Raw genomic sequence first — 60948 nt, 5'->3', positions numbered from 1 at the left:
AAGGTACGTTAAGTGTTCGACACCCAACCACTTGGAAGCGCCAGAGGAAGTCTAATAGACAGGCTCTGGCAGCGCGGACTCCTATTAGACATTCTCTGGTCATGCGCGATTTTACCCGCGCTCCAGTTTTTGCCAACATTCCCGCCCAGGTGCCGGTATCCTATGACCATTTATACAGGAGCAAGAAAGAACATTAGCTTTTTTTGTCCTTGGGGAATGAAAAGAATGACAGTCCATTCCCACTGTTGGAACAATGCATTGCTGCACATCTACGAGGCATTTTCTTTATTTCTAATTTATGCTATGATCATTGAAATGTTTTTGAGCGGGATATTGACTGGATTATTTAAGATTGTCATACCATAACCTTACCATGTATATAAACACATTGAACACAAGAATAGAAAAAAACACTCAAATTACATTTATTCCCATGTACTTTTTACAATACATTTATAACGATATGAAAATAAAATTGCCCGCAGCAAAATATAAATACAGTACACAAAAATTAACTTCGACAAAGTCCTCCTTAAGATAATGTCAGACATTCCAGAGCCCGTCTACATTAGACATTCTCTGGACATTCTCAGACGGGCTCGAGCTCTTCTGATTCTGCTTTAGCTTCAGGTGCCATCAAGCGGGGTCTGTGGTCGTAATCAGTCGCAAGTCCGTCACTGACCAATCAGCATTCATTAGCAGAATGCTAGCTTGTTCCGGCCAACAACGGCCCCACCTGTAAGAAATCGAAAGGACATAAGTACTGGTTCATTCAACTTTCGACGTATAACCTATGTTGAACTTGCAAAGCCTACAATAAAATCTGAGATTTCTCAACGGCAATCGGGTGAAAGAGACACATTTAGCCGTATAGCCCCATTGACTCCCATTCAGTCTGCACTCGCTCGCGATCACCCCCAGTGGAATTCTAATGGAACTGCAACCAAAATCAATACAATGGGGCTGAATAGGGAGTGCCAAGGCTCTCCGTAGACGGGCTCTGTTATCACTAACATCACATAAGCAGAGCAAAGTAGAGCCGGAGCAAAGTAAAATTCCGCAGCGGCTGAGAAACTAGTTCCTTTAGGATCATTGAGATGAAAGGTAAGTTTGATTTCTAACATTATTCTCTCAACGGACATTTGCATCGATAGTCTAGTGTTATAATTGATTTGCGTTTGGTGCACTGTGGAGTGGGTAAAACGGTTTTTAATGGCTGGCTAACATATACCCATTGACTCGCGCTAGCCTAGCATCGGCCAACTATCCAAATATAAGGACTGGATAATTTTTTTTTAAAAATGTCTCCACTGATGAATAACAACCAGGCTGACCTAAAAATGAGGTCCGATGTCAAAAATCCCAAACCACCCCTTTAAGTGAAAAAAGTCGCTAATCGACTGCATGATTCAATAATGACTTTATTAGAATTTCAATTATACTTTTTTTAAACCATTGCTTTAAATTGAGTTGTTGCTTATATCGGCGCGTTCGGCCGAAAAATAAGTAAATCGTAACGCAGTAAACCCCTTTTACATTCTGCATCAAAGGAGCATAGTAAATATAATGATTAGCATCTTGGTCTGCTCTAGGAGATAACATCGTCATCGAACCTGGTCTGTCTAACACCGAAAGACCTTAACGTTAGTATCAAACACTTCTTGCACTGCAACAACTCGCTAATCGAAAAACATAAGCTATATAAAATAGATCAACTTACCGTGTGCTTTTTTTCCTTGGAAAACAGCAGCTCGCTATTCTTGGTCCTCTTTGAGAAGCATCGCAACGCAATCATGAATTATTTACTAAACTGAAAGATTATGATTTGAATTTGTGAGTGACAGACAAGTAGAAGGGTGGGGGCACACTGGGGGGCCAATCAGTTTTCAGAAGGGGCCAGTGCCCCCAAGGCCCCTCCCCTGGCTACGCCACTGGCACTAGGTATAGTGTATCTATTTCGTTTAAGTTTGAATGACACCTTTTTTTTTTTTTTGATCTCTTATTTAAAACTTAAATTCGCGCCTTCTTTTATGTAGACCAAGTGTTTCTGAAGAAAATTCATTTCTGAATTAAAAGTAAATTTAATGATGATATTTTAGTTGGTCCAGAGATAGCAAAACGGGGAGAATTGACGTCTCAGAAAGGAGAGAAGTAGAGTTGTATGGTCATTTATTATTAATAATAATCAATTTATATTTCCTTTTATTTAAAAAAAATATATATTAAATATTAAAATCAGATATAAAAAAAAAAACTATTTGGGTCTTCATGGGTTAAACTGAAACATTATCAAATAACATTAAAGCTGCCAAAGACATATAAATATTTATATGTCTATGAAAGCTGCAGTCCGTAACTTTTGACGCTCTAGCGGTTAATAAACAGAACTGCTTGCGTCTTGCGGAAGAACATTGTAGACGGAGCTACTTCTCTCTGTTTATGTCTATGAAGAATCAAAAAGGTACCGGGTTACTCCGCCGCGGTACCCCCGAAGCAATCTAAAATAGTCCGAATATAAACATTTATTATAGATGTACCCTAGTGATTCAGGACAGGCTAAAAACACGGTTTGGAAAATGGATTCATGGTGTACTCGCTTATTATATACAATTTGTAAATCTTGAACACAAAAAAAGTTACGGACCGCAGCTCTGATTGGTTGTTTCTTACCGGGAGCGGATGAATTTCTGCAAATGGCAATAGGACCACTGGGAGGAGGCAGAGGAGCTTGATTTTTTCACAGGTCATCTGTCTCATATTCTACTGTCAGGACATGACAGGTTTCACAAATATATTTTTTAAAAAAGTTACCTACTTCAGCTTTAAATTACACACACACTTTATAAATATAAAGTCAAACCAAAATGTATACAGGCACCTTCAACATTTCTCTCCGTTTATTTGCTATAGTTGGTAATAAAATGGTAATAAAATATGACAAGAACTCAAAGAGTCCAAACAGATTAATCCTGATAATGTCAGATAACTTTGATAGAAAGATATGTAATGAGTTCAGTTGAACAGCTCTCAGCTGTTAAAATTAAGTACAAAATTACACATTACCAATTTAGATCGACCAATTACCAAAAAAATGCTTAATTTTGTTCAGTCTGTGGTGTAAAAAAAGTCACATCAGCAATTAAAGAAAAACAATTAAGCAAAATATTGTCTGGTCAAAGTGTCTGAATAATTTCTGTTTAATGTACTGCAACTAGCTAATTATTTAATTATTTAATTCTATTAATTGAATATCAAATGTAAAATAAATTAATAAAATTGATTCATTCATTGATTCTCCCCACTTAGTTAACTAGAGTTTGGACAGTGGTGTCTAGCAACAAATCATTTTGTCAATGTCAACTCATCTTGTTTTCTTCAGAAATGATCTGACAAATGTGCCAAATATAGACATTTATGGATGGACTGAATTAAGCTACAAAACTTACCAGGATCCTTTTCTGCTCTTCAAGAATTTATCAAACCTACGGGAAACAATTAGTTCTAAAAGAACAAAACATTTTGTGAGGATCTAAAATGGAAGCTTCACTATCAGATATCATTGAGGCCCTTTAGAATCTGATTTGGATGTTTTATATATATATAAAAAAACGCAGTTTTGACATGAGATTTATAGTTTCAGAAACAATTCAATAATAACAATTTAACATTTTCATTTACACAACGCAGGAAAAAAAAAGGTTTAACTTAAAAAAAGAAAAAAAGTGTAGTTGAAATGTCTTTTTATATATATATATAAAGATTTTTGATTTTAAATTTAAAAGATACATGGAATCAAAAAATAAATATATTTAAAATATATATTTTACAACTTTTTAACAAATTGGGAGTAAAATACAAGTTAAGCTGTTAAATGACATGAATGTCACAATTAGGAAATGTGTATATATACCCATTCTTTAGTTATTTAAATGAAAAACAAACAAAAAAATATTTATTAAATAGAAATACAATTTTAAATCTAAAATATAGGCAGAATTATAACATATTTCATTATATATATATATATATATATATATATTTATATATATATATATATATATATATATATATATACACACACACACACACACACACACACACACAAACATACATATATACACACACACACACACATATACACACACACACACACACACACTTACATTTTATGCAAAATGATAAAATATATATTTTAAAAATGTATTTTTTATGTTTGTAGTCAATAAGAATGTTAAAGAGGGGGGAAACCATTATGTGTAAACATTTATTGGTTTCAAACTGAGATAAAAACAACTTTGCACCAGCAAAACATTTTACAGCCTTTCATAGTCCACGCATCTTGCAACGAAAATAAAATAAGGGAAAAAAAAAAACGCACGAGAGAGAAAAAGGGGGAAAAGACGTGAGAGAGAGTGCAAACTTTTATTCCAGTGACTTTTAATGAGATAAGAATCCTAAAAACCTGTTGTCCATCGTCCTCAAGACAGGAAATGAGAAAGAAAGCGATAAAACCTTCCATTTGGCAGCTGCGCCGTTTTCATCGTTTTAAATTAAGTTAAAAATTCAAAAACACTCAGTCCATATACTGGAGAGCCAAAAAACCAAGACGACACTCGGCCAAAGAAAGAAAAAAAAAGGACTTGCTTATTTGGATTCGTCTACAGTATAAATTACACATTTTTGGATGTTGTTTTTCTGGCTTTGTCGTTGTTCGGCGTAAACAGTGCATCCCTGCTCAAAGGCACAGTCGAAAAGTGTTCCCTTGTGTCCCGTTTTCATGTTCATGGGTCAGTTGTAGCATGTTTGCTTGTTTATTTCCATTTAAGAAAAAAAAATGCTTTGTTTCGTATGATGTGACATTCGCGTTAAAAAAACCCAAACAACATGCTCCGGTTTCAGTTTTGCGATCCTGATCTATTCAAGATGAACAGAAAAACAAGCCAAACATATCTCATTTGAATTCGTTTTGGTTTTGTGTGTATAGAGCTAGATAACTGAAACCGTGAAAGAACAATTTAACTACAACATTAAAACTTTTTTTTAAACAAAATAGCGTGAAAACCCCATTTGAAAGAAACCCGTTTTGATCAAGCCATAGTGCTGCAAAAACAATCAAACACAACAGACAAAAAAAAATATAAGAAACAAAACCAGGAAGGTGTGACTGAAATGGCAGGAAGTGAGCCTGAGGCAATGGTGGTGATTGGTGGAGAGCGGGGAAGGGGCGTGGCCTCACTGAGAGCTGGATCTGGCGAGCGTGTGCTGTTCGTTATGTTCCTTGCTAGTTCTCAGTTTGAATTTGGAGACGGAGCAGCTGAGTTTCTGAAGCGCGTGCTGTGCCATGTATTTCGACGGGAACAAGGCCAGGATGGTGTACGTGGACGCCAGGTCATGAGGGGGCAGTTTGGGAGGGTCAGAGTTTGTAACGTCCGCTCCCTCTGATTGGCTGGGGGACGGAGGTTTGGGGAGCCACTTTATGAGAGCGCCAACTTTACTCAGTTCTGCCAGAACAGAGTCCGCTTCCACTCGACTGATGCCAGCCGGAAGATCGGTCACCTCCAAAACACGCCCGGTGTCTGGACACACAAAATCATCTTAGTGAAAAACTGATCATGCTTAACAAAAGTCACAGTGATGCATGCACTTATTTCGATTAACTATAAAAATGTTCAGTATTGTTATTTTTTTGGGTATTATTATTATTACAATTGCATATTATAAACGTACATTTTATTACCAGACATTACATTTACATTACACTCCAATTTTAATACCAGTATTGTAATAGTTTTTTTATATATATTTATATACATTTTAAACATAGAAATATATTTATTTCCATTTACATATGACAACATTTAATCTATCTCAATATTTCTGTTATTATTCATTAGTGTACACATATAGGATGAGCTCCAATAAACAAACAAATAAATACATACAATGTTTTCATATTTATATCTTATTTTTTATATCTTTATTATTAATGCCATTATTCAAAGGTAAACATGGTTTAATTCAATTTGAAATGCATAAACTTAACTCTTTCTCCGCCAGCATTGTTGAACAAAATCACCGTCAGCGATTTTGGTAATTTTCCATAAAATTTGATGGCCTACACTATATTTTGCGGCATGAATATTTGAATACGCAAATACACCCAAATAAAGATCTACTTAAAAAATATATATATAATAATAATAATAATAAAATCTGTTTTATTCTAGCTTAAAGCATTCTTTTTTATCAACACTTGACTATAGGTCAGTTTCATAAAAATGTATAATTTTGAGCAAAAAGGTGAGAAAATCTAATTTTTATAAAAAACTACCTACATCTGGATAATATTCAGTACGATTATCAAAGCATACATCCAGTAAATCGTTTCCATCAACACCTCAAAAGCTTGCACAGACATATAACACTTCCTGGATCAATATTTTACGCCATAAAATTATGCAGTTTTCATTTATATGCTGTCTATTTCTGATTATCGCATTATTTTTAATACGCTTCTGTTTACACATGAGATCGCTCGTTTTTCCGTCCTGTCCACGTATGTTTTTGTTCGGGAGGTGTTGTACTCATTCAGGGGATGTGTAATAGCGCCCCCGAGTGTGTAACAGTGAAAACATGAAAAGCCGTCTTTTTAAATGGCGAGATAACTCGTCAATGGTGGGGAAAGAGTAGATTATAATGCAAAATATAATATTAGCGTAACGGAAAACTTGTAATATTCAATTTAAAAACAGTTTTAGGAAAAAGCGTTAATAAAACAAACCCACACACAAACAGATATATACATATATAAAATTAGTTTATGGATTTACAGAAAGTGGGATTTTCCTTTATATTACTATATTAAAATATTTTTTTATTATATAAAGGCTATTTAACTATACACAGCACATACATGTTTACACGCTTAAATCAAAGATGCTCTTAAAGGAGACATATTATGCCCCTTTTTACATCATGTAATACAAGTCTCTGGTGTCCCCAGAATGTGTCTCTGAAGTTTCAGCTGTAAATACCCCACAGATCATTTATCATATCATTGTGAAAATGCTTATTTTTGAGTGGAGGCAGACACACGCTATTTTTGGGCCTGTCTCTTTAAATGCAAATGAGCTGCTGCTCCCAGCCCACCTTTCCAGAACAGAGCTGCCTCATTACAGCTCATACCTGCTAAAAAACATCTGTTTTTTGTTCTGATTATCACGTTTATCATGCTGAAATCATGTGTTTTAAACCATATTAATTTAAACTTCTGATAAATGGTTTTCTGGGTGCTCACATCTGAAGCACATGGACAGAAAGCGGCTGTTGAGCAGCATTAGAGTACTAAACTAAGTTCTCTTTCACACACAAGTTTATGTCAAAAACACATACGAGTTACAAAAACAGTCGGTTATGTCTGTGAAGGTAAACAGCTGGGAAATGAATCACATGTTCATTTTAGATCTGTGTGGCAGCAGCAATATTCAGTAAATAAATCAGTAAATCCACTTCTGTCTCGTCTCTTCTGAAGCTGGGACTCTAAACAGTGTTCAGTGCTCGTCTGTGGAGCCAAAGACAAAACCCTTAGCATGTTTTGCTCAAACTTTCACCATGCCATTAGAGCTGGTACACCATTGTCACTTGCAAAACCAAATTGAAGCACCCTGGGTATAAAACGTAAGAGATTGAGGGTTGGTAATATTATAATGAAATCCTTTTGCCACGTCACTAGAGCAGCGCAATCAGACGCGCTCGTTTTCTCAGACGCTTGCAGAAAAAGGCTTACCAAAACAAAGTTACTGGGTTAATCTTTTAGCCTTTTCCTGGGTTGGTAGATGCACCGGGGACCTGAATATAGCACTTAAAACCTGGAAAAGTCAGATTTTCGTGATATGTCACCTTTAAAACATCTTTCCTAACACTCTCCTTCTAAACTTTAAATCACAAGGCAAAAATCCCACAACATTTTTGGGGATATGTTTTAAATATTCAATACCACACACCCAGTGTGTTTATGTTCCTGATAAAAATCATTTTAGGAATGTCCTCAAAGTGAAAACACTTTAGACTAGTTAATATTTTTTAATGAGTTGTAAACTTGGTCTTTTAGGCATCAAGGAGTCTGTATTTATCTAACTGTATGTTCATAGTTCAGATTTTCATACCCATTTCTCCTGTACTCATGTCAGTAGACAGTGATTTCTTTGCGGGTCTTCGACTGCGCATGCCGTGCCGGACAGCCACAGGACCCTGAGACACGACAACAGAGCTGAACGTAAGCCAATGTGCATGAAGAACGAGAAAGCCCCGTGTTTAACGTGACAATGGAGATGAAGATGATGCTAGATGTGCATGAATGTCGTTAGATCACCTGATCGTGAGTGTGAAAACAGTGTGTGTGTGTGTGTGTGTGTGTTCAACCTGGTGGTGATGAAGATGATGATGATGGTGGTGGTTGACCACATGAGAGCCGTGCATTAGTGGGGGTCTGATGGGGGGGTTATACTGAAGGGGCTGCCCAATCAGAGGAGGATACCTGCCATCACCTGTGGACACATCAACACCAGTGTTATCTAAACTATACCAGAAATATACAACATATACCAAAATGTGTATATAAAACAATATAGATACAGCAGAAACATACCAAAAGATACCAAAATATATACCAAAAATATATATTAAAAAACATATCAAATATAGAAATAAATATAAAACCAGGATATACAATTTTTTTCTTAACAAAATACAAAAATATACTGGAAATGACCCAAATAAACTAAATATATACACATTTTTATACAAAAACATACCAAATATATCCCAAAAACCTACAAGTTGTACCAAAATTATACCAAATGTATTTAGAAAAGATAAACAAAATATTAAAGGTACCTTAAATATACAAGCCGTAAAAAATTACAACAAAAATACAAAAAAAAATAAAAATAATTTAGATGCACTCTGATTGACCCACCTTGGCCTGGAGCGTATGGGCGGGACAACTGAGGCATGATGGGAAAAGGGGCGTGGCCAGGACGAGGCCCCTTCATATTGGCCTGATGGGTGGAAGCTGGTGATTGAGATTGAGCCGAAGAGGGGGAGGGGCTTAGCAGCTGCTGTGGATTATTCTAGAAAGCGAGAGAGAAAGGTTACGGTTGATGGGTCATGTGAGAATGAGGTCACATGGGGCGTGACACAGGTGATTGTACCTGTGTGGTGTCCTGCGGCAGCAGGTCGCCGCTTTTGTAGTAGCGGTTGTGTTTCCAGTGCATTGGGGACGGGGCTCTTGGCTGCTGGCTGGGAGGAACACTCAACTGCATCATCATTACACCACCAGCAGGGGGCAGCGGAGGAACAGCTGAAAATCACAATGCTTACTACAGATTTCAGTAGATTCAAATAAATGTGAATTAAAATATATAGTGTATTACAAAAATATGAGATGCAAGACGCATAAAAATAACAATTACTAAATTAAGAATTGCAGTAAGATTGTGTAAAATAAAAACCTTTACAAAAAAATAAGACATGCATATGTATATAAAATTAAAAGAATATTACTTGTTATTTTAAATTATTAATTGTTATGCAGCAAAATGCATTATATCAAACAAAAAACATTTATTAACTACATTTTTAACTACATATACACAGATTTAATACTATATTTTTCATATTAAATTCCGAACTGTGATGAAATACCATAAATGTAATATGTTACTTTTATTAATGTATTATTTTTATTAATAATATTAAATAATTTGATTATAAATAGTAAGAAACAATAGATTGTAATAAAGTAAATAAAATAGAAATGGCTTTAACATTAAAAACTAAACTGTGTAATATACACATTTTATTATAATTGAAAACTAATGATTTTTAAATGAAAAATATTAATGAATAAATTTCTCTAACACTAAATGTAATCATTGGTCAAACAAACACATTCAATTGGTCTCTTATTCTTAATATTATTATATCTCAGGCACACACGGAGCGCAGTATTATTCTTATTAACCTTTAGAGTTGGGAACTGTCACTAGTGCAGAAACACATCCTCTCTAGTGTCTCTAGTAAATACAACGTTGGCTACTGAATTATTCAATAACAGACAAAAATGAGGAACTGCTACACACAATGCACACACAGACCAATTAAAGTGCTTTATTAAACAGTGTAAGGTCAAAGAGTGTGTGGGTCTCGCCTCTTCCTCATTAATAACACCCTCTTCCTCAGCAGCATAATCACCACACACGCACACACACACACACACACACACGCAGACACACGTACAGACACGTACACACACACACACACACACACGTACACACACACACACACACACACACGCAGACACACACACACACACACACACACACACACACACACACACACACACACACACACACACGCAGACACACACGCAGACACGCAGACACACACACACACACACACACACACACACGCAGACACACACGCAGACACGCAGACACACGCACACACACGTACACACACACACACGCAGACACACACACACACACACACACACACACACGCAGACACACACGCACACACACGCAGACACACGCAGACACACACGCACACACACGTACACGCAGACACATGCAGACACACGCGCACACACACGCGCGCACACGCACGCACACACATGCGCACACGCACGCACACACACGCGCATACACGCACACACACACGCGCACACACACACACACGCGCACACACACACACGCGCACACACACACACGCGCACGCACACACGCACGCACGCACACGCACACACACACACACACGCACACACACACACACGTACACACGCACACACACGCGCTGCTGAGCATTCATTAACACTGAGGTTTATTCAAATAAACACCGATTGTTCTCACTGCTTCTCAAACGTGTGATGAACTCTTCACAAACGCCGTAAGGAAACGAGCAGAAACCAGAATTGTAAACAACATTTAATTAAACGGCCAAGCAAAACATTTTGAAAATGAGAAATAAACTTTTCAAAGCTCGTTATGTGCGCTTAACTTATTAACCGAGAGATAGACTTAGTATCTAATTAAAACTAACCTGCCTTTAGTAAATGAAGCAGAGCTATATTCATTAACCTTTAGAGCGAGTTTCAGTTTACACCATTAAAACAAGTTTACATAGATAACCAAGAAATGATCAAGAAAAAAAAAAATTATAGAAAAAATTACTATTGAGTATTTAATTATTAAATTACTACTATTTTTCAATAGTTCATATTTAGTCATTCATTTAAAATGCATATCTTAATTTTCTATTGAGGGATTTTTTTAATTCTTTTTTTTATTATCATACATGCATTTTTATTATGAGTTATCATTTATTTGATTTATTAATATTAGTTATAAATGTGAGTTATATAGTGCATTTGACAGTCAAGTGTGACTTATCTGCAAAAAAATGGCAGGTAAAAAATAAAATAAAACGTGTATATACATTAAATATTACTTTAAAAAGGATAAAGGATAAATAATTGGATAATATAAAACCGCAAACAACATATATAAAATAGAACAGTAATTATTCATAATTATTTAGAATATTATCTCTCTCTCTCTTATAAAGAATAAATAAATATATATATATAAAAAATAATAATAATAATATTATATATATATATATATATATATATATATATATATATATATATATATATATATATATATAAAATGTTAACTGAAAAAATTATGGATAATCAGGCGTTGAAAAAAAATCCACTCAGGCTTATTACTTTTTGTAGTTGTTTTGTGATTGGTCACCATACCCGTGCAATGCTGGCCTGTGATTAGCTGAGAGCCACAGGGGGAGGGTGCTCGGGGAAACTGCATCTGCTCTGAACCCGGCGGAGGGAGGAAACCAACGGTCGAGCTGCGCACACACAGGAAGTTCAAATGACACACAGTACAGAGCCAATCACATTCAGCGAGGCTTTACTCTGATTGGTTGACAACTGGATGCATGCATTACCTGATGCTAGAGTGTTGCCCTGGCGGCATCATGCTGTAATACACCTGCATGCTGTTTGAGGGCGCTGTTGTCTGATTGGTCTGTCCCTGCAGCACGATCTGTTGCTGATAGGCTGCCTGAGGAATGCTCTGAGAGCCCTGCTGCACAGACACCTGACAAACACACACACGTCACATCACTGTATCACAATCACAGAAAAACCGGAAAACACCAAGAGACGCGTGAAGCGCTGCACTCTGATACCTGATACGGAGGCATTGTGGGATACTGCACCATCACGCTCTGAATCTGATTGGCCTGAGAGCCAACCAGCGATTGGTTCTGAGTCTGCTGAACTCCCATCATGCCCTGGTAGCTGGGGGGATGAGCGGGCATGACCGTCTGGAAGCCTGAAAACACATCAAGACGGCAACGTGTTGGCAGAAACAACAGCCAACGACCAACAAACAACATCTGGAAGCAAAACATTACAGACAAAGGGCAAAAACAGAGTGTTACGCAACATTAAAGCTGTAAATAATAACTAAATAACAAAAAACCGCAGTTTAATTACGAAAAGACTGAAATATGTGGAATGAGGTAAAAGATGGTGTGAATGTGAGCGGGAACAGATGGACGTTTGTGTGCTTGGAGTCTTAGACCGTTCACAGTTTGCGAGGAAATGGCAGCGCTTCAGAAGAACAACAGTGGCTGACTAAGGATTGTTGCACATCAAGCAGCGAGAAAATTAGACAAGTTTGTAACGCCTGCGATATTGCGGCCATGATAAGAATAATCTGTTATTTACATGCATTTTCTAAAAAAAATCAGTGACGCTGACTGGATGAATGTTATAATTCACGAGCCAGACTGATAAGGTTTATAATGATCGGTTTAAAAATAATAATAATATTTGTAATACTAAAAGTATAAATAATATTACTGCCATTTTTAATGCATAAATTAGTAATATTTAATAAATGTTTTTAATGACAGGCTCGAATAATAATTAATGATTGAATATTGTATTATTGTAGTACATAACATTTAATGATTTAATATTTATTAAATATTAATATTTATTAAATGTTAAATGCAATGAAAATAATTAATATAAACTGTTTAATATCCAATTCATTTATGGGTTATGGGTATACATACAAATATATTAATTGGTATTATTATTTCATCATTTCTTAGTATTATAATGCATAAGTATTTAATAATGTTTACTAAATATTAAATTTAATAAATTTAATGATTTAACGATTTTTAATGATTGAAATGATGAAATTTAATGCATTTAATGATTTAATACATATTTATGAAATACTAAATGCAATAACCATTTAATAAAATGTTTAATATGCAATCCATTTACAAATAAATTCTATATGGCAATATGGGTTTATACATAATAATCATACAAAGTATAATATATTTTCTTAGTATTTAATAATGTTTACTAAATATTACATGTAATAAATTAATACTTAATATTACACCGAATACATATATAAACAAAATGTATAATATATAATACAGTGGTTTATAATGATCGGTACAGTAATAATAATGTGTCTTATTCTATAATCTATAAAATGAATTGTATTTATAATTCTTATTTTATTTATATATTTATTTTAAATAGAATGGCATTAATTATTTACTGTTATATTATTTAAAATATTTTAAATATACTATATAGTAATAATTGCTATATATATATATATATATATATATATATATATAGTATTTAATATATATAATAATGTTAATAATAATAATAATGTTATTAAATATTACTAAATATATGTATAACTGTATTTTTTATTATTATCTATAATATTAATTATTTTGGTCACAGAAGGCTAGCAGGGATTTCGTGTGGACTGTGATCTCTACAGGGGCAGATCACTGAAACTCCACTGATCCTCCCCTCGACTTCTGCTCTCATCAGATCCAGGACAGATGAGCGGACGGCTTCTTCTCTCCAGTGTGTGTGTGTGTGTGTGTGTGTGTGTGTGTGTGTGTATGTGTGTGTGAGAGTACACAGCTATTTTTACCTGCCCTTGCAAGGCCAAAGTGAAGAGAATAAAAGCCTGTCGATTTAGACCATACAAGCACACACTCGAGTGCTAGTGTAATGGGGACTTTCAATGTCACTTTAGACCAGGTCTGATTTTTTTCCTCTTAACACACACACGCACAGCAACTCTGCAGCCTCTCTCTATTAATTTACTTACAGTTTTTAATCTGCACGAACTGAATGTATAATAAAAACTCAGCTGTCAAACTAAAAGGCTGATTTGATTTCTAAGGCACAATTCCTCATCTCCAGCAGGGAATATGAGTGAAGCAGCCCACGCAGCACTTACTGATGAGCATGGCTGCCATGCGGCTGCTAACGCACTCTGACGCTCTCGTTAGCATGTTTCTATCGTAATAAAAACTAGCTCAATCACAATCAGCTCAATTATAAGAAGGCATTTCTGGAAACATTATTAAAAAATAATGCTGTAGAATGATGCTAGAGTGTAGAAAACTTAATTATTCCTTAAACTTAATTTTTCCAACATTCAACATGTCATTCTTGTGCTACTGCATTGCTTCTTTCCATCTTACATACTGTATTTTATAATACAACCTTTGATATTAATATGACAATAAATATTGTTTTAATTACCGTTTTATCATGAATATAGCCTTTGGTGAAACAGCAATGAATATTTATTTATTGCTTGTTTGTTATGAATATAGCCATTGGTGATATGGCAATAATATTTATTTATTGTTTGTTTGTTTGTTTTTTGTTATGAATACAGCCATTGCTGATATGGCAATGGATATTTAATTATTTATTTAATTTATTGCTTGTTTGTTGTGAATATAGCCATTGCTAATAAGGCAGTAAATATTTATTTATTTATGGACTTATAGTTTTTGTTTATGAATGCAGCCATTGCTGATATGGCAATGAATATTTATTTATTGAATTTATTGTTTGTGTGTCACAAATACAGCCTTTGGTGAAATAGCAATTTCTGTTAGCTGTTGTCATGAATATTATATAATAATATTATTAATATTTATTTGTTCAGCATTTATTTATATAATTGTTAATCATGAATATAGCCTTTGGCAACGTGGCAATGAATATTTATTTTTTGTTTGCTTGTATATATTAACTGCTCGTCACAAACATAGCCTTTGGTAACAAAGGAATTAATACGTATTAGTGGTTTTTTTTGTTGTTGTTGTTTTTTTTAATTACTGTTAGTTATGGATATAGTCTTTAGTGATGTGGCCATGAATATTTATCTGTTTGTTTTGTTTGTTAATTGTTTGTTTTTCGTGAATATAGCCTTTTGGCAATGAATAATTGCTTGATTTGTTTTGTTTTGTTTTTCTTCTCTGGCTCAACCTGACTGATGTGAACTGTGCTTAATGAATACTTTCACAATGTCCAGTAATTAAAGCCTGCCAGCAGAACAGTGGAGGTCAGAGGTCAGAAGTCAGAGGTGAGAGTTGAGGAGTGAGGGCTGGGAAAAGAGACCGGTTCACTGTGAGAAAGACTACGAATCTCATACAGTGACACGGCCCCGTCTCCCAGCGCTCCAGTCACAAACCCTGCAGGAAGTGCCCACTCAGACAGAAAGTTTGCGTGTGTGTGTGTGTGTGTTTGTACCTGTGTGCTGCGGTGGCAGTGTCTGACTCTGGGGGGCGCTGTAGTGTACTGGCGTCACCGCTCTGTAGTGTTGGCTGGAGTGCGAATACTGTCCCGGAGCGCAGTAACACGCCGACACCTGCAGAGACACACACACACACACATGCGCGTATTATCCTGAACCCTCGGTCCCGTGACGCGGGTGACGTACACGTGTGTGTGTGTGTCTGTACCTGCTGCATGGGCTGCTGGATGTATCCGTGCGGCTGGAGGTGCGCTTGATTGACGGCTGGGGGATGATGGGGGTAGGTGTGGCTGCTCATGGGCTGTCCCGCCGATGGAAGCATGTAGCCGCTGGGCGGAGGGTTCTGGAGCACCAGGGATTGTGGGTAGAGGCCCGTGTGGGGGTCCGGAGCGTCACCCGAAGGCTGCCGGACGAGGTTCATCTGACTGAACTGGGCACTTAAACCATCCTGCTGCTGTTTAAACACACAAATACACAAGACAACAGATCAGGTTAGTTTAAAAGAATGAAGACAAGGATCAAGCTAACTACTAAAGATTAAAAAAAAACAAATAAATCATCATTTTGTGAAATTCTAAATAGTTTTTAACAATGAAAAAAGAAAAAAAAAGATATATATATGGTTTTACAAACGTATTATTATTATTTAAAAAAAAAATGTTATATATAAAATTGTAAAAAAAAAAGCTACAGTTTGAAAAATTATATAAAATGGAGCTTTCATTTTATAATCAATATTAATTTGTTCAAATTGTCAGAAAAATATTTTATAATTTACACTATTGTAAATGTGTTTTTAATACATTTAAAATTTGTGTATATATTTATTTTAAAATCTCTCTTGCTCTCTCTCTCACACACACACACACACACACACACACACACACACACACACACATATATATATATATCCATTTAATAAATGAAAGTTAAATAAATTCCATATATATTTATATGATTTATTCAATGTTCATTTATTCAATTATGTGAGGAAAAAAATAAAGAGTTTGAGCAAAACTATCTCAGATATGTTATTTTTTAATACTACTGTAACACTAAATATTATTTACTTTGTTCTTTTTTTTTTTTTTAAACATAAATCAAATAATTAGAAAACTAAGGTTAAAGTAGAATTGGGTCATTATTTCAATCAATCAATCTCTCTCATTTGAAGCCCAAGAGTCCATCTTCATCTGGTTATGCAACAAAAGGAGATATTTCTGAAGTGGAAGTGGATCACACGCTTTCAGAAACTAAACCAGGGCGTCACTTTGAGGACTTTAAGCAGAGATCAAAGTCACCAGGACCAGAGCCCCTGCCCGGCGCCACAAACGCCACACGTTTTATTAAAAAACTGACAACATCTGCTGCCATTCATTATTGATGTGCTCTGAATGTGTTAATGAGGGTGTTATATTTGGTAGAAACGGGTCACACAGTAAGAAATATGACAGAAGTGACCCAATTCAGTTATGAGCCCCTCCACCGGGTATAACCCAATCTCATGGGGCTCGTTTGGAAACTTTGGAGAGATGAATCAATAAAACGGACACAAATTCCGGCGACACACTGAGATCACAAACTGGATTGCAACAGAATATGGAAAATTTTTTTTTTTTTATTATTACTAAAGAGAAGAAAAAAAAGACTGGGAAAATGAGAATAGAAAAGAGGACGAAAACAAAAACTAAATACTAAAGAGGCCATATTGTACACTTTTGTAATAATATTTATTTGTATCATACTGAAACTATTAAAAACCTAAAAATATTAACAAAATATAAAGAAAATTAATAAATTTTGGATAGTGCATATATATATATATATATACACACACACAGTATATATATATATAGAGAGAGAGAATATATTTGAAAAGAACAATATCTATCCAAATTTATAAATTAAACAAATATTATAATAAAAAATGTTTTTATTCATGTTTCTTATATGTTATTATAATATTTGTGAATATTCTAAAATTATGAAAACAAAAATATAAATACATTTTAAAAGTTGTGAATATTATGGTATGTAATGTATCATATACTGAACTTTTTTTTAAAAGAACAAGTACATTCTAAAAATGAATTAATAAATGTTTAAGAATTGTGAATATAATGGAATGTATGACAATATTGGAGTTAACTGAAAAGACAAAGAACATAATATGTAACAATGAATGAAATTATAAATAAACTTACGTTATTACAATAAAATTGTTATTGAAATTATGTTAAAATTATAAGCGTGGGAAAGGTGCTAAGGGAAGTTGTGAATATTATGGTATGTATGTATCGTAGACTGAACTTCATTCAAAAGGAGAAAAATTCTCTCCATGCTTTCCGTGCCATGGCCTCTTTAATGAATCGAGGGAGAAAGAGAGAAGAGACGTTTAGAGAAGGACAGGCGTTATGATGGAGTGATAGTAAAGGAGGAGAGAAGTACCACAGTGTACTGTTGAGTGAAAGCAGGAGGCAGAAGAGGAGGACAAGAGACCGCAGCATACTGCACAGGCTGAGCAGACGACTGCAGAGGAGAGAGAAGAGACAGACACACATCAACCACTGAAGACAACTAAACACGCAGCAGGAAAACTAAACAAGACTGATGTATTACTACCACAGCGACAGATCAGATTTGTGTGTTATGACAGACAACCAATATGATGACCAACACTTTAAATGTATACAGTATAAACAGCGAAGGACAAATGAGAATAACGAATCACATTTATTCTGTGTTATTGAACTTTATAACCATAAATACTGACAGCCATCAGGTATATTGTTATAGCCAATAACCAATATGATAACTAATATTTTAAATATTACTTTGATATTCATATTGATATAGATATTCAAAGATTATTAAATTATAAAAAATAAATATGAAGTATCATAAAAGAAAAGGTGAACTAAATTGTAAATTAACGTAACAAATGTATTATTTGTAAAAAGTCGGACAAATTCAACTTAATTAAAAATAAGAAAAACTAAACTAAAAGGAACTAATTCTTTGAAAATAAAAAAACACACATATATATATATATATATATATATATATTAGAATTATTTAAATATAAAAGAAAATAAATTAAAACAATTATTTAATATAAAAATGGAAAAATAAAAAAATTAGATAAAAACATTATTACAAATAATAAGACATTCAGCTAAATTACTAACAACGAATAAACTAATATATTCAATTCAATTCAATATAAAACTGAAAAAGTAAACTAAAGACATTTAAATATACAAATATTAAAAAACATTAAATTAAAAATGTATAAATTCGACAAAAATATTAATTTTAATTATTTTATGTTTATTAATATAAATACTTGAAAACGCATTAATTCAAATCAATTTAAAATTTAATTACACTAAAAATCAAACTACATTATTTAAATGTAAACATATTAAAGAAATAAAAAGAGTGTAAGTTAAAACATCTTGTAAAAATTAATAATAAAAAAGTAAACAAAAATAAGTAAAATAAAAATAAAATAAAAAAATTCCAAAATAATAAGAAAAACGAAAATCTTTGACAAAACATTGCTATTTCCTGACCTGTGCTAGAAGGTGATTGGCTGGCTGATGTTGAGGGGGAGGAGGCAGAGGCGGAGGAGGGGGCGGTGGGGGAGGATGTAGAGTCATGGGCTGCTGGCCCCGCCCCTGTTGTGATGTCATAGTGGGGTTGTAGATCACTGGACTGCCATCGGGGTTGACAAAAGGCTGACCTATAGAAGACAAAACCAAGCAAACAGTCAAAAAACTGAATCCGCATTGACCTTGATGTCATTTGCGCAACAAGAAATTAGTACGAAAAGTTAGTTTTGCGAAAAAAATAAATAAATTGACACCATCCTTTGTGGTAAGAGTCGGTCAGATGGTACCAACCTGTCTGTGGATTGAGCAGCACGCTGCCCGGCGGGATGGCGCTGCTGTCCAGAGGAACGATGTAGAAGCTAGCGTTAGTGTTAATGTTAGTGTTAGTAGTCGCACTCTGAGACGCCGGGGCCGGTAGAGGGGCCGCAGTAAAGCCCCGACCAGGCTGGGACAGAACGGGGGCGGGGAGTGGCAGCTGAGCCGGTCGAGGGAGTGACCCGGAAGAGGAACCTACACTACTAGAAGAGTCTGAACCTGAAGAAGAGCGAAGAACGAAAGAGCTTTTACTATCATATACAAGGTAAGGAGGATGAAAGAAGAGGAGGTGATGGGGGGGGGGGAGCAAAAACTAAATGACAGGAAATGATGTCATAAGGAAGGAAAAGGAACCATGCTGATGATGGTACTTCTAGATATTCTTTTCAATGATCAGAATGAGTAAATTATTAAATAGTTTTATTAATCTGATTAAATCTTTATCACTTTATTTGTTTTTTTTTTTAAGTAATATTGATATTTTGTTTATTTATTTATTATTTATTCATTTGTATGCTATTATTCTTTATCTTATTTATTTTTATGAATTAATTTGGAATATCACTGAAAACTACTTAAAATCTTATTGATCGGACTGAAAAGCATTTAAAAAAAAAAAACAATTATATTTAAAATAATAAAATTCAAGATATACAAAATATTGATATCCCTAACCAAATAAAGTACTTTTTATTAAGAATTAAAAAAAATACAAAAATATTGTAAATAGAAATAAATTACACATGAAATTTTTTTTGTTAATAATAATAAAAAAAGGAAGAACTAAATGTTACTAATTAAAATAAAAAGTAAATAATAAAATTCACAATTTCTTATCTGATGTTTGTTTTGAAGCAACCAAAAAAAAAATATATATATCCTGATAAAATCACTGGATAATATAACATGGCAGAGTTATTAAATTACTTATTTATTAATTAGTTTTATTATTTATTAGTAATTAGTTATATTTATTACTTTACCTTTATTAAATATTTTTATTTTTATTATTTAAATCTATTGATTTCATTAATAATTAATGTTTATAAATATATAAATGTAAATAATTGTGTTTTATTTACTATGAATTAATATTTTTTTTACAAAGACTGATTAGACTGAAAGGCATTTCTTAAGAAAAATCGTATTTAAAATAATCTGATTAAAAATAAAATTAAACAATACACATTAAATAAAAAATAATAATAATACAATAGACTAATAAAAAAACCAATACATTATTTCTTATCAGTTTATATCTTGAAGCAACCCAAAAAAAAAAAAAAAAAAACAAACAAACAGATGAAACCACTGGATATCAACATAACAACATTTGCAATCATTTGGAGGGCTGTTCAAATCTAACTGGGCAGGAGAACGATCCAGCGGTTGCCGAACGGAAGAAGAGCATCATTAAATATTAAAAATGATAAATATATATTGCCGTCGACTCCTTGAGCTTCTAAATGCCAGAGTATAAATAACCAATGAAGCCAGAGAGCAGACAGCTCTGAATATCAATGTGTTCTCCTAGCTGTTCCTCGATGGACATGAAACGGGTGAAAAGAGGGCAAAGAGATGCTTCCTGCCACACACATGCACATTCTCAATGCACAGCTGCTTAAAAGCAAGAACAAGAAATGATGAAAATAATAATAAAAAAGGACTTCAAAAGAACAAAATGATGAGCATAGCAAAGCAGGACTAGGATGGTGAAAGTCAAAACACACTTGGTGGTATCTGGACACTTCAGACAAACTAGAAAAGATCTCAAAAAATGTCTTAATTACTTCTAAAGTAGCTGTATTTTTGGATTTAGGGCTCATGTTGGAAGTACCCACAAACAGTCAAAACAGTTTACATCATTGTCGAATTTGGAAGTTGGAAAATGTTTGCTCTATAAACAATGGCAGTAATTCCAACATGAACTGCAGTCTGTAAAAATTATATTAGCTTTATTCATTAAAAACCACAGACATGTAGGGATGCACAATATATCGGGTACTATAATCAGTATGGATGAATATTAAAATCTTTTATTTTAAATTCAAACCATCTGTTTAGGCTGAAAATGACTATAAATAAATATAAAGATGGCAGAATTTAAATGGACTGGACACTGAAGCTCTAGCGCGAACATTCGTTTTTAAATCAACGCAAAACTAATATTTGAGAACTATTTGATTCCGTAACGTAACATTCTAAGTGAAACAATAATCAGCAGGAAAAAAAAATTACTTTAGGGAGTTAATTTTATTCATCAAGATTTAAAACTTGATGGTGAATAGGGTTTCAATATGACAGGAAGTTGAAGGGGAGGGGCTTAAACATAAGGCCTTTATGATGTCAGCATAAATGCAAAGTTGTTTTTTATTTAAAAAAAAAAAAACAAACAAAAAAAGTACTTTAACCATTATACAATCTCAAAATGTTCAAATATTTAAATATATTTGTGTGACAGGAAGTTGAAGGTAAGGGGCTTAAACATAACGCCTTGATGATGTCAGCGGAAACGTAGGTTGTTTCAGAGGCGAAAACAATTATTACGTCACTGAAAGAGGACGAAAGAGGAATATTACATAGAAGTTTTCACCACTTAATAAAAAACTTAAGGAAATTGTGACTTTTTATCTCACAATTCTTTTTCTTCTCCAAATCTTTATACAAACTCGCAATTCTGACTTTATTTCTCAGAATTACGAGTTTACATCACACAATTCTGACATTTTATAAGACACAATTGCGAGTTAAATCAGAACTGTGAGATATAAACTCGCTGAGAACAGTTTATCCCCCTGAAAATGTATAACTTGTTGCGAGTTTATCTCACAGTTCTGAGAAAAGCAGTCAGAATTGCGAGATATAATTTCGCGTTTGCGATTAAAAAAGAATTTCACAATTTTAAGTTTATATCTTGCAATTCTGACTTAATTTCTAAGAACTATGAGTTTGTTTTTCTCAATTCTGACTTTATAATTCACGATTCTGAGAAATAAACTTCTCAAAATGGTCAGATATTAGTTGAACATTATTTCGATATGACAGAACGTTGAATGGGCGGGGCTTAAACATAGGGCCTTGATGATGTGGCAGGAACGGAAATTCGTTTCAGAGGCAGGAACAATTTTTTATTTTGACAAAAGATTTTGTAATGACTTTAAGAACGATTAAGGAAGTAAACTGGCTTCATTTTGATTTCATGTTGACGCAGAAAACAGGATCGATTTATAATCTAAAAGACATCCATCGTTGGTGCCACTCAAAATCTGTCTATTGTGCATCTCTACGGAGTCTCCAGGTGAAGGAGGGCGAGTTATTTACTGGTTTTGGACAGTTTCCCGGAGCTCTTGCTGCTGGCTGTACTGTCTCCTCGGATCAGCAGGCTGATGCCGCTGAAGCTGTTGGCTTTGGTCATGGAGGGCTTCAGGTTCCTGTGGGAGCTGTCTGAATCCGTGCTGCTCCAGGGCCGAGGGTCCGAATACTTCAGCTCGTTCTCGGAGCTGCTCTGACGACTGTTTCCAGAGTGCCCATCTCTCAATCTGAAGAAAACAAACAAAACAGAGCCACTGTTTAGTAAAAAGCACTAAACCACGGTCTCTTAAAATACTACATAATTAAGCAAATAAACAAAGCACACACAAAAAACTACCTGAATATCTGTCGTCTTTGCTGAGTGTTAATGAAAGTCACGTCCTCTTGAATTCTAGAGGAAATGTAAACATTATAATTAGATTATAAGATACATAAGACAACAGACAAACAAGAAAACAAAGAAGCTTTCACAGATAATTTGTTAGCAATGCTCTTATTTATTTTTTACCTTTTATCAAACGGGAAATGTTCTTGTCCCTGCAGATGAAAATAAACACACATTTTAAAAATTAACACCAAAAAAAAGGGAAAATACAATAATATACAAAAAAAGCTATCATCTATCTGTCTATCTATCTATCTAATAATTATTAATTGAACTTAAATTAACTATTATACATTATAAATTGTAAAACATTTTTTTCTGAAAATAAATATTAGTTAAATATATTAAATTTATTAAACCATATTAATATAAAGGTTGCTTGTAAGTAATTGTAAATAAAGACTACTTTTGTGAATAAAAATGGTACTTAACAGAACATGACATTTTCTAGCGTTATCTAAATGGAAAAAAAAATCTATTGAACAAAAATGATTAATTATGCTCAAAATAACTATTATAAATTATAAACATTTAAAAAACAAATTTGTGGTTTATACTAATAATATACTTTCTAGTTAAATTTATAAAATTTAATAATTTATTTATATATTTAACAAAAACTTTTTTTAATAAACTACTTTTGAAATATATATATATATTTTTTAGCTTTATATAAACTACATAAAAAAGGGTAACACACTAAACCATTTATTATCATGCTCTAATTAGCTACTAGTAAACATAAGCATTTATAAAACAAAGCTGTGGTTTATTCTAATAAATACATTACAGTTATATGTATTAATGTATTGTGTTATGTATTACATATATTATGTATGTATTATGTATTCACATTCACATATAATATTCACAAAAAATAGTGAATAAAATTGCTACTTTTGATACAGAAGATTATCATTTCCAGCTTTATTTAAACTATTGTGATGTAAAAAAAAGTTTACCAATTATGCTTAAATTAACTACTATAAATCATGAACATTTATAACAAAGTAATGGTTTCTTTTAAGAATGAAATTTCTACATTATAAAAAAAAAATACTTTAATTATTAGTGTTATTTATGACTTATTCTAGTAAAAACAAACACTAATAACAAATGTCATTAATAAATAAGAGGTTTATATTAAGATGTGGAGACGCACGTCTTGAGCGAAGATCCTGTCTCTGGCGCGCTGGTACTCCTCCTCTCGCTCCTCTATCGATTTACTCCTTCTGTCATCCTTAAGACGCATCCGCAGCTAAAACACACACACACACACACACACACACACACACACACACTTCATCTTCCTGGCTGCTGTATTGAGCCAATTATTACACATATTACATTTATTTGTTGGTTGTAGGATTATTTCAAGGAGAATTTATAAGTAGGACATTTTGAATGTTATCATATATTTCTCACCCTGCCGTCATCCTGGTCCAGGCTGGAGTTATCTCTCTTTAAGATGTACCGCTTTTGGAAATCATCTGTTTTATCATCTTTTATGTGTTCAGAAAACTTCTGATCTGGTCTGTAAGTGATAAAAACTGTGTTACATTCAAATCTTTTATAGTTTTGACAACCAGGGTCAGTTGAAATGCAGATGTACATTCTAGTGTTGCTGGTTTTGTTGATAATGACCGATTTCCCGGTCTGATCGACATTATGGTCCAGCCCAAAATACGCCGCCACCCTGTGAAGCAGCATCCTGTGGTATGATGTCATCGGGGGGAACTTCCTCTTCTGACTTCTGTGACAAGAATAAATAAATAAATAAATAAATAAATAGTAGAGTTACCTACATTAATATGCTCATTTTTCTCAATGGCTGAAATCTAAAACCAGTGTGTAAAGAGAACTGTAACACTGACATAAAATATTTTTTAAATCATTAAAATTACTTTCATATTTTACATAAAATTCTTATTTATTTCTGTATTTTAAATAACCAGCCTGGCTAATAGATCAAGCCAAAACTGATGTACATGAAGCAACAAAAATAAAATAAAAAGTATAAATCACATGCTAATGTGCGTTTAAGAAATGTTAATTTACCTACTGTACATAAAAACTCATGTAAAGATGATAATATAACAAATGTATTTAGAAAATACAATATTTCTAATATTAAACATATATACATTTATCTACATTAATATGTAAAGAGTGGTTTACTGATAAATACTATTGTATTATTAGATTGCTCAAAATGAATTAATATTTTACATATAATTCTCTGCATACATTCTACGAACCATATTTAATGAACATCTCAATGGACAAATATGGAAATATGTCATTTTTAATAATCAGCCTGACTGCTGATATACCAATCTAAGACTGAAAATGAAAAAAATCCAATTATGTGAAAAATAATAATGTTATAAGGAATGTTATGTTATGATGTTATATAATGTTATACACATATATATACACATATGCATACACACACATATATAGAAATGAAACAAAGGGAATAATGTAAATGTCAACTGTTCTTCATTTTTCTGGCTCGACTTACTCGATGTTACTAATGAAGTCCAGAATCTCTTGCTCGAGTTTCAGCAGCATCATTCTGTCTCTGTAAGAACAGCGTTCATTAGCATTTATCACAGCTCATCAACCAGCGCACAAGAGCCAGAATATTCAGATTTCTGCCTACAAGCCCCACTTAAACACCTGAGAACAGACACAAGACGTGTGCAAAACAGCATTCCTCTTAAACTTAAAACAAATAAAAACATCAAAATGATAAATAAACATCGTATATTATCAACATAACATTTTTAAAGTATAAAATGGTCAGGAAAAAATGCTTATGTCCCTATTTAATTTAAGGTAAGTGCACGTTTTAAAAAGGTCTGATTTTTGGAAGGAGCTTAATGAAGCGGCAGGAAGTAGCAGGGGGATTTTCACACACCGGGGGTTGTTCTTCAGCGTGTTGACCAGAAACTCGTGGAGGTTTACTCCTGTGGAGTCGGTGTAGTCCTGACTGGGATCTGAGAGAGAGATGGAGAGAGATTCATCACACACATTCTGTTGCCTCCATCTGGCCAGTGAGAAAACACCTCCTCTGCCAAAAAAACAAACACACACACACACACACCTCTTGAAAGCGTCTTCTTGGACAGTGGGTCTGTTTTCTCTGGCTTTTCTGAGATTTTCTCACTGTCCTCATTTTTGATGGACGTTTCGTCTTTTTCAAAAGACTGATTGAGCTCGATATGAATCTTTTCCTGTTGAAAAACAAATAACAGAACACATTTAGGAATAATAAAAGTGTAAAGAGTTGTATTTGATATAAATCACACATTCAGGAAACATTAAGAACACTTATTTATTTCCCTAGTCATCAAAAATGAGACTTTTTTTAAAGATTAGAAGACAAACAATGGCCCTTTTTTTTGTCATTATGAAGTGAGGAAGGTAATTTAAAGCTAATTATGATCTCTTTCCCTTAGCTGCAGCTAATCAGAGGAGTTTGATTAAAATAGTTTACGAAAAGAAGTACCAGAAGACTTTGTAATCATCTCGAGTAATAAAGACTTGCCTTTTCTCAAATAACAATCAAAAGAAGTTCATATATATATAATATGTATTATATGTAAATGTGTGTGTATATATGTATGTGTGTGTATATATGCATATATATATTATATATATATATATATATATAAATCTAAATAAAGATTTTTCATTTATACACATTAGTAATAAACCAATATATCAGACAATAACTTATTCACTTATTAAAACTAAATTAAATTAAATTCAGCCCAAAGGTCACAATAACGGGAAAAACGCTATTCCATATTCAATATAATAATAATAATAATAATAATAATAATAATAATAATAATAATAAATCATCAATTATTTGTTTCAGTCTTAATAGACTGCTATAAATCAACAGATTTTTGACAAAAAGTTACAATAAAAGGGGAAAAAAGCTAAACCCATATCAAATCAATCAATATCAATCTTTGGTCGAAATGCAAAAATGGAATTAAATGAAAAAAAAAAAAAAAAGTGATTATATATTGGCCAGCTTCTTTTTGAGAATAAACCCACTGATGGATAACCATTCATACTGTGAAGGATTTACACAAATTTATTTAGCTCATATTTCATAAATGATGCTCATCATAATCATATTGTAAAGTGTATTAAATTGGACCCCAAACAGTCAAAAACTACTTTGTACAGTGACAGTACAAGCAGAAAGTCATTATAGTAAATATATTCCATTCAGGTGCGCGACTTTCGGCTTTAGAGGGCATTTGGCCGTTTCGACAGCACATGAATTTATATTTCATGAATGGGATTTACAAACTCCCTCGAGGAGAAACACGAAGGATTGTGGAGGTTATGAGATCATTCTGCCCTTCTGTGAGCTCTGGACTCGATCCCGCCATGATCCTTCACTCTGATGCTAAAACTCGGCTTTATTTCAAACACAGAGGAGAGGAAGAGCAGCCAAATGAACAGCAGTGGCTTTAAACAGATAGTTCACCCAAAAGATATAATTCTGTCATCATTTATTCACTATGTTTAATCCCAAACCTTCTGACTGACTGACTTCTCTAAAACAGAAAAGGAGATGTTTAGATGAACGTTCAAGCTGCTCTTTTCCATACAATGGAAGTGAATGGGAACCGGGGCTGTAGAGCTCCAAAATGATGATGACTAAAGTCATCATGAAAATGATCGTATAAATTCTGAAAACAGAATATCGCACATTTACTTTGTTTATGGCTATTTAAAACACCCTTTTGATGCTGAATGTTTGGGAAAAGAGCGGCAAATCATTTAAGTCTGAAATAGTTTTAGGGCCAGATTTATTAAACGGGGCAAAATAGCGCAATAGCGTAATTTAAAAACAGCGGCGATGCACATGGAAATTTCTGCGAGTGATTTACTCACAATGTGCAAATTAAAGAAAACAGGTGCAACATTGTTTTTACATATCGACCAACGCAATAAACCAAATGCACTGCAAATTAGCGTAGAGCCGATGCTCATCAGGTGCGGCTTGTTTTTTTTGGCCGTTAAATTATAGCGCAAACACCAGTAATTTGACGAGGGCAAATGTTAGTAAATCACATTGTGTGATTAATTTGAATAATCTCCTCCCATAAATTTTGCGTCTGAAAGGGAAACTCCTACAAATGCATATTCAATAAGGTCAGGCGCAAAAATAACTGTCCATGCCTTTTTAGCGCTAATTCTTCACTGCGCATCTTTAGTAAATCCTAACTACTATTTTAACGCCAAAAGATGGTTTGTGCTGGCGCAAGCGTTTAGTAAATCTGACCGTTAGCAGTAGATGAAGATTGGTTTCATTTCAGCAAGCTTTTATTTTCGTTATAATTCGTTAGCTGCTGTTTTTTTCGGTCTCTGGCTTTCTCTCCACTCCTCTAAAGAAGAAAGACCGGCCCAAATTAGCTGTCGAGCTTCTGAATGAGGACAAAAATGTCACGCTACACGAGGGACGGCGAGAGAGAAGACGAATGGACGGATCGTGAATGAGAAGGTTGTGAAAGAGCAAAAGGGGGAAAGGTACAGAGAGATGAGAAATGTCTATGAATAGAGACCCTCTTTCCTCTGGGAGGAAGTCTCGTTCACTCGTTCAAGGACGTTCACTTGATTAAGGACGTTTATTCGTCCACAAAGACATTGAGTTCTTTTCTTCCTCACCTGCTCTCGCACTGCATGACTTCCGATTGAGAAAAGACGACGATCGTCTCTCTTTTATAACAAAACGTCTTCAAAAAGCAAGGTTCAAAGGACATCAAAACTGTCTGCTGCCTGTCTCACAAATATTATAGTCAAGTAATGGCATATTTGTTAAAAAAAAATATAATTATAATCGTTTGTTTTCTTCACAAATGCCATTTATGATCTAAAAAAATTAAAAAATTAACAACCTTTGCTTTACTTTTGAAAAACATGACAATTATGAAAATGTACAAGTATAAATAAATAAACATAATCTACAAAAAACACACACAAATATAAATCATAAATAATCAATATAAATAAAATTAATACACTTGAAAATAAACTATTAAAAACAAGGAGGACAAAAAGAAAGGTTCAAAGTTGGTGCCTGTCAAAAAAAAAAAAAATCCCAAAATGTACATATTTTCACTAATATTTTATATATATATATATATATATATATATAAATATATATATATATATATAACCCTTTTTACAAAACACCTATTTTTGCTAATCACCGTCAATAACCTCCCTACGAAAAAAAAACAATCATGACAAATAAAGTTGCAGCGTCATATAGAAAGAGCTGATGGTGCTGACCTCTGAACTCTGGGCTTCCTAATAGTAGCTCTGAGCTGCAGACTAACCGAATAAATAGAACAAAAATGGGGTTCGGATAAGAACAGGCAATTATAGCAATCCACTGCGCTCGGCAGCTGAGACAGGAAAATTGTATTTGGTATAGATGATGGATGAATGCAATCCTGCACTGGGGACACGTGTGCACACAAGCACCTTCAATAAACGCACAGCTCTATTAAACCCACTTCAAACACACCCAAGCATCTTTACAGCTAAGAGCAGTGCTGATGTTTGACAGCGTTATTATTGTGGGCTGCAAGGACAAAGGTTTGATGTTTCTGAAAGAAGCCTCTTCTGACCACCAAGGCTGAATTTATTTGATTAAAAATACAATAAAAACTGTAATATTGTGAAATATTTTTCACAATTTAAAATATTTGTTTTCTATTTGAATATATTTTAAAATGAAATGTATTCCTGTGATGCAAGCTTAATTTTCAGCATCTTTACTCCTGTTTTTAATGCCACATGATCCTCCAGAAATTATTTTAATATACTGATTTGCTGCTCAATTATTATTGGTACTAATTTTTTTTGTGTGCAAATCATACATTCATCTTTGATGAACAGAATGTTTTAACAGTATTTATTTGTAATAGAAATCTTCTGTAAAATCTGCAAGTCAGCTGTTGTTAATCAGACAAAAAGGAAGGAAATTATTTATCATGTTATTATCTTTTATTTTTTTTGTCAAAGTATAATGGTTACAAAAATGTGAATTACATTTACATATAAAAAGAATGAAAACGGAGAAGGTACAAATTACTTAGATTAAATATTTGATATCAATTATATTTGTTATTATATAGTATTATTATATATTAATCATAAACGAATAAAAAAGTATTAAAACATTAATTTGTGTAAACAGAAATGAGAAATTATAGAAATACAGATAATATAAAAAGTAGTTTTTTGGTAGTTAGAGGATCCGTAAACTCAGTTATTTATAATGGTTCTTATTACAGCTTATTTTTATTCATACATATTTTTTTTTCCTTTGATGATTAGAATAGAAAATTTGAAATAGAAATCTTTTGTAACATTATAAATGTCTTCAATGTCACTTTTGGCCACTTTAATGCATCCTTGCTAAATAAAAGTATTAATTTTATTTATTTATTGAATGGTAGTTTTCCCCCAAAATATGAGATGGCTGTTTTCATAATTGATAATAAATCAGCATATCAGAATGATTTCTGAAGGATCATGTGACACTGAAGACTGCAGAATTGATGCTGAAAATTCAGTTTTGAATCACAGAAATAAATTACATTTTACATGAGTTATTTAAAACTGTAATAATATTTAAGTTTTTACTGTATTATTTTAAATCAAATAAATTCACCTTGATCAAATCAGACAAGTGACTTCTTTCAAAAAACATGAAGAAAAATCGCAATCGCAAAAGTACTATTTTTATTTTAAACAGTTTGTGAATTAGTAAGTTACATAACCTAAAAAGTAATTAGTATGCTGGTCCATACACACACCCACACACGTTTACCTGTTCATGCGTCAGTTCTCGAAGCAGAGGCGGAGACGGCTCCTCACACACCGCCAAGCTGCGGACTAACTTTAACTTGCCGTTGGACTGGAGGAGAGTAACCATGGTTACCAAAACGTCTGGCACTCATTCGCAAAAGAATGTCCAACAACGCAACTAAAAATACACAAGCACCATTTTGCAGCGTCTCAGGAGACTTTTCAGAGCTCAGGGAGGGGTTTGCGATTAGATCGTTAATTAGAAGCGTGTTTATTAAAACGGACGCTTACGTAAAGACCTGACACCCCTGAAAGTCTGAAAATCTCAAAGTACGGACAACACAAAACAAACAACAAACAAGCAGCTTGACAGTTTTTCATATGCAAATTATTATTTTTAGAAATGATAATAAACACAAGAGACGGTTTCTCACAGGCAAACAACAACTAAAAACAACCAACAACGTACTCAACATAATAATAAAAAAAAAAAAACAGCGCGGCTGTTTAAAATGCAGTGATGAAATGCATTGAGAGCAGAGCAGAATACGCCACTGTAGGTGGGAAAATCTCTGGATGCGGCGCTTGGGTCTTACAAACCCCCAGTATCTCGGTACATGCTGCAGAAGTGCTAAATGCAGCATTCCCCCCGAACCACATTTATTATTCTTTACTGACTCGAGCAGGGGCTTATATTCCCACAAGGCACTGACGAACTCTCTCTCGCTCTCTTTTTCCTCGCAAGGCACACAGAGTGCAGGCAAACAAAACATAACCAACTGATCCAAAAAATAAAAAATCTAAGCAATTCATGCTGTGATCATACCGTACCTTGGACCGTTTATTAGTCTGTGCTGATTGGCCGAGCTGTTGGTAATCAGAAAAAAGGGAGGACAATGCACATTGTTTGTCATTATAATGTATGAAATGCTTAGAAAAAAATTGCACTGCTTTTGGATTAATTATAATAAATTAAAACATAAATTAAGTATATAACGTAAATCTACAATATTATATAAATCACATATAAATATATAATTAAATATATAGAGATACATTTATGAGTTTGATGTGAATTTATAAAAAGGTTATTTTTTGTCATTAGAGAACCATAATTCCGATCAAACTGCCATTGCAATTTAAAATCTAAAAAAAAAAGTCACGTTTCACAGTGATATAACAATACGTAATAATAAAAAGCCATATTTACCATATTTTTAATAAAGCATTTTATAACATGTAAAATGAAGGTGAACATTTTTGTGTAATGGCACAAGCGAATCTTTGAACCTTTGCATTGAAATAGGCAGAAAAAACAAGATTCACAGACATGAGCCACTGGCGAGAGATTCTGAAACAATGTTTAAACACAAACATTGAAAATAATAAATGTTTTTTTGGAGATAAACAGTCTTTAATAGTTCATTTACATATACATAATGTATGATGTAATATGTTGAATGTTCCTTTTTATATTAAATCATTTGATGTATTGCCCAGTCCTGGAAAATTGTGTCAAATCCAGAAGGTCAAAAAGTTGCGTTGCACATTATCGCAGGTAATATATATCATTAAAGGAGTATGTGAAGCATCAGTGAAGCAGCTAATTGTGCAGGAGAGGAGAGAGAAATGAACAATGAGCGAGGTATAGAGCTGAGATCAGCATGTGTTTCAATGCACCTGGCCGCTGCCCTTTCTCAATGCACCAAGAGCAGATGGTGGCAAAGTCACACATGCGCACACACACACACGCACCCTGAGGGTTTGCAGATAAACCAGCAGGATTTCAGGTGAAGATTAACTGTCCTCCCTCTCTTTCCTGGCATTAGCCAATCACACGCCAGCTTGGATCCGACTGGCTGATTCTACTCATTTCATCATCTTATCGATGTCGTTTAAGCAGACATTAGGATAATGGAAGCAACAGCATACTACCATCCCATAATAAGTCATTAGCGAGAGGTTACAATCTCATTTCCTGTTGGCTTTGGACTACATTACCCATATTGCATCACTGTTGTCACCAGGTTTACCTGAGTTTGATGGGAGGAACTTTGGTCTGTCACACACTCCTGGGTGTGTGTACCGTTGTTCTGGGGAGCGTGTTGGAGGTCGTTGAGGGACGCGAGCGGTTCGGCCATGTGCGGCGCGTCACTTTCCAGAACCTTCATAACGTCACAACTTCTGGTGTCCAGAGAAGATTCAGACATTATCCTCAGAAGCAAGACCGAAAATCTCCACCTATGAGATAAAAACGCACTGTTGATTTAGTTAACAGCTTAATTGTGTTTATTTTAACTTGTGACGTCAAAATTACTGGTTCTTCACTTACAAATTGAAGTTCAATTGTAAAAATGAAGCGGGTTGGGCAAAATTACAACAATGCCAAAGGCTTGCCTCATGAATATTAATGATGTCTGAAGATGCTTCGTAACCTTCCTGGAGTGTGCAGCCATGTAACCTAATTAATATCCATTTCCCATAGTAGTATTTGTTAATTAGCCACCTGACTAAGTGCCTAATTATTGATCTTGACCAATGAGTTAAGCCTACAGGCTACTGTCACTCTACGTAATTAAAATTAATGAGTGATTATATTCACAGGCAAATTTTGGACTCAATTTTGTAACTAAACAAAGCCTATGTCTTTGAAGATCTACGACGAGTATTATTAATCACGAGTATCAATAATGTCATGCTGACATTGAGTCATAACCATTAATCGAATGCGGATTCACAAACTTGATGTTTGTAAAAAGATAAAAAGATATATGGTCAAAATATCAGCTTATTAATTAGTCACTGATGTCATAAAAATAATTGAGAAATCATGTGCACATTATTATTAAATTATGCATTTACATAGTCTGAAACCATGTATTATGCAAGTTATGTAACGATCAAAATCTAGATACAGAAAATAGTATGCACTTGCATAGTCTGTAACTGTACATTTTTGCAAGTTACGTAACTACTGAAATGTAGATTCAAAAAAGATAATTAATGAACTTTGTCCATACCTATAAGATATGCGCGACACCTAACTATTTAAATCTATATACACAAAAGAGAACAATTAACATATTCTGTAACATTACATTACACAAGCTACATGACTACTGAAATATATATAAACGAGATATTTTACGCATCACCCCCCTCCCCCCAAAAAAACATTCATTTACGACTTATTCCATAAAAGTTATGCAAGTAACTATTAAAACAAAGATTCGCAAAAGAGAATGCATTTATGTAGTACGCAAATATAAATTACACTTGTAACTAAGTTACGCTAGTTACATAACTATTGAAAGGCAGATACGCAAAAGAGAATGCATTTATGTAGTACGTAACTATAAGTTACGCTAGTTACATAACTATTGAAAGGCAGATACTCAAGAGAATACATTTAGGTAGTACGTAACCAAGTTACACTAGTAACTATAAGTTATGCTAGTTACATAACTATTGAAATGTAGATACGCAAAAGAGAATGCATTTGTGTAGTACGGAACTATAAGTTACAATAGTAACAACTATTGAAATGTAGATACGCAAAAGAGAATGCATTTATATAGTACGTAACTATAAGTTACGCTAGTTACATGACTATTGAGAGGCAGATACGCAAAAGAGAATGCATTTATATAATACGTAAATATAAGTTACGCTAGTTACATAACTATTGAGAGGCAGATACGCAAAAGAGAATGCATTTATGTAGTACGTAACTATAAGTTACACTAGTAACTATAAGTTACACTAGTAACTATAAGTTACGCTAATTACATAATTATTGAAATGTAGATACGCAAAAGAGAATGCATTTATGTAGTACGTAACTATAAGTTACGCTAGTAACTATAAGTTACGTTACATAACTATTGAAATATAGATACGCAAAAGAGAATGCATTTATATCATCTATAACTATAAACTTGCAGAAGTTACATAACTATTGAAATATAGATACGCAAAAGAGAATGCATTTATATCATCTATACCTATAAACTTGCAGAAGTTACATAACTATTGAAAGGTAGATATGCAAATAAGAATGCATTCATGTAATCTATTACTGAAAGTTATGCTAGTTACGTAACTATTGAAATGTAGATACGCAAAAGAGAATGCATTTATGTAGTATGTAACTATAAGTTACGCTAGTTACATAGCTATTGAAAGGCAGATACGCAAAAGAGAATGCATTTATGTAGTACGTAACTATAACTTACAGAAGTTACATAACTACTGAAAGGTAGATATGCAAATAAGAATGCATTCATGTAATCTATTACTAAAAGTTATGCTAGTTACGTAACTATTGATATGTAGATGCGCAAAAGAGAATGCATTTATGTAGTACGCAACTAAGTTACGCTATTAACTATAAGTTACGCTAGTTACATAACTATTGAAATGTAGATACGCAAAAGAGAATGCATTTATATAATCTGTAACTATAACTTAAAGAAGTTACATAACTACTGAAAGGTAGATATGCAAATAAGAATGCATTCATGTAATCTATTACTGAAAGTTATGCTAGTTACGTAACTATTGAAATCTAGATAAGCAAAAGACATTTTTATGAAATTTTCAGAAGTTTTGGTCAAAAATAACTGTTACGCTAGTTACATAACTATTGAAAGGTAGATATGCAAAAGAGAATGCATTTGCACAGTCTGTAATAGAAATCTTCAGAGACAGGATTTTTTCTTTTTGACAAATGATTTGGGAACTAATAAAATTTTTATTTTGTAATGCAACCAAAAGGTATTTGTAATTATAAAATGACATAAGTACCAAAGAGACTGTGTTTACCGGCTGTGCTGTTTTCAGGACTGGGCTGGAACCTAAGGGAGTGTAGGATCCTGGGGCCTCTGGAGGCAGCGGGGTGGACTGAGAGACAGACAGGGGGCAGCAGCAGTCCCATGACCCCCGTCACCAGCGCTCGGGTCGGGTCACCACGCCACGGCTCACGCTCCGCATCACCCTCGGACACCTGTCACACACACACACAAGGACAGAGGTCAGGGGTTAAACATGGCGAGGTCAAGAGATCAGAGACGTATGGATACAGTAGCGTCTGTAAGGGAGAACTGAACTTGTTTGATGGAAAGTCTGGAAGGTCTTTCGGGAGCAGAAGCACTGCAGCGCTTTTGAAAAAGTGTCAGGGTGGTGACATGAATATGAAGAACAGACTGTGCCGCAGAGAGACAGGAACATTAAAATACACAGAGAGGAAGCCATGTTTAACGCTGAACCTTTGACACATTTCAAGCATTTCAGAGAGCTATAATTAATAAAAAGTCAATAATATCACTCCACCCTCAATTTACAAATATTTTGTTTTGATTAGAATACAATAGTAGTTGCTTTGACAGAAGTGACTCAGTTCAGTATGACAAGGTTTAGCTTATGCATATTAATAAGGTCTAGCTGATTGGTTTTAATAATTTTTTTTGCAATTATGTTTTTCCCTTATTTTAAGTTTCCACTTTTTAATTTATTTTATTATTATAAATATTATTATAAATTGTTTTTCAATTAATTTCAGTTACTTGCCAATTTTTTTTAAATTTAATTTAAGCTTTTAATGTAATATTAATTTAAATCTTTTTTCATTTCAGCTTAAAATAGATGACCAAATTATTAATCTTGCTGATTCAGTTCTGTTAAATATATTAGAAATAATGATTATTTTTCTATTTAAGTTTAATTTTATTATTTTTATTTTTGTTATTTTGTAAAAAAAATTTGAGCTTTAATTAATTTCAGTTGGCAAAATTTCTAATTATCCTTTGTTTTACACTTTAATTTTATTTTAATGCTTTCAGTAATGTTTTCAAATCTATACATAAAATCAAATTACCAATCCTACTGATTTTTTTTTTTTTTTTTTTTTTTTTAATAATGAAGATTTGAGTTTTATTTAAAAAATTAGCAATTTTATGCACCTTTGTTTTTCACATTATTTCAAATGTTCTATTTAGGTTTAATATCAATATTTAATTTCCAGTTAATTTCATTTAGTTAGCAACTTTCCTATTTTTCATTTAAGTTTTTTTCTTTTCTTTTTTCTGCTTTATTTTAACATTTTGAATAGTTTCAAGTAATGATAACAAATCAACACAGCAGCAAATTACCAATTCTAGTGATTAAATTCATTACAACTCCTTGAAAATTAATCCATATTTATAAGTTGTTTCATAACCGTCCTATCACTCTTAAGTAATGCTGTCATAACAGTAGGATTCATCCATTCAAACTTGTGTCCGAAAGAACTGGACATATGGGCCAGTCATCTCCAGGGTATCAATGACCCACCAACACCCCCGCCCCCCAACCATCCTGCCAGCGCCAATCAAGAAACCCTTGCCAAGTCAAGACCCACCCTTTATCTTGAGGTCAAACGGGCCTAACCTGACTCGGGAATCCCGCAAAGTACACCAACTGTGTCCGAATACACCATCTAATCCGAGTCCAGCTGAGATTTAAAACCACCAGAGAAGACTCATAGTGACACACACACACTGATCAAAATTCAAGGGATTAGCATCGTGCACGATGTGACAGTAACGCAGGTGGCGGCAATGACAAGAACAGGTGGGTACGACCACACGCGCGCACACAAACACACAAGCTGTCATCCAAAAAAGCCAGACGGTCCATCAGAATGATCCGAGACCGTGCCATGACTTTTCCATGAGTGTTTGCGCACAGGTCAATGACGTTATCCCACGTCACTGCAGGAAGCATGCGTCTCTCCATCTCCTTTGGGTTCAAGAGTTTTTCCAGGTCGCGGAGACAATGGGCAGCACAATTGCGCACCAAGTGACAATTATGACTTATGATAGCGCTTTTCCACCCGCAAATGGATCGAAACACCTACAGTTGGAAAGGAATTACACGAGCGCTGCTCATAAATATCCAAGCATCTCTCTTGCTGCGGGCTAATCTCGACGCTGCCATATCTTTTTCTCCGTTAATGTCGAGGTGAAGTGAAAATCAGAATCTGCATTTCAAAATACGCCCTCCACCGCAACTACCCTCCCCCCTCCTGCTCGCACAACAGTTTTTGCTCCATATTCAATAAGTTCTTCCGAGCATCACTAGAGAGAAAAGACTCCCCGTGGACCTCGACGGCTGTATATTTTCACAAACTTGACAGTACAGATGTCCAAGTTTGACGCTTGAGGATATAAAAAAAAATTAAACAAAAAAGAGAGAGAGAAAACCAACCACAGCAGAAACATAATGCTCCGGTTGCGTCTCGAAAACTACACTGCATTTTCAAGCATTTCTATTAGAATAAATGTCCAAATAACGGCCAAAAATGATGCCTTGGTGGGCAGTACGCTTGTTATGATGTCCAAAAAAAAAAAAAAACACAAAGTATGATGACTAAAAGCCAAATCTAGGTAGATAAAGATTTTCAAAAATTCTCAAAAAGGCAGCTTACTACGTATGAAGCCCCAAAAAAATCAAGATATACCTACTATAAGGTAAAATACGCAATACTGCAGACCAGATAGAGACCTTACATAATTTCTAAGCTATGATGCAGAAAAATCATGTTGTGTTAGGCTGCTCATTAGCTTGACAACGCTGTTTATAAAGACCGCTAACTAGCTTTTGGGGTCTCACAATCCGAAAAGCTATCTAGTATTTGTAAGACGCCCAAATTTGCTGTCTAGATAGGTTGCACAAAAAGTACCATCGTGTTTAGGGAGACTTTCAGCAAAGCCATCTAGGTAGGCAGCTCACTAGATTAATGTATAACACTCACTAGGTTCGATGCCAAAACATGTGTTGTACGTAGGAAGCTCATTTGGAACAATGCCCAAAAATGTTGTATAAGAAGGTAGCGCACAAAATATGCATGCATGCAATTGTTGCCTAGGCGAACAGTTAATATGATTTTACTACAAATGCAGTCTAGGTAGGCGGCTCAATAGATGTAATGGCCTAAAATGCATCTAGGGAATCAATTTGTTTCATATGAGGGACAAAACATTTTCGGAGTAAGCATATAACAAGTTTTTACATTTACACGTATGCATTTAGCAGATATGATGCCCACAACTGCTGTTTAGGCAGCTCAAAGTGTATAATGTCCTAAATGCATCTAGAAAGGCAGTTCACAAGGTATTATGCCCAAAAATGCTGTCTAGGAAGGTAATGCACTAAGTATAATGGATGATTGCTGTCTGGGAAAACAGTTAATAAGCTTGATGTCTGAAATGCAGTCTAGGTAGGCGGCTCAATAGATATAATGCATCTAAGAAACCAACTCACTAGATTTGATGGCTGTTAATCCTGTCTTGGTGGGTGTATAACATGCTTTTACATTAACATTTATGCATTAAGCAGGCGAAAATGATGTCCAAAACTGCAACTTAGACAGCACAAGCGGTATAATGCCCAGAAATGCTGTCTAGGAAGGATGCGCACTAATTACGATGCACCCAAATGCTGTCTAGGCAAACATTTAACATGCTTTTGATGACCAAAAATGCAGTCTAGATAAGCAGCTCGGTAGGTATGAGTGGAAAAATAAAAAAAAATGCTGTCTAAGTAGAAGGCTAAGTAGGTGCAATGCCCAAAAATGCTGTCAAAGTCGTTTATTGGGTTTTAAGATCCAGAAATCACTAAATCTGAGACGGACATACAGACATAACAAAAACATCTGCCCACAAACAAATATTGATTTAGTTTTATTGTTTTTCCTTCTTTTATTACATCACAAACAAACCACTAAAACATACAAAAAGATAAAAAAACAGACAATACACACAAAGTAAAAGGAAAAAAGGACAAACACAGCCACAACTTTTTGACCTATTCACAAAAATGTACACAACATTCATCATCCTGCTCCAAGCATGTTGTCCAAGCCAATAAAGCCCATCCGTAATGTCCAATTATCAATTACTAATCAAAATATTTCAGACAGCAATGAGCACTTACCCTCCTGACAAAAGAAGCGCACCACTGCGCCGGGCTCCAGGCTACACGTATTTCACTTCACCCTTGTTTTAGACTAATATGCAAATGGCCCATATTTCTGGATAAAAGCATCGCTAATGGTTTTCCCTCCTTTCCCCCCCTCCCATCTCAATCCATGTTCTCAGTGTGTGGCCGCTGTCACAGTCGAGCTATTCTTCTCCTCTCCTCTCTTCTCCTCATCAGTTCATTTACACGATTCGCCACATTAACGATATTAGCTGGGCTGCCTTCGGCTGTAATTTACACCGACACAAACACCCAGCTTTCTGCTGATAGCTGCCTCAGGCACTTTTTTAAATTATAAAATGGAGCAATTATGAGAATGTCATTACTAAGTACACGCACACACAGACTGGCATGGAGTGTAATTTGCTGACACGCAAATTTATTTGCAATGAATTTAACATTTGCATGGAATAAATTAACAGTTAAATGAAATTTGATTATTTTATCATGTACGTTTTCGCATATAATTTGTAATATATTTGTAAAGACAAATCTTAATATTATAAGTCTAAAGTGACCTTGTTTCACTGTTGTATATAAAAAAAAAATTTTTTTTTTATTTTACAAAATTTACATTTACGAATATACAACTAAAGTTTTAACTACTTTATGTATTTTTTTTTTTTTCATGTTCGATACAATTTAAACAAGCTAAAAAAACAAAAAACGTCAGCATACAAATCAACACATCCAAGACTTCACGCACACACACACACCTGCCTGGTGTTCATGATCCACTGCTCGGCTCACATCATTAGTTTCCATAGCAGCCTGAGTGCCATCAAACGGAGCGCGTTCAGTGCAGCTCTGCTCTCCTCCGTCTGAGCGCGGAGCGTTCGCATACCTGCTCAAAGCCATCGCTGCCGCAATCCTTCCTGATTTCTCCTCTCTCTCCCTCATGCACACAAACTCTCCGCCAAATCAACAGCTGGCCTTTGTGATGTCATCCCTTCCCTGGCCAATCAGAGCACCCTGAGGGCTGGGTGCAGTATGTCAGCGCTAAGCAGGGCTCCACCCTCGAGAGCCAATCAGATGGCCCCTGTGGACCGGAGAGAGAGGCAGACGGCAAAGAGACACACACACACACACACGACTAACTGTGGCGAAGTGCCACTGTGGGACAGTCTGTCAGGGTAGGAGCACGCCAGCACTGCAAAGCCACCTTATTCGGTTGCACATAAGATACCCATCGAACCCAGTGCCGCAGTCGCACACACGCCCTGCTTAAAATCCCTTTGTGCCTTAAATAAAAATCTCCAGATTTCTGTGCACATTTTCGCAAACAAAAAATGCTTTAAGTTAATTGGAGAGAGGTTAGGTAGACGCCCAGGTTTAGCGAGCAAACGTCTTTGCTGTTGCTGACCGATGGAAGCAGGTGAGGTCATCGAAAAAAGTGGGTCAAGGAAAAAGGTGGCAAACCAAACATGGGCAGGTCATACGACAGGGAGCTCACAAGGTTTGATGCTCAAAAATGCTGTCTAGATAGGGAGCTAACTATATTTCATGCCTAAAAATTGTCTTCAGATATCCGTCTAGGTTAGTTCACTATGTTTGATGCTTCAGATAGGGACCTCACTTGTTTGAATGCTCAGCAATGCTTTCCAGATATGGACTAATTAGGTAAAATGCCCAGAAACACTGTCTAGTTAAGTGTCTCAATAGGTTGAATATTCAAAAAAATCCTGTCTAGTTAGGGAGCTAAGGTTCAATGCCTAGAAATGAGGTTTGATGCTAAAAAATTGCAGTCTAGATAGAGTGATAAGTAAAATGCCCCAAAATGAAGTCTAGAAAAGGAACCAAGTAAGTAAAATGTCAAGAAACACAATGTAGGTGGCTCACTAGGTTTGATGAGGAAAAAGGCTGTCTAGATAGGGTGCCAAGTAAGTACACTGTTTATTGTTAATGTCCACATTTTTGTCTATTTAAGCAGCTTGCTAAGTACAATACCAAAAAATGCTGTCTAGATAGGGAGTAGAAGTAAAATGACAAGAACCACCATTTATGTAGATGGCTCACTAGGTTTTATGTCCAAAAATGATGTCTAGTTAAGGAGCTCAATAGGTTTGATGCTCCAAAATGCTGTCTAGATAGGGTGGTAAGTAGGTAAAATGCCAAGAAACGCTGTTCATGTAGGTGGATCATTAGATTTGATGCTCAAAAAATGCTATGCTTATTGTATAATGCCCAAATTTCAGTACTTAATCAGCTCACTATAACATAGCAAAAAAGCTATCGGGATAGGAACCTAATTAGGTCTGATGCCCAAAAAAGCTGTCCAGAAAGAGAGCTTAAGTAAAATGCCAAGAAACAACATGTAGGTGGCTCCCTAGGTTTGATGACCAGAATTGCTGTCTACATTGGCAGTCTACAAAGTATCACGTAGAAAAAAAAAAAAAGATTTGATTCCCAAAAACAGCTACCTACTGTAGGTAGTCAGCTTTCCTGTGTGATACTCCAAAATGCTGTAGGAAGCTCAATATGTTTGATTTCCAAAATGTCATCAAGGTAGGCAGGCACGATGCTCAAGACGTAGTCTAACCAGACAATTCAAAGCAAACACACTTCCAGACTAAATAAAATACCCAGACAAAACTATAAATTAACAAACAATCGTCACCTTGACATGATTGTGACTGACTGCGCCGACAACTACCGTCGTTTTCACTGTAAAGAAAAGGAAAAAAGTAGAAACTGACAGTTGCACAAAGCCAGTCAAGTAAAAGTAAGACTCCCCATTCACCAAGCGGCTCCTTTCAGTGAAAGAGGAAATCTGCAAAAATTCCAGCAAAACGGCGCATTACATGCGTCTCATTTGCATAACAAAAGACAAGAGGGGGGGAGGACTGGCACTGCTGGCTAATTGAAGCCCAAGATGCCGTTCGCCTGCGGAGGAAACGTGACAGCCGCGTTTATTCTGCTTTCCCCCGATGGTGTCTGCAAGCACGGTGGGAATAGCCTCAGGATAGGGGGCGAAATTTCCAGACGCCTTCTAATAAGCATGTTGGGGGTGGGGGGGCGGATAACATTGCGCTTCAGGACTAGCTTGACCAAGAAACGTTACCTATGCAAAACAGCAAGAATAAATGAAAAAGATATGGATTACTAAAGCAGCAGAGGCAGCAGGAGGTAGCCCAGTAGTAATCTGTATCGGATATTATCTCATTAGGGAGAAACGTCCAGCTCCACACTGATTACCGAATGAGAGAACAGGTCAATAACTCTGTAGCGCCCCAAAATACCACGGTGCCATAATTCACCACACCGGTCATTATTCTCGTTAATACACAGGGAAGAGAGAAGGTCTGCTGTCCGCCGGCTTTTCCAGCCATGTAAGAACAGAATGAGAAAATGTGTTGACATTTAAAGGTGACCGGTCACAACGGTCATTTCTCTGGTCCAGGTGACACCTCTGGGAAGCTCCAAGAACCGGACCCATACAAGAAAAATGAGCCGATGAGGGTTTTGTAGAAATCTGGATGCGACAAGCTCTCAGGGCGATAACAAATCTTGCTGTAAAAACAAAGTGGTCGTGCTCTAGATTCACAGTACTTATTGGGTGAACCGGTAACATTCAGGATGATGACAGATTTTTATCTAAAAACATAAGACTGTGACCCCAACAGTTTAACTGCATATTATTGTTCATTCCTTCACAAAATTGTCTAGCTTGTAGATTCAATCTATTTTTTTGGGGTGAACAAGGTGCAAAAGGCAAATGAGTACAATCTTAGATGACAGCATATATTTTGGCAGAAGCATTACAAGGTGATCTTGACCCCTTTATTTGGACAACAATTCAACTGTACACTCACTAACACAGATGTCCAGCTGTGAATTCTTACTTTTTGAGAAGGTGAAAAGGTAACATTTAAAATTATAACTAATATTATATAAGTTTTTATGCCCTGTTTTGGAAACCACTTCACTTTTTTGCAATTTAACACCAATTCAACTGCATATAACTATTCACTGCTCCGCATAAAAATTTGGCAGAACAAGTCAAAATACTTTTTGGGTGAACAGTGTGCACCTACACAAATTGCATGTCCAAGAACACAGTGGAATATTATGGTCTACTTTTTCAGGTTTGGCTCCAGTGCCTACTGCATTAATGCAAAAAAGACTAATAGGCCATATGCCTAAAAATAAATATTCAATAACCTTGAATATTTTCTTGAGTCCACCAAAGAGCTTTCACTTGGGTAAAAAAATGTCAGACGCTCTTCTTAAAACAACAAGCTGGTGGCGCTTGAAACGCTTTGGTGGCACAGCATTTTTTCCAGCTGATACACTTTAGTTGCTATGATTTTTAATATTCACAGCAGCAACTTATTAGCCAATTAGTATCTCATTTTAAAATGTTCTACTAAATATAAAAATGCAGTGGGCTAACGAGTAATATTGACTTATCCATTGTTGTAGGCAGATGTTGTACAAGTAGGATGGTTGGTCGCTATTTCTCCCACTAGTCCTTTGCAGCTGGGTAAATAGTGACAGTGACGAGTGCTGCATTTTACAATTATCAACTCAGCTTCAAAATAAATAAAGGAAAAATGTAACTTGTCATTATTATGGCAATGCATCAAAGTTCAGTGTCATCAGTTTGCCAAAAAGAACATTTTGCACACCATATACATGTGGTAGGGAGCATGTGTACAATTCTTTCGTATCAACTAACATTTTGAAAGTACAACTTTTTTTTACATGAATTTAAAAGCATACGTCAGAACGCCTTTACGAACAATTCATAAAAAAATTTGTTCTGCTTGTGTTTCATGAATGAGGCCCAATGTTTCTCCTCTATGCCCCACCTTTCTGAAATGCATAGTTTTTTACAAAGCTTATCGTTCTGAAAAACGAGGTGTGCTCTGATTGGCCAGCTATACAGTGCGTTTTGATTGGCCGAACATCAAGCGTGTGACAGAAATGTTACACCTCTTGTCATACTGTGATGCCGTGTCCCAGCCCGACGAGACAAAAACAATAAAACCCATTACAATGAGGCATTTGTTGCATCCAGTGGGGACATAATCACAAATTATAATGACTTAATGAATCGCGCTGCATAAACATAAAACTATGTCTTAATTTGTGATCAGAGAAACGACAAACATCAAGAACTACTCTACACTCAAAACTCATGTTCGAGTCGTCAGTGGCAAATTCTGTAAATATGAAAACATACTTACAGGCTGTTAGTCAAAACAGCTGGCATTGTAGGATCAGGAAACAATTCTCCGTTAAATGCACTGCACACATCTGAATATTTGGTTTGAACTGTTCTAGAACAGTGTTGTAAATACATTAACCACTTATTTCTAGTTGTGCCCTCTTTTGGAAGACCAAACAAAGTAATTTTGGTTTCACAACGAAACGCACAGCGGCCATTTTAACTGCTCAAGTACTGGACAGGAAAAAAGTGCTCGAGCCCCTGAGGTGGGAAATTTTTATTTTCTGGTCTGTGTATGCATGGGTCAGATGGACATCTTTGGCTGTTGCATTGTGTATCACAGTTTTTCAGAGACGCATAGCAAAGGCATCATGTTTTTAAAAAGGTATGTCAAGTAAAAAAAAAAAAAGCCTCTCAATACCTTGCATTCTGTTGCTTTTGGATTCCACAGTGACTAGTGTCCAGTAAGTGCAAATGCCTCTTAATCCTCTTAATGCCTCTTAATAATAAAGTAAAGAGGCCATATGATAAGTTCTTGTCTGAACTCTAACAATCTCTACATATTGGTAATGTAACCAATCACAAGGATCCTGCTTTATATTCATGGCACTTATTGGATGAACAAGGTGAAAAGGCAACAATAGCAAATATTTTCTCAAAAGCATGACCAGATGCCTCTGACCTAGTTTGGACACCAATTCAGCTGCATATCACAGTACTGGTTGTACTCCTTCACACAGAAGATCATGTTCTAGATTCACTGTGCGTATTGGGTGAACAGGGTACATATGGTGAACAGGTAACATTCACAATCACATGTTAAAATATATCAAACTGATTTTGATCTCCATCAGAGACCATTTCAAATGCATTTCAGTGTACTAGTTTAATTTCGTAAACAAAAATGGCAACTATTGGTTGAACAGAGCACAATCACCTACTAGGAAAAAAAGTAATTAAATAGAAGTTATCTCATGGTCTACAACGAATGCGGTGCTGTAGAAAGAAGTGATGCTCAGGTGAAAGGGGGATGGGGGCGTGCAGGTGAGAATCCTCCTGTGGTGATGCAGATGAGCTTGTACGAACAGGAGCTCGTGGATCATTCCTTACTGGAGCGCCTCTCGCGCACAAACATTAATATTCGGCGTGACAGAAACAGGCCGGCGGCACAGGAAACCAGGACGCCTAACAATACACCGCATGAGTGTTTAAAAATATATATAAATAAAATAACAACAGCTGAACAATCGCAAGGTCAAAAAGAACCCCAGTGCGAAATTATGCATCATGTCAGCATTTTACAAGAAAAATTAAGTTCACGTACCGGAAACAGGTTATAAAAAAAATATATTGTTGGGCTGCTGGAAATCTGAATAATTAAAGATATGGACTGCAAATGCCAAACATTGCAGATTATAATATCGGTGATATCACTGATATGACCTTGCGTTGGACACAAAGAGAACCAACCGTCACTGTAATTGATCTAAATCTGAATGATAAAAAGCATTTCACAACTAAACTTCATAATTTCATGCCAAAGACATAAGATGGAAAAAAGACAATGTGAACATAAGAAAGCAGCCAAAAATTACAAAACAATATTTATAATTATTCATGTAGCAAATGCTTAAGCAACCTGAAGTAAAAAAAATAAAAATAATTCTCACTTGGTTTAATGTGCAATAAATGCAGTCTAGGAAAGCAGTCCACCTTTTTTCAGGTTTGTATGACACCAAAAAAATGCTCTCTACGCAGGCAACTCATGAGATGTTAAATAAATTAGGGGTATAAATTAATTATAAAATATAATTATAATATAATATAATATTAATTATAAAGGGGTATAATTATAAATTATTATAAATTAGGGGTGTAACGGTACACGTATTTTTACTGAACGGTTTCGGTTCGGTACGCATGTGTATGTATACATTACAGTGTGGAAATAAAATGTCACGTAGCATTTCATTTACCTCAGCAAGTCAATCAGTGTCCACCACTCGTTAGTTCACTAGAGAAATTAAGTCTAGAGAGGAGCATTTTGCGAAATATTATACTATATACTCATATTTTACTAAGCCTTTTAGTCTTAATTATTTAATGTACAGTATGTTTAAATTAATCTGTAATGAATCATGCTATGACAGCCACGGTGTAACCGAATATAATTTAACAAATAGCTTAGAAATTGTATTATTTATAAGTTCATTTAAAAACTGAATTGTGTGCAATTTACATGTTTGCATACAATTATTGTATTATTATTTTTTTTTTGGTTGAGTGTTGATCATCTATTAAGTTTGGGTTAATTTCTTAGGCCTAATTGTAACCTTATAATGTAAAAGTGTTCCCTACAGTTAGATTTTTATCACTTAGAACATTGAAACTATAACTGAATGTATTTGAAGAAAGATCAACTTGTTCAGTAAACCACTTATAAAAAAAATAAAATAAAGGTTTAGTTGCCTCCTCTGCTGTACCGAAATCATTCCGAACCGTGACATTAAAATCGAGGTACACAACGATCTAGAAATTTCCAGCCAATACCGAATTCATACCATTCATTTTTATTTTTAATCTATACTGTTTAGTTTACTTTTTCAAAGAAGTGTTCAAAGATCGAAACATCAATCTTGAAATTAGAAATCATTTAAAATACCATTGCACCAGGCTATTCCTGCAATTTATAGTATGCATATTGCACATAGTATGCAAATTTGTTGTATGACTGAATACATGGATCATCTGATTAACTTGTGCAAAAAAACATGAAGTATAAAACAAAACGCATCAAACTGATACTGTATCCTACAAATCAACGTGGTTGAATTTCTCAGCATGACAAGACTGCTACAAATATACAGTATATATATATATATATATATATATATATACACAGTATAATATTTTGATTGATAAGGTTGCATGTTTATTGTTACATAACGAATGCAGTGTTTATGTATAATATTCAAGCATAAAATAAAAAAAATAATAATAATTCACAGTCGTAAATAAAAGATTATTGGAGTAGTTTTATAAAACAAAAATTAGTCTTTCTACTTCAAAATTTAAAGATTAGCTCAATGTTACTTGGAGTTTTTTTGTAACAGATTGTGAAATTTACTACAAATTTAATTGCCATGTTTGAAATCTGCCAAATAAACCTACAGAATAAGTCTAAGATCAGGGAATAAAAACAGCAATATGGTTACATATATATTGCATTTCCTAAGCAAAACTTCAAAAAGGGTGAAAGCAAAAAAGTTTATTAAGTGTCAAATGTAAACATAACACTTAATAGCGAAAACAAAAATCTTTGTTTTAAAACAAAACACTTCTTGTCTCTCCTCCTGGTGGTTTAATCACCTGCACAGGCCCTTATGAATGAAGCCTGGAGCTTCATCAGCCTACAGAGATCAAGACTAAAGATACACAAATACATCAGTGCTGCCGCTAGACGAAATAATTATAAATAAAGCACATGAAAGCATGATCATGTCTGTGATTTACACACCTGCATGTTTATTTACTCTAGTTCATGTGTCTGATCTCTCCTTGGCCCTGACATGAAAGATCATTTATTACATTTACTTCAAATATATGAAAAGCAAAACACACAGACGGTTTATAAAACACACTCCGAGACTAAAAAAAGACGTTGTCAGTCATCTGAGGCTGAGGTTTGGGTTTAAATCATGATGAAGACTAAAACACTGTGGTGTGCTAACAACACATGGTGAGGCTAAATGAGTTTAAACACACACACAACCTTCCCAGATCAATCAGTTGATACGAATCACACCCAAAATCGTGATATTTAAGGGTTAAGGGTGTTAATGAGCCGTAAGCTTACCTGTGGGATAGATAGACGTGTAAATATTTGGAGGAATGAAGAGAAATAGTGAGTCTAATGGCTGCTAAAGGCTGAAGAGTCAAACCTGTCGGTCTGTCAGCGGCATTAAAGACAAAATACTCGAACACCTGGAAGGGAAAATAAAAATGGAGGCGATGAAATAGCAATATTATCCCTAAAGAGGGCGCAAGGTGGCTTAATAATTAAACAACGATTACTAAAAAAATATATTAATGGCTATAAAAAATATTAAAAACATTAGATTTAGAGCCACTTTAAATAGAGTTGTTGTTCATTAAAAGGCTGACAAGAGTTCGAAGATCTTTAAAATGATTTTAAATAAAAACGCAAATAATGTAGCGAGATAATTATTGCAGAATAAAGGTATTTTTATTTAATTAATAAGTAAAACATTAAACTTTAAAGTAACTTTAAAATAGAATAAACTTAAATTTAGTTTATCTTTACTTATTAAAAAACAAAAGGTATGTTAAATAGAAAATAATATGCAAATAATATAACTAATTAAATGACATACGTTTATGTTTACACACATTTAACTAAATGCAACTAATACATAAACTAAATACTAATAATAGCAAAAAAAAATTTTTATTGAACTTGTAAGTATAAACGTTTTAGGTTGGGTTTTGTCACGTGACACTAGCTTACCGGAAGTTTGCTCTGGTTCAGCTCTTCTTCGCTCTAGGTTTTGTTTACATTTCTACGATATACTCCATAGAGCTACACAAGGGTGAAAGAAACCCAGTGAGTGGCATTTGCTCTTACATCTTGCTATATTGGATTGAAAATACACTTTTGACTGTGTTATAAATATGAGAACACCGTAACTTATATAATAAACACATCTGAAGATACCCTTAATTAAGCGTCTGTTTTTACCCTCCCGTTAGTATGCAATCAGATCTCTTAAACGTCAATATATTGTCAATAACACAAAACTAACATACACTATTTTCTGACTGCAGATACATATATTCATTTAGAACAAATAGGCACTCGTCGCGCGGATATGACGCGCGTGCGTTTTGTTACGCCACTGACTGTATTGCCGCGAAATGTCAAATCATGGCAGCAGGATTTCAGAAATGATCGTCTCTTCGTGAGTGCGAATGCATTATTATAATATGATGCATGCATAATTTGTTTAACTGCAAACCACAGTGCATATAATTTACTTACGAATCTTTCTGAATGCATTTCTAATGTACAGAGTTTGAAAAGCATGAGAAGTCAAGGCAAATCTGGTCCAGATGGGGTTTCTGTCCAGGGCATGGATGCACTTCAGCTCCTTCCACAGAGACTCAGGGAAAAACTGATGCCCTTCCAGAGAGAAGGGCTCCTTTTTGCCCTGTCAAGGGATGGATGGTTGGTTTAATTTAAGTTTCTGTTATTCTTTTCTTTTTTTCCACCTACAATTGTTTATTTTTTCCAAAATGTGTAACCTACAAAAAATGAGGCAAAATAAGAAACTTGCATGGTGGAGATGAGCAGAAGTGATGTTACATGAATTTTATTTTTAAACATTTGTTTTAAAGTTTTATACACACACACACACACACACACACACATATATATATATATATATATATATATATATAGATAGATAGATAGATAGATAGATATAGTTATACATGTATATGTGCTCTTGTTTTTGTGACATATCAGGACACAACTCTGTATAATGACATGGGTATGACACAGGTATTACAAAGAGAGGTTGACTTATGAGGACATAACCCATATCCCCATTTTTCAAAACGCTTATAAATCATACAGAATGAGTTTTTTTGAGAAATTAAAAATGCACAGTTTCCTGTGAGGGGTAGGGGTAGGTGTAGGGCCATATAATATACAGTTTGTACAGTATAAAAACCATTACGCCTATGGGATGAACCCACTTTCCACAAAAAAAATAAAACGTGTGTGTGTGTATATATATATAATTTTAAACCTTAATACAAATATCAGTGAAATGTTAAGAGTGATTAGAGAAATCTAAATTCTATTCAGTTTTTTTTATTTGCACAATTTACAACACCTATCAATTATACAACAAATAAGGCAAAACAAGAAATTACTGATTAGAACTTAACAAAATAAACTTTTTAAACTTTTGTTTTAAAATGTTACTTAAAATATAATAAAAATAATGTATTTTTTCTGCTTTTTAAATTTTCAATAACAAAAATAACAATTGCATGCGATGGTACAACTACAAATATCTTATGTAACATTTTTTGTAATTTTATTTTTTTATGTTAATAATGTTATGTAATGTTAATGTTGCTTTGATACAAATGTCAAATAAAAGTAAATGAAATATAAAGATGATTAAATAAGCACAATGTATTAAATAACAAATCAACGTTTAAACATTTGTTTTTAAACTCTTAAACAGCATTTTAATTTTTATTTATATATTTAAACTTTATATATAAGTAAAAATAACAAGTCGATGAAATGTTAAGACTTATCAAATGATCAGAAACTATATAACAACATAAATGTAGTTTTTAAATTATTATTTTTTTAACATTAACATTTTTATTTCCTTCTACATGTTAAACTTTTGATAAAATACCAAATAAATGAAATTTTAAGACAGATAACAGAAAACATAATTGAGAAATCTAAAATAAAAAGTAGTAAAATAATAATAATAAAAATAACATGTTTAAAAATGTTAGTAATTCCTACAATTACTAGTAATCTAAAATATTTTGCATTTTTTTTCTTTTTCTGTTTTTTATGAATCATAAGAAACTGATACTAAACTAGTTCACACAAAGACATTTTTAAAAAGACATTGGATCTTGATCAATTTGGCTTCATATGTACAAAGAATTTCAGAAGAAATAATATATAGTTTACCATATAATAATCACTGTTTGTATTCTCCAAACTACTTCACAATAAAACATGCATACATAATAAAATGCATTTTTAAACCTCTTAAACACTTCCTTGTCAGATTTATTTATGACAGGACCTGAAAAGACAAGATGAACTAATACATTAGTTATTGCATGCATTACTCTTCATGTATCTTTCTATCTTGTAACCTGCGGCTGATTTAAGCAGGTGTGAATCTAATTTACTGCAGTTCTGTCAGTCAGTGTTCTGGGTCAGACGGGTCAGTTCGTCCACACTGCCAAGGGTCCTGGATCGATGGCAGGACACACACAGATCTGTTTGGTGCAGACAGGGTCACTTACTTAATTAGGCAGACATTTAGCGGGACGGATATTACAGAATCCCAAAGGAGTCCCAAAGGGTGGATGTTGTTACAGAGGTCCGATTTTTTTGGTTCAATAGTTATATAACGGAGAGATCAAAAACATAGCCAATTACTGACAGGGTTATTATAATTCATTAAAACAAAAAAATGTTGTTAAAATGAATGTTAAGTGAAATAAAAAAGCCAACATTTCTTCTAGTTTGATGTAGTGAACTAACTGATGTAGTAAAATAACTATTTAAAACAAACGCCATACAATGAAGTTACTTATTAAAATAAATTTTAATAATATAATGAATATTTATAAACATTAGAAATATTTTTCAATATTTAAATATATTTTAAAGAATTTTAAACACAAATATTAAGTTAAAACTGAAATAGAAAATACTATATAAAACTACAAAACAAAACCTAATACAAATGGCAAAATCACCCAACGAAATAACTAAAACTTGAAATGTAATATAACATTTTTTAACTAATTCATAAGAACAGTATCTCAGTTATACAAAAATAAAAATGTATTTACATTTTAATAGTGCACTTATTTTTTTTTTAGCATAACTAATATTGTGATAAGTGATATAAGTGATAAGCAAAACTCATATGTATTATATTGTATTATATATTGGCATTTTTAAGTATGGACTTATCGGCATCCAAAAACATTTGTTTTCATGTATTTCTACTACCAAAAACAAATACTTTGTTAGCTAACACAACTTTTATTGAATGCTTTATTAAATTTACAATTTCAATTATTTATAAATATTTATTTACTGTTTTAAAAATATTTATATTAATGAGAAAAGCTTAAGTGTAATATTGTGCCTTTTTATAAACAAAAACGTTTTTGTTGTGTTTTTTATTTCACACATTTATAAACAGGCAGATGTTTTATTTTCTTCAAGCTGTCATAAATAATGCGACTTTTATCGAACATGATATTGAACGAACAGCTCTAGAAAACACTCTAAACACAATTTCACACTTTCCACACTGATGGATTTGGCGTAATGTGTTTGGTGCTGGCCTCTTGTCACGGATGCTAAGGGTCAGTGCTCAGATGGGCCTTAAGTTAAGCAAACCCTAATAATTGTAAGGGTATTAGTATTAAGCCTTTTCTTCCTTCAAGCGGTCTGGTGCATCTGGCTGCAGAATAAACCAGCTTTTATTGACCGTAATCAAGTCTGACTGTATTCAGTGAGCCGACACTAATGTCCTCTTTAACTCGACAGGTAGTGTTTCCCAGTGTGCCAGCTGCTGTTAGATAACTCCCTTCAATCAGTGCATATTGTCTTCTTCACTTTCATTCTCCTCAGCCAGTATTAGATTGTCTGATGACCTGAAAACATGTACAGTGCCGTGAAAATGTTTTTGCCCACGTCCTTTTTTTTTCTTTTTTGCATATTTGTCAAACTTTAATGATTCAGATCATCAAACAAATTGTAACATTACAGTAAATACAAAATGCAGTTTTTAAATGATGATTTCATTTATTAAGGGAAACAAGCTACCCAAACCTGCCTGGCACTACGTGAAAAAGTAATTGCCCCCTAAATCTAATGACTGGTTGTGCCACCCTTTTACAGCAACAGCAACTGCAATCAAGTGTTTGCGATAACTGGCAATGAGTCTTTCACATCGCTGTGGAGGAATTTTGGCCCACTCCTCTTTGCAGAATTGTTTTATTTCAGCCACTTTGGAGGGTTTTCGAGCATGAATGGACTGTTCAAGGTCATGCCACAGCATCTCAATCAGATTTAAGTCCAGACTTTGACTTGGCCACTCCAAAACCTTAATTTTGTTTTCTTGAACCATTCAGATTTGACTAGTGTGTTTGGGATCATTGTCCTGCTGCATAACCCAAGTGTGCTTCAGCATGAGGTCACAAACTGACATTCTCCTTTTTTCTGATAGAGTGTAAAATTCAAGGTACAATCAATTATGGCAAGTCAACCAGGTCCTGAAGCTGTGAAGCAGCCCCAGATCTTCACACTACCTCCACCACGTTTGACTGTGCCTTTGTGTTCTTTTAATTAAATGCTGTGTTGGTTTTACACCAGATGGAATGGGACACACACCTTCCAAAAAATTCCACTTTTGTCTCATCAGTCCACAGAATATTTGCCCAAAAGTCTTGGGGATAATCAAGATTAATTCTTTGGCAAATGTGAGACGAGCCTTTGTGTTATTTTCGGTCAGCAGTGGGTTTTGCCTTGGAACTCTCCCATGGATGCCGTTTTTGCCCAGTCTGTTTCTTACTGTTGAATCATAAGCACTGACCTTAATTGAGGCAAGTGAGGCCTGCAGTTCTTTAGATGTTGTTCTAGGTTCTTTTATGACCTCCTGGATGAGTCATCTTTGCGCTCTTGGAGTAATTTCGGTAGGCTGGCTACTCCTGGGAAGGTTCTCCACTGTTCCAAGTTTTCTCTATTTGTGGATAATGGTTCTGACTGTGGTTCGCTGGAGTCCAAGAGCCTTAGAAATGGCTTTATAACCCTTTCCAGACTGATTCATGTCAACTATTTTGTTTTTCATATGTTCTTGAATTTCTTTAGATTGTGGCATGATGTATTGCTCTTTAAGAAGGCTTCACTTTGTCAGACAGGATCTATTTGATTTTCTATCTAAGTGATTTCTTGATTCAACAGGTCAGACAGGTCTTTGTGTAATATTACAATTTGTTTGATTATCAGAATCTTTTTAAGTTTCAAATATTTTTTCAAAAAATGAAAGACAAAAAAAACAAGAACGGGGCAAAAACCTTTCAACTGTACTGTAAATGAGTGCCGTATCCCATGTTGCAACATGCTCAACTTGGCCTTCGATTTGCAGTATGACAGTTTTACATAAAATTAAATAAATAGGCCCAAACCTTTTTTAAACAGTCATGATGTGATGTGACAATGTAACATGTTATAGTTTTTAATTTTTATTTTTTTGCAACGTGTACCATTTCACATATTTTCAGTTTTGAAAAATGTAAAAGATTGACAGTTTGATTAGAAAGTTTGATACATTTTGCTTTTTTGTAAGCAAATTATATATATATATATATATATATATATATATATATATATATATATATATATATATATATATATATATGCAATACATGTCACTTTTTATATATATTTTTCTATATAAAGTGATATGCACAACCAATTTTCAAGTTTGATCTACATGCTATTTTGTTTGTACACTACAGTTTAAATGTTTGGGATCTGTAAGTTTCCAAGACTGGGTTTAATTCATCCAAAAAATATTATCAATATATTAATATAAAAAATGTTTTCCTTTTTAATATATTTTAAAATGTACTTTATTCCTGTGATGTGGAGCTGAATTTTTAGCATTACGCCAGTCTTCAGTGTCAAATGATCCTTCAGAAATCATTCTAATACTGTATGTTAATTTGCTGCTCAAGAAACATTTATTACAAAAAAAAAACAGTTGCTCTGTTTGTTAGTTTTTTTTGTGTGTGTGAAATGCATGCTACTTTTGTAAAAATAAATAAAAACTAATAATTTCTTTAAAAAATATATATATTTTATAATTATTGTTGTATTTTGTATATAAAATATATATATTTTTGACCCCAAGCTTATTGTATACCATTCTAAACAAACTCTAAATTTCAATTTCCACAGAGATTAATATGAATGCAGCGTTTCTGTTCATATGTCCTGTGTTCTCTGTTGGATTTGAATGCTCTCGATAACAAAAGCAGCTTAGAAGTTACTACATCAAGCCGACACGCATCTAAAATGCAGCATCAGTCACCTCTATGAAGCTATCACTTTTATCCAAACGGGTGCGTGGTTTGTCCTTTGTTTTTTTGTTCGTGAATCTAATTTAGCCATTAATTTCCCCTTGTGTAGCGCTTTGATCCCACTAATCAGTTAGTATGTGGATTACGGCTCCAGATAATTGCTCTGTAATTAAATATGTAATCTCCACTCCAGCCAATAACCCGAGCAATCCTCGACTGTAATTACTTTATCCATACAGAGACTCTCCACCTACCATTCTAATGAACCGGGACAGGCATCCACATGGCTGTGTGTCATCTCCAATGACTAGACACGTTTCATTTAATGTTTTTTTGCCATGGGAAATGAAGGTGGTTAGTTACTGTTTACTTTTCATATTAGGCTTGACAGACTTAAGAGAAAATCTCATTAACGTGGACGGTTTTAGATCAGCGTAGATGCTAGAACAGTAATTAGAAAAATTGCTAGGGTTTTTTTTAAACGTTGACAACATATTGAGCATTTTATTTACTTGTTTTTCAACTAATTTCAAAATTTTATGTCAGATCATACCTTGTTTTCTTTCTAGTTGGTTTGCATGAAAATTGTGTATCAAAAAGCTGGTTTTTCATGTTGTTTTTGGTGTCAGGTTGTTTATCTAGACAAGATGTGTCAGTATTATTAGAACGGTATTTCGGGGGTGTTTGAACAACTAAAAATGGAAAACTCTTTGTGCATTTTGGCAGTCCATTTACATGACATCAGCATTTTGGGGGCCTGAAAATGCAGACTTTTGAAACAATTGTTACAAGTAGGGTGTGTATGCTAACGTGAGAATAAAGAGCTTGAGGAGGATCTTGATCAAAATGAGGAGTTTACTGAAGATAGAAGGAGAATAACGGATAATATACAACACATTAACACTACATCAGGTTAGGTTACAATAACAGCATTGACAACAGCTCACACACCTGGTCAGTCGCGCTCTCGAGGTCCTGTTCCCTGTCAGTGAAAGGCTCGGGCTCTGCGGCTGCGGTGGGCTCTGGCTCCGTGCGCTGTGATGGCGGCTGGCTGGTCTCTGGGTCGGGAGTGGGGCTGGAGATATCCTCTTCGGCGGTGCAGATGGTCCATGAAGATCCATTTTTCTCCAGCACCCACTCCAAGAAAGCGGCGAAATCCTCTCGGGGACCGTTCGCTGGTAGGCGTGCCTTACACCGCTCGCTCAGGCCGGTGTAGTAGAAGTTGGAGAGCGAGTGGTCGGGGAAGTGGGTAAGGCACGCCAGATCGAAAAAGTCCCTGGTATGGTCCTCCAGCGAACGGTCCAGTTGCTCCAGGCATAGGAGACGGACTGCTGGAATCGCCATTCCGGGAGAGGGAAGAAAACAAAAACCAAAAAGAAAGAAAAACGCCGCTAACTAAACTGTTTTGGTCCGTGATTCTGTTACAAGTAGGGTGTGTAAGCTAACGTGAGAATAAAGAGCTTGAGGAGGATCTTGATCAAAATGAGGAGTTTACTGAAGATAGAAGGAAAATAACGGATAATATACAACACATTAACACTACATCAGGTTAGGTTACAATAACAGCATTGACAACAGCATTTACAATCACGGACGAGGAAGAACTGAACAGACAGGGTATTTAAACACACAGGAGGTAATGAGGGAACTGGAGACAGGTGGGGAATAATCAATTAAAACAAGAACAGGAAGAAGACCAAATAAGGAAACAGAAAGTTCATTAACGTAACAACAATCAAATTTTCTAAAATTACATGTTTATAATTTCTGTGAAAACAAAAAAAAAGGAGCATATTTCTGAAAATGGTGATGTCACGCACACGCATATTACACATTGGTCTAGTGTTTCTTTAGAAAATGACATCTCCACCTACTGGCCTGGCATGCATAATACAGAGTTTTTAGTAATTTTGTGGATCCGTGTGAACAGGGACTGTTTTGACAATGTTGTCATTAGGGGTGGAACGATACATGTATTTGTAAGGTTGGGCGATATCTCGATATTTAAAATATATCGAGATATTTTTTAAACACGATATGGATTTTGAAATATCGTATATATCGATATATTGTTTATATTTAATTCTGATTCCGCCACTTTGCTTGTTTGCCTTCTCTGTGCTGTGCTCGCCCCCCGCCTCCTTGATTTTGTTCCCCCTCCCCTCGCGTGTTGTCTCATTGAACATGACGGCATCCGCTACCAGCCCGGAGGCTACAGAACGTGTCTCAAAAAAAATAAAAAAATAGATAAAGAAAGACTGGCTCCATTATATGGAGATACGAGATACGGTTTTAAGGCGTCAGATAAAAAGCAGACAGATGTCTAATGCCGTGAATGCCGAAAGTTGGTGCCAACCAAAGCTTTTATCACCACGAAACAGTTATGTAATGAACAGTTAAATTATTATTATTTATGTAATAAGGGATTTTTTTTATCTTAAATGTCCCAGAAGAACTTTGTTCCTATATGCACTGCCTACCTTGAGTTGAGTTGTTTTATTTTTTTAATGAAAAGAAGCGCTCTTTAATCCGCGGACCACGGCAGATTCAAGATTCAAGATTTTTATTCGTCACATACACAATTATATATAGCATATATAACCAGCAGTGAAATGTGAGTCAGGTCCGCTCCATGGACAGTGCAATTATTAAAGAAAACACCACAAAGATGAAAATATACATAAATATAGCTATGTAAGAATGAAATAAAAGTAAACAATAAAAATATAAGAATAAAATATAAAAAAGATGTATATTGTAGAATTAAATATAGAACGCAAAATAATGTGCATGAAAGTAAATTGTAGTCTTAAATATTAAGATACACAGGGATGTACAATGTGCATATGTGCATTATACTGTAGTCTTAAATATTAAGATACACAGGAATGTACAAGAAGCAAATGTGCAAACAGGGTGACACTGTCAGTGTGTCTATGTGAGGTAGTGAAAGATGAATATCTTACTGATAAAGTGTACATTAAGTGGAGGCATGAGGATGTTAAGAGGCTGGTTTTGAGTTAAGGAGCCTGATGGCCTGGCGGAAGAAACTCCTCCTGAGTCTCTCGGTTTTTGCCATTTTTTGCTACGGAAGCGCTTACCAGATGGCAGCAAAGTGAAAAGATGGTTACTGGGGTGGGTGGAGTCTTTGATGATTTTAGCAGCTCTACTTCTGCAGCGTTTGAGGTAGATGTCCTGCAGAGAGGGGAGAGCAGACCCGGAGATGCGCTCAGCTAAGCGCACAACTCTCTGCAGGGCTTTGCAGTCTTGACTGGAGCTGTTCCCATACCACACTGAGATACACTGAGTCAATACACTTTCTATAGCCCCAGAATAGAAAGTTTTCAGGATTGCTGGTGAGACCCTGAATTTCCTCAGCTGTCGCAGATGGTACAGTCTTTGCCTGGCTTTATTAACCTGTGTTTGAATGTGAGTAGTCCAAGTCAGGTCCTCCGAGATGTTTACACCAAGGTACTTGTAGCTGCTCACCCTCTCCACAGGCGTCCCGCTGATCATTAGAGGTGTATAGGGCTGCTGCTGTCTCTTCCTGAAGTCCACAATCAGTTCTTTAGTTTTGCTCACATTCAGAGAGAGACAGTTGTCTCGCTGTGCGAAGACATGCAGTCATCTGTGTAGAGAGAGTAGAGCAGGGGACTCAGGACACAGCCCTGGGGGGCTCCTACGTTCAGGGTGATGGAGTTGGAGATGTATTGGCCTAGTTTCACCACTTGAGGTCTGCCGGTGAGGAAATCAAGAATCCAGTTAAGTGAAGAATTCAGGCCGAGGTCTATGAGTTTAGAAGCTAGCTTTAAGGGGACTATATTATTAAAAGCTGAGCTATAGTCATTAAATAGCAGCCTTACGTAGTTCCTGTTATTGCTGTCAATGTGTGTGAGAGAAGAGTGCAGGATGTGAGAGATGGCATCATCTGTGGATCTGTTTGGGCTATAGGCAAACTGAAGAGGGTCCAAAGTATCCGGTATGGAGGAGCAGATGACGCTTTTAACCAGTCCCTCAAAGACCTTCATGACTATTGATGAGAGGGCAACTGGACGATAGTCATTCAGACAAGAGGGTTTATTGTTCTTAGGCACAGGGATGATGACAGATTTTTTGAATGAGGTGGGAACCACCGATGTAGCAAGAGACTCATTAAAAATGGATGTAGACAAACCAGTGAGCTGATCAGCGCAGGACCGCAGAACACGGCCAGAAATCCCATCAGGTCCAGCTGCTTTCCTTACATTCACTCGCTTTAGAGCCCTCCGAACCTCGTCCTCTGACACGGTAATCACATGATGATCGCTGATCTGACTGTTGCTTCCTGACGCGCTGATCGGCAGAATTGCACTGCTTAGATTGCTTTCAAAGCGGGCCGTAGAAAGTGTTTAGCTCATCAGCCAGCGACGGATCTGCTCTCACCTCTGCAGAGGATTTATGTCCAAAGGCACAGATGGTCCTCAGTCCTTGCCACATGCTTCGGGAGTCATTTAGCTGGAAATGTGACTCTATGCATTCCCTGTACCTATGTTTGGCGGCTCTTACTGCGCGTCGGAAAGCATAGCACGATGCTTTGTACTCGCTCATGTTTCCTGACAGAAGACCGGCGTTGTAAGCAGCAGTGCGTTTGTTTACTGCTGCACGGATTGATCTGTCCACCCACGGTTTCTGATTTGAGATTGTCTT

General features: G+C 34.8%; 1 protein-coding gene across 9 annotated transcripts; it reads right to left on the bottom strand.

The window, feature by feature from the left end:
* Positions 1-4250: 4250 nt before the first annotated feature.
* On the bottom strand, positions 4251-49361 carry LOC132159702 (R3H domain-containing protein 1-like). 9 transcript variants are annotated; one of them, XM_059569279.1, is made up of 27 exons: positions 49223-49361; positions 36003-36183; positions 33212-33419; positions 32010-32045; positions 31201-31287; positions 26434-26563; positions 26248-26326; positions 25849-25908; positions 24937-25077; positions 24750-24858; positions 24487-24582; positions 23448-23476; positions 23277-23330; positions 22949-23166; positions 19604-19846; positions 19274-19443; positions 18147-18227; positions 15907-16152; positions 15695-15812; positions 12271-12416; positions 12028-12179; positions 11825-11928; positions 9213-9361; positions 8978-9131; positions 8422-8546; positions 8166-8250; positions 4251-5576 (listed from the first exon to the last, which is right to left on the bottom strand). In XM_059569279.1, exons 3-27 carry the CDS (start codon positions 33386-33388, stop codon positions 5233-5235), a joined length of 3333 nt encoding a protein of 1110 aa, XP_059425262.1. In that variant the 5' UTR covers positions 33389-33419; positions 36003-36183; positions 49223-49361; the 3' UTR covers positions 4251-5232. The 9 variants fall into 9 exon arrangements, with proteins under 9 accessions (XP_059425262.1, XP_059425261.1, XP_059425263.1 ...); XM_059569278.1 differs by lacking the exon at positions 49223-49361 and adding an exon at positions 40913-41074; XM_059569280.1 differs by lacking the exon at positions 49223-49361 and adding an exon at positions 40152-40174.
* Positions 49362-60948: the final 11587 nt, after the last annotated feature.

The sequence above is a fragment of the Carassius carassius genome, chromosome 16, assembly GCF_963082965.1.
Source record: "Carassius carassius chromosome 16, fCarCar2.1, whole genome shotgun sequence".
In the NCBI taxonomy this organism is placed as follows: Eukaryota; Metazoa; Chordata; class Actinopteri; order Cypriniformes; family Cyprinidae; genus Carassius; species Carassius carassius.
Note: the sequence above shows the minus strand (reverse complement) of the source record. Positions and strands in the feature narration are given on the sequence as shown.

What these genes read in the sequence shown, in the direction of transcription:
- LOC132159702 (XM_059569279.1), bottom strand. Translation starts at nt 33,388, where the DNA reads ATGTCTGAATCTTCTCTGGACACCAGAAGTTGTGACGTTATGAAGGTT. An exon ending in CATTTCCCGTTTGATAAAAG is followed by an intron (nt 23,331 to 23,447) that starts GTAAAAAATAAA and finishes CATTTCCTCTAG; the next exon opens with AATTCAAGAGGACGTGACTT. An exon ending in GGGCAACACTCTAGCATCAG is followed by an intron (nt 11,929 to 12,027) that starts GTAATGCATGCA and finishes GTGTGTGCGCAG; the next exon opens with CTCGACCGTTGGTTTCCTCC.